We start from the raw sequence: 56,071 nt of genomic DNA, 5'->3' as shown, positions 1-56,071 counted from the left end.
TTAAGCTCCGTTTCATAGACTTCTGCTCTTTTTATGGAATGGAGAAGATCTGTATGCCTAAATACACATTTTAGGAATATCCCAAGAAAGCTCAGAAAAGAAAGAAACAATGGGATTTGCTAAAATTGTTGTTTGTTTCAAAATAAAGAACTGTGAAGGATCAGAAGAAACAAAAGCAAAACCATTGCAATCTAGGAAAGCAGGGCTGAATGCACGCATATTAAGTGTCATTCCAGATTAGCCTGTCTAGTCTGCACAGGCTAATCAGGGAAACATGTTCCTCTTTTATGGCATATTTAATGTAAGGAGTTTTATTCTGAACAAAAAATCAAATCTAGGCTTAAGGTGTCGTTCCTGATTAGCCAGTGCGGACTTCACAGGCTAATACGGAATGACAGTTAAGTCACGTGCATTAAGCCCCATTTTCCCAAATCGAGGTTCATTTCTTGGTATAAGAGAAGATTGCTATCCCTTGTAACATATTTTAGGAATAAATTAATAATATTTTGCATAACAGTATCTTTCTTTGAAAAATACCCTCATGAAATACATGTGTACACAATACATATTGCAGCGGATGGTCTGGGTATTCCCGTAGTGCGTGGTGTGGTGGAGGGAGGTACTGATGCCATCGACGACGCCATGTCCTCCATTTTGCATCAGATTCCTGTGGTCGTCTGCTCGGGCACAGGCCGGGCGGCTGATATACTATCCTACGCTTACTCGCACACAAAGAAAATATACAGGTTCCTAGTGCTTTAGGCATATAATATTATTCTGCATAATATCATTGAGCCATGCTGTGATAAAACGGGGCTTAATGCATGTGCAAATGTGTCTTCCAAGATTGGCTTGTGCAGTCTAGTGCACGGGCTAATCTGGGAAGATTCTTTCTACTTTACCTGAATTTTTGCTAAGAAGAAACTTAAAAAAGAAAATACCATAAAAGTAAAAAACTTCGTCTCTTATTAGCCTGTGGAGAACATTCTAAGACATGCTTTAAACCATGTTTTCCCAGAAGTCGGCTCATTTATTTCCTTTGTAATGTTATTGATTTCCTGTCAGATGGTTAGTTTGTTATTTATTCTTTCTTCTGTCTTGACAAGTTATGAAATCAATAATGCTCACTACAAAGCTTTCATATTTGCGTGGACGTTATCTCTGAACATTATCCACGTCACCTGACCTCATTTTCACCTTTACATTGATTTACTTTTGGACTTATTTAACCCTTTACCACTTAGATACATATTTTAATGCATTTTAGCCCCTTAGAAATTTAAATTTAAATTAATTAAGACCTTGCTTACTATATTCAAGTTTAAAGGCTCCATTCCAACCATAAGATACTAATGAGCAGCGAGCAACACATAAAATTTGAACCACCTGGCCGATTACTACCGCAGGCTGTTCTGGTTTTATGCTGTTTGCACATAGCCATGTTCACAAGCTGCTGAGTGGGGTAAGGATAAATAATAAATGGGGCAATAGATCACCACTGATAAGACTTCCTCTTGGGCAAGATGTTAATTGAATGCTGTTCTTTGTTATAATCCAGTAAATAAATCCCATCACCATATTTTATTTGAACTTTTTTCCCTTATTAAATTGCATAATTCCAAGTCTTGAAATTGGTATACTATATAAAAGAATATGATACATTGAAAATGTTCCATATTATTTTATGGTTTTTACTGAAATACGTGTTAATTGCTAAGATAGAATAAGAGCACCGCATAGCGGGGTGCCAACGCTCGGCTGTGGGTGCAATTTGAATATTTTGAATAAATAAAAGTTTGTCAGAAGAAAAGTGAACTAAAAGAGAATATAATGTTCTAAGGTCATTAAGATGCATAGACTCTGAAGGCTGTAGGTGGAAGAACTCTTATTTTAGAAGCATTGTGTAAATGAAAATAGGGGGCACTGTGACATTGACCTTTTACCTGGTGACCACAAATGGGTGTGGCGAGTAGAACTCATCAAGGTGCATCTACATGTGGGAGTTTCAAAGTTGTAGATGGAAGCACTTTGATTTTAGAGCCTATGGTTAATGTTTTATGTTTGAGATCACAGGTTACCTTGACCTTTGACCTAGTGACCCAAAAATTGGTTGCGTATAGAACTTATCAAGGTGCATCTTCATATGAAGTTTCAAAGTTGTTGGTGGAAGCACTTTGATTTTAGAGCATATGTTAAAGTTTTATATTCTGTATTTTCTCCGAAACAGCCGAGCTCAAAGTCATTCGGGCTTCAATACCCTGTTAATATCTTAAATGACGTCCGTTGCTAATTATTGCTTGCTTGTAAACAGTTTGGTGATTAATTAGATTAAATACATAACAATATTAAATGTAATATACCAATATTGTGATAAGAAAGAATCTAAAAAATTGCCTAACATTGAACACACTTATTATGTTTATTGATAAAGTCAGATGTACATCAAATTGAGTTCCTGGGGTAACGCACTTAGGAGTTCAACACCGTCCTATAGAAACCCACTTAGCGTTGAACACCAAAGTAAGGTAATGACACAAAAGTTGGGTGAAATATTTTGCAATCAACGGACATGATGGATCGTTAACCAAATGACCTAAATATGAGCTGTGCGGCGCTAAATGCCTGTGCATAAAGTGGTGTCCCAGATTAGCCTGTACAGACCGCACACGCTAATTAGGGATATCATTAAGTATAGGAATTATGCACATGCATTAAGCCCCGTGTTACCAGAGAATTAACCGGTCCCATGGTCGGAGAGATCTCTGACAAGCACCTGAAAAAGCTGAGGGAGAAGATTGTCACGGCATTTGCCAAGTCGTGGGAGGAGGCTGAAGTGCAGGAGAGAACAGACAGCACACTGGAGTCAGTGCAGAAATGCTGTCAAAACCCGGACCTGGTAAGCCAGAGGATGGTGCCAATAGGCACTCATTTGTTTAGAATTATTCGTAAATTTAGAATGCTGAATCTGTATCTTTCCGAAAATTTGGTCATATCTTTTGTTTAAAAAAGTAATGTTTCACAAAGTATAAATAAATCCCTCCTGACAATATTGACCAGTTTAAAATACTTTAAAAGTGTAAAACATATATTCATATATACAAAAAGTTAAAATGACACTTTAAAAGAAACAAATTAAGGACAAATTACTTTAAAAGAAAAAAAGCTACCATCTTTTTTGGGCTTTATTTACATTTTGTAATGCTGGCTTCTACAATATTCAAAAAAAACATTATGTTGTTGATAGCTTTACATTTACTGTTAACTGACGCCGACATGGTGAGCTCCGAAACCTCCGACATTCGTTGACAACAATTAAATAATAAATAAAACTAACAGACATATAGATGCATTAGATCATAAGGCAGTAGCGCTCTCTTGGGTCTCAAGATCAGCATTCTTTTTTATGTACATATTACACAAAATGTATGCCTTTAATTGCTTACATTTCTATTAGTTAACAGATTCACCATTTTTTTTGCCACTTGCATTGTTTGTTGTTATGTTGCAAAAGTAAAGTTGTTATTGCAACTTAGGTTTGGCATTCTAGAAGCTGATTAGACCAGTTTATAGGATAGCATTTACTAATTAGAAATACTCAAGTGCTTTCGGTTTGATTGAGAATGTATGTATATACTTAACCAAAAACAATGCGCTTTACATTGTAGAACCAAACCTTGTGTTTGATGGAAAAGATTCTGTTGTACACCATTAAGTGTATCTAAACTGGTACCCTTAAGTAGGAAAACAAATGTCTTATTTATTGTATATGGATTCTTCTGTACATAATATTACCGACATGTTTACCAGTTTTTCCTTACCTTAATAGAAACATTTGTTTTTTACATAGGGAAATTTATTTTAAGTTGTCAGGATATTTCTTACATTCACAATATCATACAAGTGGTGAGCTCTTTCGGGTGTTTGTATTTCTACATTTAACAAGTTGATTAAATCAATATTAATACAATGATTTATGTGTTATGTTTTTGTAATCAGATGTCCAGGAGGATTTAAAACATGTTTTGGCAAATCCTGGAATCTTTTGTGAAGTTGATACGGTATCCCTATTTATGGAACATTATGAAGAATCCTGTTCTTCTCTGAAAACTCACTAAAAATGTCTGTATAATCCATTTCCATTTGTGCTGGATCGAATTGAATGCATGTGCATAGAGTGTCCAGATAAGACTTTGAAGTCTGCACATGTGTATTAGAGACAGCACCTCCTGCTTTCACGATTTTTTTTGGTTTAATGAAGTATCTTCTTAGCAAAAAAAAATTTAATACGGAAACTGTCGTCCCTGATTAGCCTGTGTGGCTAATCGCAGATGACATTTAACGAACATGCTTCCAGCTCTGTTTTTCAAGAGCGGGGCTTATATTTATTTAATTAGTGTATACATAATACAAACCTAGACTTGTTAAACATTCCTTTCCAGCTAACGAGCTAACGATATTAGACATTTCAACATGCAAAAATAGGACGACAAAGATCTTGCCATACACCTAGTGTATTCATTTTCCCAAAAACAAGGCTTAAGTATTTTTAATTGTTTTTACAAAACACCAACCCAAACTTGGTGAATAGTTCTATTCCAGCTGACGGTATTCAACATGAATGAATATGATGAGTTAGACCTGATCATTCTCTCTGTGCGGAAGACATATTCATGAGCAGATAAAAAATCTAAGTTTCGGGACGCTTGAAAAAAAATAATTTAAAAGTGAAGATAATCAAAAACTCATGGAGCATTATGAAGGATTAAGTATTTTAGAAAACTGTCATTAAAATGTATATATTCTATATATTTTTATGCAAGAATTGAGCTAAAATAACTATTTTTAATAGATGTAATCAAAATACTATTCCAGACATTGGGAACATTCATTTTTACAGCGGTGACAAAGTGGTGTTGGTGTCCCCTTCTTTTGGAGGGTTCTTTTTCTCAGAAAATGAACTCAAGAGCGTTTCAATAAACATCCTGCACGCATGCAATTGAGCTCAAATAAGTAATCTTAAACATTCCATTTACAGCTGACGATGTTCAACATGAATAAACACGACGAGCTAGACCTTGCCATACTATCTGTGCTGCTGAAGTCACATTCAGGGGCAAATAAATGCCAACGAGATCAGCAGCTCAAACTTGCACTCATGTGGAATCGCGTGGACATTGCACGTGAAGAGATCTTCCGAGAAGACGTTTTATGGGAACAAGGTAGGTGAATGGGTAACCAGGCGCCAAGTTCTGCTCAAAACAATAAACAAAACAATCGGTCAGGCTCATTGTTTGATAAGGTTAAAATCTTGTTAGACATTTTGCTTGTCTGTCAGACACACATCATGTTATATTTAAACATTTTTTTCAAATGTATTTTTCTGTCTGTCCAAATGATTTCTTAGATCCTGAGTTCCAAACCTCATTTGAATAATTTTAGAATCTAGTTGAGCCTGGACACATTTAATCATCAGGCACAAATTTATCTTACGCCATTCCAGAAATGACCCTGGGTCATTTAGTGCCAATTGTAATGCACCAAGAACATTTAACCTAAGTTTGATGTCTCATGCAAAATATGAGTTAGGAGAATAGGGCAGAGCAAGGGATCAAGTATCCTACTTGTGCAAGTATATTACCACTTCATCATGGATCTGCTTAAAAGAGAGTGTTTTCATTCACAGTCTTGGTCTGTATCTTAAACATTGAACCCTCTACCACTTACATACGTATTTTGAGGCATGTGTAGTTTCTTAGAAAGTTAAATGAAATAAAAGACCTTTCTTACCAGATTCCAGTTTTAAAGGCTTCATGTCCAGCCCTTAGATAATGTTGAGCCGCAAACAGCATAAAACCTGAACAGACTTCGAGTTACTCGCAGGCAGTAATCGTTTTATGCAGTTTGCACATATACATTTTTACTTTGCTTCTGAGAGGGAAAGGGTCAGCCATTGGAAATTCAAGCTCAGATGTCAGATACATTCTCATATAGAAAGCATTCATGTTTTACAATAAAGGTTTGCTCAAGAAATAGTTGTCCTATAGGACCTGAGTAACATATTAAACCTGTTTTATGAACAAAGACCCAGGAGCCTGTCTCACTGCACATCAAACAAACAAGTTAAGCAACATGTACAATACATTTTTGGAAGAAGCATATTTTTATTGCACCAACATCTATGGTTACTTTATGTTTGTAGTTCATTGTATCGTTCACATGTCCCTCATTGAAGGAAAAAAATTATATATAAACATGTATTTCTTGAAGGTAAACAATTTAATTTGTAACCGAAGCTTGTAGTTAGTTCTTTAGCAGCGCTCTGATGTCTGTTTCAGGGAGCCTTGACGAGATGCTGACAGAGGCAATCGTGTCTGACAAGGTGGCCTTTATGAGGCTCATCCTCGAGCAAGGGGTCATTATTACGGAGTTTTTGACCGACGTTAGGCTCCAGACGCTATACAGCAAGGTATGTAAAAGGTGTGCTCTAATACCAATCGTTGCATTGAAAAACTTAATTCATTGATCCAAAGTATGTTTTTAAACTAACATGACCACCAGTGTTTGCGGAGAAGTTCATATATTTTATATACATGTATAAAAACTCACATGCCTTTAACAAACTCGGTGTTTGTCTGAATATGTGTTTTAGAATTGTTTATTTAGTGAAACGACGTTCTTACCCCACAAGCAAAACATTTTAAGCACAGGGACTTGTCCATGTTGTGTGTGCATTTTCGTGCAAATGTGCATGGTCTTGTAGTCTGTATTCACAAGGACTTTTATAGGAATATTAAGGATATGTATTACGTGAATTTTATAAAATGCTTCCGTTCTCTTGGTGTTCCATGTTTTAATAATAACACATTTAAAATGAGACAAAAAATGCTTAAATGATAACTAGATTCCACTTTCGACAGCAGAATCTCCTGATTTTGCTTATAATTTTTTATATCGGAAATTCGAATTTTGATTTGAAAAGTTCCCTTAAATACATATTGAATAAAGAATTAAGTTCCGAGCTTGTGAATGGGGATCCATAGGCGAAGACCAGGGACATACAATTATACGGATCACATCGTGAGTCTGTCTTGTTTGCGTTAATGCCATTTGGTAAATTAACATAAGTCTGTTCTGGGTAAAAATGGATTAATGCATGTGCGTACTTTCCCCTTTTCTTGAATTTTTGTTTGCAGAAGCCTCTTCCCGGCAAGTCTAGTTGAGGCAGAAAGTGTTGTCCCTGATTGCATAGGCTTAATGGCGACACTTAAAGTACGTACATTAAGTCCCATTTTTGGAAAGCAAGGCACAAATGTTCTTCCTTCTGTCAATGCAGGTAGAGAAAACCCACCCAATCTACAAGCTTCTCCTCAAGCTGACGGGACAGACTAAGCTCAGTCTTGAAAATGTGGCACGTTTTTTGGCTATATTGCTTGACAGGTTGGTGGCAAGTTTGTTAGATTTGACACTTATATTGTCTCTCAGATGCCGCTTTTCCAAATACTGTAAAGTGTTTTATATTGTTTGATCTGAAATCGTGCGGTTTTTAAAATAAATCTTTTTTGAACACGTTATTTGATTCCTGATTTGGGCAAAAAAATGAATTTGCTTTAGTCATTTTACAATGTGTTTGTGTTAAATTCATGGATGACTGTAAACCTATGAAATAAATGAAACTAAGTGTCCCATAAATAATGATTTTTTAATATTTTCCTATCTGTTTGAACTCGATCGAAAAATCTAGCAATTAGTATTTTATTTAATGACTATTTAAAAAATGTCAGTGTACAAATATAGCAAACTTTACATGAAACAAATAATCTTTAAATGAAAAACATAAATATTATTTTGTAAAACACCATTAACTTTAAAACATCTTAAGCTAGTAATTCAGACTTCAAACTTCTTTTGAAATCAGGGTCAGATTTTCATTAAAGGTAATCACATATACTTTTACTATGGAAAGCTTTGGGTATTATAGTTTGAGGATTGGACGCAAGATAGTCAGTTCTTGTTAGGTAAGTGCTAGTAATTTGGATTGCAGATAATCAGTTATCGTCAAATGACTGCTTATCAAACTTTTTTACTGTGATGTTAATTAGTTAAACGGACTTGAACTTTGGATACCGTCAGACATTTTCTTAACATATGTGTACTAACTTTTGCCAAGAAATAATATGTGTGACATAGTTTTTGTCAAAGTATTATACTATTGATACGTATAAGCATTAAGCAAGGTGTACATGTGTTCTAAATGAAGTTGTTGTGTGTTGGTGTAATTTATATATCTATTTTTTGTACCAGAGTTGATAAGGATATATTTCTACGAGCGTTCGAAGAAGAACTGTCTAATAACGATGATAAGTTTGCAAGGCCTTACCAGCAACTGTTAATATACGCTGCATTATTACAAAGGTATGAACCCTGCTTGTAAAAGTATGTAATGCCCATTAAATGTTGGGTTATTGGGAACTTTATCTTTTTTTGCCATTAATTTACATGATGCGCCCAATTTATACTAGTGAAAGTGACAAAAGTCACTTTTAACTAAACAAAAATATCCACATTTTTTTCTGCATTATACATTACACACTTAAGTGCATTTAAAATATATTCCTCCTTACAAGATTGTACACTTATCCATACAATAATTAACGCTAAAGTACATTTTAAGTTTGTTTTAAGTACATTTTTAATTGCATTACTACTCTTTTTATTCTTAAAAAAGAAGAAAAAGTACAAAGAAAATACACAAGTATACATAAAAATGCCCAAACAGCATAGTGTAATGGGAATTAAATACACCTTTTGGAAAAGTGAAGCTCTGATCCTATATAAAATGTGTCCCTGTTGATCATTCATCTTAGTCATTGGACTTCATAACTTATTTAAAATGAAAATATTTTGCATGTCTTATTCAAGAAAATTATTTAACAATTAAATACAAGTGGGCAATTGAATTTGGTCTTCATAAACACTATTAAACTGCAGTTGTGCAGCCAGTTTTTTTTGTGTTATGGTTACTGCGTCTACCATAAAAATACTTCTGCTTTATGGAGAACTTAAAAGCCCTGTACAAATGAAATACAATTACCCTTAATGACTTTTTGATAGTTTGAATACCATGAACATAACTTAAATGCATGAAATGGTGTTGCCTAAACAGCAATTGCCTTATAAGTAGCTTGCATGTGCGCTTAACACTGGTATACGAGCTTACACAGGAATAGTGTAAGTTTATTACTTCACTTCTGTAATATCACTGAACCATTTTTGAAGACGGCAATTATCCAACTAAACAAACAAACAAACTTGCTTTGCCAGTTAATGACAGATATATACAATATAAAATCTCATATCATTGGTGTATGCAAATTATGCATGATATTTCTTTCCATGCAGACATTATTAAGAGGAATCCAAATGCTGATATGTAAATTTCAATAAGAAGTTGATAAATGAATCTGTAAATCTACCATAACAACTACAAAAGGACCATTATTCTGTAAAAAGCATACCCATTTTAGCCTATTTGCCGTAAAAAGTTTTCAATCAAATTGAACATCTTCTGGGAAAGGCTTAGTGCATTTGCTAAAAGGGACATCCCAGATAATCGTGTATGGGCTTAGTGCATGTGCTAAAATGGTCATCCCAGATTATCGTGATTGGGCTTAGTGCATGTGCTAAAAGGGTCATCCAAGATAATCGTGATTTGGCTAATTGCATGTGCTAAAAGGGTCATCCCAGATTATCATGATTGGGTTTAGTGCATGTGCTTAAAGATTCATCTAAGATTATCGTGATTGGGCTTAGTGCATGAGCTAAAAGGGTCATCCCAAATTATCGTGATTCGGCTTAGTGCATGTGCTCAAGGGTCAGCCCATATTATCATGATTGGGGTTGGTGCATGTGCTAAAAGGGTCATCCCAGATTGTCGTGATTGGGCCTTCTGCATGTGCTAAAATGGTCAACCCATATTATCATGATTGGGGTTGGTGCATGTGCTTAAAGTGTCATCTCAGATTATCGTGATTGGGCTTAGTGCCTGTGCTAAAAGGGTCATCCTAGATTATCGTGATTCGGCTTAGTGCATGTGCTAAAGGGTCAGCCCATATTATGATTGGGGTAAGGCATGTGCTTAAAGGTTCATCCCAGATTTTCGTGATTGGGCTTACTGCATGTGCTAAATGGTCATCCCAGATTCTCTTGATTGGGCTTAGTGCATGTGTTAAAAGAGTAAACCCAGATTATCCTGATTCGGGTTGGTGCATGTGCTAAAAGGGTTATCCCAGATTATTATGATTGGGGTTGGTGCATGTGTTTACTGGGTCATTCCAGATGATCGTGAATTTGCTTAGAGAATGTGCTTAAAGGGTCATCCCAGATTATTGTGATTGGTTTTAGTGCATGTGCTAAAAGGGTCATCCCAGAGTAACGTGATTGGGATTAGTACATGTGCTGACAGGGTCATTCTATATTATCGTGATTTGGCTTAGTGCATGTGCTAAAAGGGTCATCCCATATTATCATGACTGAGGTTGGTGCATGTGCTTAAATAGTCTTCAAAAACGTTTCGTCATTGGTTTAAGTGCATGTGCTTAAAGGGGCATCCAAGATTATCGTGATTTAGCTTAGGGCATGTGCTAAAAGGGTCTTCCCTAAATTATCATGATTGGGGTTGGTGCATGAACTAAAGGGTCATCTCAGATTATCGTGATTCGGCTTAGTGCATGTGCTAAAATGATCATCCCAGATTATCGTGATTGGGCTTAGTACATGTGCTAAAAGAGTCATCCCAGATTATCGTGATTGGGCTTAGTGCATGTGTTAAAATGATCATCCCAGATTATCGTGATTGGGCTTAGTGCATGTGCTAAAGGGTCAGCCTTATTATCATGATTGGGGTTGGTGCATGTGGTCAAAATGTCATCCCAGCTTATCGTGATTGGGCTTAGTGCATGTGCTAAAAGGGTCATCCCAGATTATCATAATTGGGCTTAGTGCATGTGCTAAAAGGGTCATTCAAGATTATTGTGATTGGGCTTAATGCATGTTCTAAAAGGGCCATCCCAAATTATCGTGATTGGGCTTAGTGCATGTGCTAAAAGGGTCAGCCAGATTATCTTGATTAGGTTTAGTACATGTGCTTAAGAGTCATCCCAGATTATCATGATTGGGCTTTGTGCATGTGCTTTAAGGGTCAACCCAGATTACCATGATTGGGCTAAGTGCATGTGTTAAAGGGTCATCCCAGATTATTGTGATTGGTTTTAGTGCATGTGCTAAAGGGTCAACCCAGATTATCATGATTGGGGTTGGTGCATGTGCTAAAATGATCATCACAGATTATCGTGATTGGGCTTACTGAAGGGGCTAATAGGGTAATTCCAGATTAACATGATTGGGCTTAGCGCATGTGCTTAATAGATCATCCCAGATTATCGTGATTTATCTTAGTGCATGTGCTAAAAGGGTCATTCCAGATTATCGTGATTGGGTTTAGTGCGTGTGCATACAGGGTCATTCTAGATTATAGCGAATGGGCTTATACTGATTATACTATTATACGGATTGGGTTTAGTGCATGTGCTGAAAGGGTCAACCCAGATTATCATGATTGGGCTTAGTGCATGTGCTTAAAGGGTCACCCCAGATTTTACTGATTGGGCTTAGTGCATGTGCTTAATGGGTCACTTCAGATTTTACTGATTGGGCTTAGTGCATGTGCTTAAAGGGTTATCCCAGATTATCGTGATTGGGCTTAGTGCATGTGCTTAAAGGGTCGCCCGAGATTTTACTGATTGGGTTTAGTGCATGTGCTTAAAGGGTCATCCCAGATTATCTTGATTGGGCTTAGTGCATGTGCTTAAAGGGCCACCAAAGATTATCGGGATTGGACATAGTGAATGTGCTAAAAGGGTCATTTGAGATAATCGTGTGTTGGATTAGTGCATGTGCTAAAAGGGTCATCCCAGATTATCGTGATTGGGCTTAGTGCATGTGCTAAAAGGGTCAACCTAGATAACCATGATTGGAGTTGCTGCATGTGCTAAAAGGGTCATACCAGTTTATCGTGATTGGGCTAAGTGCATGTGCTAATAGGGTCATCCCAGATTTTCTTTCTTGGGCCTAGTGCATGTGCTATAAGGGTCATCCCAGATTATTGTGATTGGGTAGGTGCATGTGCTTTAAAGGTCATCCCAGATTATTGTGATTTGGCTTATTGCATGTGCTAAAAGGGTCATACCAGATTATCGTGTAGAGTCTGAACTGGTTAATGAAGGACAAAACTTTCTGCTTTCATGTTTTTTTTTCATTTACAGGAAGTCCTTTCTTAGCAATAATCCAGTTTAGTCAAAATGTGTCGTCTCACTTGAGCCTATGCAAAGTGCACTGGCCGATCTGGGATAACACTTAAGACATACGTATTAAGCCCAGTTTCACAGAACAAGACTTACATTTTTTCTGCCAGACAAGAGTTGGCCAAGTTCTGTTGGGAGATGGGAGATGAGCCTGTGATAAGTGCCATTGTAGTGACACGCCTATACAGCGCACTGGCACGTAAAATGACACGCGATGAGTCCAGCGTCCGTGAAACCGTGGAGGTATACAAAGTGTAAGTACAGAAAACAATATGAATAGTTATTGTCTACTGTTTAAGAAATTTAATTTATTTCACTTATTGTGAGTTAGGTTTATGTCCATAGGTTGGACAGTGTTCTTACTGATTGTGAATACCGTATATGTCCATATGTTGGACATGATTCTTGCTGATTGTGGGTACCGTATATGTCCATAGATTGGACAGGGTTCTTTCTGATTGTGAGTACCGTATATGTCCATAGATTGGACAGGATTCTTACTGATTGTGAGTACCGTATATGTCCATAGGTTGGACAGGGTTCCTACTGATTGTGAGTACTGTATATGTCAATAGATTGGACTGTGTTCTTACTGATTGTGAGGACGGTTTATGCCCATAGGTTGGACAGGGTTCTTACTGATTGTGAGTACGGTATATGTCAATAGGTTGGACAGGGTTCTTACTGATTGTAAGTACCGTTTATGTCCATAGTTTGGACAGAGTTCTTATTTGTGATTACGGTATGCATGTATATCCATATGTTGACAGGGTTCGTACTGATTGTGAGTACTGTATATATCCATATGTTGACAGGGTTCTTACTGACTGTGAGTACGGTATATGTCCATAGGTTGGACTGGTTTCTTACTGATTGTGAGTACCGTATATGTCCATATTTTGGACTGAGTTCTTACTGATTTTGAGTACGGTATATGCCCATAGGTAGGACAGGGTTCTTACTGATTGTGAGTACGGTATATGTCCATAGGTTGGACATTGTTCTTACTGATTGTGAGTACGGTATATGTCCATAGGTTGGACAGGGTGCTTACTGATTGTGAGTACCGTATATGTCCATAGATTGGACTGTGTTCTTACCGATTGTGAGTACCGTATATATCCATAGGTTGGGCAGGGTTCTTACAGATTGTGAGTACGGTATATGTCCATAGGTTGGATAGGGTTCTTACTGATTGTGACTACCGTATATGTCCATAGGTTGGACATATTTCTCACTGATTGTGAGTACAATATATGTCTTTAGGCTGGACAGAGTTAATACTGATTGTGTGTAACGTACATGTCCAAAGAGTGGAAAGGGTTCTTATTCAGCTTGAAAGTGCAGTAGTTTACAGCAAAGCAGTTAAGTAATGCGTTTCATGTCCATATGCATTTTTTGTAGATTTTTTTACGTTTCGCTTCTTTCTCAGGGAGTTTGAAACCCTTGCGACCAGTGTTTTAAACGAATGCTACGAACGTGACCAAGAACATGCAATATTGATTGTTGAACGCAAATCACCTGTCTGGAATGGGTTGTCTGCTCTGCAGATTGCATCTGTGTCAGACGATCAGGTAATGTATTGGGACCAAAGCTTGATTACCAAAACGTTCATTAACTTGTTTTACCAAGATTTAATGAAGATTGCTATTTCTGTATTGCAATACCATTTGCATCATACTACATTGAAGACAGCATACATATTTTATGCCAAAAAATGTTTGTAAGAACAAATCAATTATAATATTTTACCAGCTGTCCTTTAGGCAATAAATGTGGGCCTTGCGGCATGACTAATCTTCACTTTAAATACTGACCAATGAAAAAAACATACAGAATTCTGTATAAGTCCTGTATTGCTCTCGAAACTTTGGCCTGAAACAATTGGTACGTGTTTTAGTCAAATGTTTATTCATTACTCAAAATTGTTACTATACAAATGCAACAATAGTGATTGTGGTATTCAAAATGACTTTGTATACTCAAGATGTTCATTGCCTCTGGAGCGTGCCAAAGTTCCATCGAGTCCACCTGGAAACAAGGCATCTTGAGCAGCTGGGAAAAGGTGAGTTGCCTTGTGAACTTGTTTGTCTGCCAATAAAGCAGAGTGTCTGTGTTATTGAGGTCAAGGTTATAAATACCCAAGCACCATAGATTTTACTTGGAAACAAGGAATCTAGGTTGTCAGAATCGAAATTGAGTTACAAAGCTACCAATAGTGCTGTAACCATGTTTGTCTGCCAGTTAAATTGAAGTTCATCGGATTTTTGGTAAAGGTTATTAAAACCTATGCACCATAGATTCCGCTCTCAAGCAAATCGTCTGGCAAGCTGAAATATGGTGAGTTGAATATTCAAGAGTGACATTCTTTGACCACAAATACAGTTGATGGACAACAGAATTTATGTTAAGGTTAATAAATACCATACTCCAGCTGGAATAAGATGATTTGACTGTTGGGTCTTACACTTTTCTTACCCCTTGTTAAAGGGTCATTTGTACATGGGATAAGTCAAAATTGACTTTTAAAAAATATCTATTATAATTTTCTGGGAAAACTGTGCTTTAAGCATGTGCGCAAAGTGTGACCTCTTATTTGCATGTGCAGTCAGCACTGGCTAATCAGGGGCGATGCATACCTGTTAAGCTGGATTATTATTGAGAAGACACTACCTTTCAATAAAAATGTCATCAAAGTGTCATCCCTTACCGCACAAGCTAATCAATACTTTATGTCCATGAATAAAGCCCAGTGAACGAGACATTATTATAAAGGTATCCTGTTCAGGTATTCATGGCGATGATCTGCCCCATACTTATAGTGTGTAAAATGGAGTTCGTGAATGTTGGACAGAAACCACTCACCTGGTATCAGCGTCTTGCAACCTTCTACTCCTCCCCGATATCAAAGTTCTATCACGGAATGGTGAATATACATTTATAAATTTTTATTATATACTTTTTATTTTGTTTAATTCATTATTTGTTCATCTTTATTTCTATTTTGTTAACAATTTCATGGGACAGTGAATGTCGTAAACTCCTATTAATAACTACATTGTACAACTTTTACTCTGGCACGATTGAAAGGTCTGTTACATAATAATAAATCTGGAACCTCAAAGGTCAAGGTCACAGGTAGGGGTCAATCAGTTTCGGCCATGAAAAAGATTGTTTTTTAAATAAGTGGAGTTTCAGACAAAAGTGGAATGTAGGGGTATCTGTGCCCTATGGATACATGTCTTGTAACCTAAAATTGAAATGAAGAAAATTGAAATTGTGTGTACGTAATACAGTGAAACAGTCATTTTCAGCCGTTTTATTTTTTTTGGAAAATTTGATTTATATATTATCCTTTTTAAATTCCGCATGAACTAAAATGTTGTGTTTTTTTTTCAACTTTGCAGTTAATGTACTTGGTTTTCCTGGGCATTTTCTCGTACCTGGTGCTGTTGGATTTCGACCCTGACAGAGTAACGGTCCTCGAGTACGTGTGCATTGTCTGGGTGTTCACTATGACTGTGGACCAGATACATGTGGTATGGTAAAATGTCTTGTGTATTGAACACATTTGCTGCTACATGTTTAAAAAATCCGATCATTGTAAAAAAACGCGCTTAAAACCTTACTTAATGCATGTGTGTAAATTATCATCCTAGATTAGCCTGAGCAGTGCGCACAGGCTAATCAAGAATGACGTTTTCCAATTAATTTGAATGTTTTGTGTGAAGGAAATATCTTCATAATCAAATATCCAGTCTAGACAGAAAGTGTTGTACCAGATAGGCCTGTGCGGACTGAACAAGCTATTCTGGTATAATACTTTAGGCACATCCATTTAACAGGTGTTACCAGTGGGCATCTAATAATTTGTTCGTTCAAAAGTTTGCTTTGTTTATTGAATTAAACCGGTTATTGAAATGTTGTTATTTTTTTCTTTTTTTTTCTTTATTTAGAATTAAAGATAATTTATATTTGATGCATGTCTTTTTTCCATAATAATAACAAGTGGTTGTAAAACAAGAATATCAAACTGTAAATTATTGTGCATAAATTTATAGACAAATGTGAGGATAATTCTTTCAAAAAAAGCATTAAAAATATTTTAGTTGTGTAAGTTACTGGAAAAAAATAATTGTTAAAACCTCTCTACACTGTTTACTTTCTATTGAGATTTGTAACTTGCATTGATGTCAAAAAACAGTGCCAATATAGTAAAAGAACTGTGAATGATATATATGGCATTTTTGTTTTACTTTAATGTATACTCACAAAGTTGTAGTTTCTTTCAGATGGTCACGATCTTTGTATTACAGTAAATAAAACTAATATAATACCAAGGTCTTTCAATTTTCTCTTTGCTGTCTAATGACAACATTATATGCTAAACAGTAATGCTGAACATTTAATGATGTAAACACCTGAAAATAATCATGTGTTACAAATGCGAAACGATTAAATAATTTTGTGAATTATGTTGTTATAGATATATTTTGCGATGATTGCCTATACAAAATACTCAACTCTCTGTATAAGCAGGGATGGCTGGGTGGTTTCAGCGCTTAACAAATAACTCCCAAGATTCAGTATTTCAAGCCAAGATAAGGATGACTTTTTTTTATTTTATTCGTTGTTTTACTGGAGGTTCCTCTGTTTTCATTTATCAATTTAAAAAAAAATCATCACAAACTTCAATACATGCCAAAATCAGTGAAATGGTCCCTTTAAATTACACACCATAGATAAACTATAGATAAATAAGGTGCGTGAAGATGGCACTGACATCAAAGATCCAATTCGACATTCGAATATCGGGTTGGGGCAAATATGGAGCAAGCTCTTACATCGACATTCGGCAAAAGTCCCGAATATTGAACTGGGGCGAATGTCGAGCAAGCTCTGACATCAACATTTGGCACAATTCCCGAATATCGAGCTTGATCGAATGTCGAGCCAGCTCTTACATCGACATTCGGCAAAAGTCCCGAATATCGAGCTGGGACGAATGTCGAGCCAGCTCTGACTGGTATGGGTTCGTGGGCTGCATGGAGGCTGTCAACCTGCTGTTGTGTATCCTGGGGTTCGTGCTCCATCACCTCGGTTACCCATCAGTCACCAAGGTATTGTACTGCCTCAACTCTGTGGTGTTCATTGCGAAAATCAACAAGTTCTACAGGACCAGCAGCAACGTGGGTCCCAAGATGGTCATGGTTCGCAGGATGGTGAGTCAGGCCAGAAAAACATATGCCTCATTTTGGTAAAAAGGGGCTTATATGGATGTGCATACAATGTTGATGTATAAGCCTGTGCAGTCCACACTCTCTGATGAGGAACCAAACTTTTCGCTTTTATTGTGTTTTTTTGTTAAAAGAAAGTCTCTTTTAGAGTCTACTTAATGGTAACAGTGTTGGCTTTGACTCTGGGACCACAGTTGAGCTCTTGAGAATTTATAATCCAGAAAAAAACTGTTTGTTTGGAAAACTAAAAAAGAATTATGGGTGATTATCCATAGCGTTTATCCAAAAAAATAAGTGAATATAAAGTAAAAATGGGCTTTAAAGATATAGTTTTCAATATTGTGGCAAATCATTTATTGATTTCCAACAATGAAACAGTTCTGGCAGTGTTTCGTACTAGAATCATTTTTTAAGAAACATTTTTAGGAAATACAGTTGTATGTATCAGTTGAAAATGTTTAGCCCAGGACTGCTTATTTCTAACGTTAAATTAACATCATATACCTATATAATAATAATAAAAAATAATTAACTGACAGACGCCATTTCGACTAATATACTATTGAAAATGTCAAAAACATATCACATAAACAAACAAACAAGCTCTAATCCTGATATTTCTCTCAAGTTTAGAGAGATGGGTCTGTTCCTGGTGGTCATGATTGTGATCCTGTTGGCGTACGGCATAGCAGCCCAGGGTCTCCTGTACACGGAGCGCTCCCCCAGCTGGGCCATAATCAAGGACGTCTTCTATTTCCCGTACTGGATGATCTATGGGGAAATCTTTGTCAAGTCCATTGGGGTATGTGACGGAGGTAAATATGTTACAATTTTTGGGCGGGACTGCTGCCACTTGTTAGCCAAGGTTTGCATTATGAGTGGAGTAACACATTTAGCTTAAAATTTATCATATTTCGCCTAGACTCTATTATCTATTGAGAAATCTTTTATAAGTATATTGGGGACTGTGATTAATGTAATATGAGCCGCGTTATGTTAGAATGTGTCAATTACATGTGTAGCAAGCTTATCTGAAGACAAGCCTGCGCATTACGCGCTGTCTGGTCAGAAGCATGTTTGTCCGTTATAAAAGCAACCAATGCTTCATTGTTCCATTAGCGGACAGGGTAGCTGCTGACCTGACTGCCTTGTGCAGGCTCGTCTGGAGCTAGGCTTGCTGCATATGGCATAAGACCCATTTTTGCATGACGTGGCTCATATGTTACACTTTTTAGGGAATTCTTCGGCCACTTGGTAGCCAATATTTGCATAGAAAGTTGAAAAACGCAATTTACTTCAAGTTTTGTATGTAAAGATTCCAAAGACAACGCAAAATGGAGAAGAATTTATTCTGGCATACTACAGATCTAATCAAAACTTTCAAGACCTGTATATTTTTGCATGTTTCCTTAAATCGATTTAATGGAAAATATGACATTTAATAAACAAATAATAACGTAATTATCATGTCAAATAATAGCATGTTGTAACCTTCTTTCATGCAAACAATATCGATAATTAATTAAAAGTAGGGATGGTAACGATTATCCGGATATCCGAATACTGGTCAAGTATCCGAATTGTAAAAGAGGATCCGAATACTTGATTAAACTATATTATCCATGTTTTTATGCACACTATGTTCCTTATCGTACATTTCGACGTTAATCTATATACCAAACACCGTTGACAGACTGACACACATCCGTTAAACGGTTGTTGCTCAGCGAGTGCCCCAGCCAGTTCCCGATCACCTTGGTGATAATGACCGAGTTGCATAATTGCCAACTTGCGCCTCCGTGTTTTGTATTATGGTCCTTACTTCTCGATAATTGACACCAATTGGCTACTTGGCTTCAATCGACGGGTGCAACAGTATGGAAAAATAATTTCTGTCCAATGAAATCAATGTTTTTTAATTGGTCAATCAAAAGTTATCTGTTAAAAAGAAGAGTATACAAATTGCGATTTCCCAAACTGGCATATGTCGCCTGAAGTATTCTGGCGTTTCCGGCAACATCGGGTCCGTCCGAGCGCATGTTCTAGTCGGCCGGCTTGGTACTAACCAAGCTAAGGAACAGACTCAATAGCGACTTAGTCGATGCAATTATTTTCATAAACAAGAACCTTAGGTCAGTGCATCTTAGAAAATACAAATAAAATTAAACTGAATGTATTAAATGTATGTAGAATGTACAGTATACATCGTAGTATGGTTTTGTTTTAGTTTTACGATGTGTGTGTGTTTTTTTTAAAGAAATTACGTATTTTGCGACTTGGATATTGTTCTTATAAATGAAATTATTGAAATAAAGAAATCATATAAATGCGTTATATTGTTTGTTAAGGAAATGTTCACCCATGCCATCATTGTTTTCAAAGTTTTCAGGCAGGCCAATGTTGACATAAACAAATTTAAATGAATTTCTAAATATTTAAAATAAAACCACTCAGCCTTTAATTTATTGTCATAGAGAAACCAAGCTTCAACTAGTTATACCTTTGCTGCTCAATAGCAAAGTGAAAATAGCTTTATGCAACCAGCATAAATCCGAAACAGCCTGCGAGAAATTTGCAGTCTGTTCAGGTTTTATGCTTTTTGCTGAGCATCAGTATCTTAGGGTTGGAAATGAAGTGTTTCTAACTTGTATTTGTTAAGGAAGTATATTTAATAAATGTTATTTTTATGGGATAACAAACGGTGACAAAATGCGTATCTGAGCTGCTAAAGGTTTAGTCACTATAGGTAATGCTAAAGACCCTTTCAGTTATTTCCGGTTTTTAATTATCTCCCTTGTGTGACGTCATGCGATGATTATCGAGTGTATCGATTGTAAACGAGAACAGAGATCTTGTTTGAAAAAAAAATCAACGATGTAAATGGAATGAATATATGCACTAAAAGGTTTATAATTACCTAATTGTTAATACTGTATTATGTTCTAATGAAATTTTGATATTCGGTTTATAATGCTGATAAAGCAGCGGTATTGTTCATCAGAGAACGTGATCGGATAACTAAATACTGAAAATCGCACAACACAAAACAACTAAATGAGCCGTATTCTTACTTATGGTAAGACATTTATAAATGATGTTTAAAAAATAATGAAACATATATCTATTTGATCACAATTATAAGTGGTGTGGATATTGTTGTTGTTCATCAGCAATCGAATGTGTAAGAGGTGCATTTAATCAATTGTAAAACGAAGCCCTAAAATTCGGAATACATAAAATTGTTAAATTTTATCATTTTCTTTTCCAATGAATGAATTTTCGTTTCGTTTCAATTGAATGACAATATTAATACTTTAAAGCATACAAATGGAAAAGTAGTGTGGATAGTGATATTTTTCATCAGCGATCGAAAGTGCATTTCAATTATAAAACAAAGCCCTAACCGGCGGAATACATATCAATTTTTATTATGCTGTGGTGATTTACTTTTCCATTGAATGGATTTTCGTTTTCTTTTCATTTAAAGACAGTATTAATAAATTTTAGCAAACATACCTAAAAGAACTCTGCATATTATGTAAATTAACTGTCGGCATGTATACATATTGAAATCTCTTTACTAGTTATAAGGAGTGATACAAATCTAGCATTTTATGATCAATAAATCTAAATATTTAATTTATATAACGCAAGTATTGTTTTCCCTATTGTGATTATTTTCATGATGTTGTTTTATACACTGCAATAACGTACTTGAAATCTATACACGTAATAGCGGAGTTTACATTTACCGGTAACAGTTAAATACCTCAGTTGATTAGCAGTTAAATTGCACAATATTTTAAATTTATTTATAGTTATTAAACATGTATTATATGATTAAACTGGCAAATATATTTTCCTGTAAATCCATTTCCGATAATGTCTTCATTTTTTATATGTTTAAATATTAAATTGAAGCAACTGTTCACTATTTTGGCTTTAAAATTTGGCTAAAATGACTGCTTAATATGCCAAGTGGTGATGACATGGGGTATCATAAATTGTGTTTAATAACCAGACACTAAGGCTGAAATATGTGGTTTATGCAGGGACCCAAGTATAGGTCCCTAGATTTATGACACCTTGTTTTCTTTGTAATTGTCTGGACAGTATCCGATCATAACGAGATAAACGGGTTGTGATGAACAAAGGTGCAATAAAACACCGGGATAAAAAAGCTGCAACAAAGAGTGTCAACATTGGTGTGAACAATTAAAACAAACAATTACATTAATAAAGAGAAGTTATTTATGTGTAACAAGGTAAGTTTTTTCAGACAAATAAAGGTTCAAATCAGGTACAATGTGTTGCGTACATAAAATCGATCTATTAAATTGTTGTTTGCTTTCATCATTATTTGTTTTCGTTCGGTAAATTTAATTTATTCTGAAATAAGTTCAATTTATGAGAATTTTTTAACCAAAAAAAGGTCACGAAGTGCCAAGTATGGAGATTTTTGTCGTAACTACATACCGGGCTCTTACATTGTGTTCTAATCCCGAGTTCGTTTTTTGTAAAAACAAATAATAAAAACAATATAATCGTTTCACAAATGCATTTCCTTGCATGCAAATGTTTTATTCAGATATAATTAGTAAAATTTTATTTGATATTTTGCATGATAATCATTAAAAACGATGATTTTGTCAACCTTCCCTCTATGCGCGACACTGTACAATTTTCTCTCTGGCGGATTTGTATCATCGCATTACGTCACATCCGGCTAAGGGACACTCTTACACTAGTTAATGCGAATAACTGAAAGGGTCTATTCTGTTCCCCAGACAAAGCTTGCAACTCTACGCGTGTGGCGGGGGAGAGGGACTGTCTTACCCCTCATTGGATGGTTCCCTTCATCCTTGCAGCCTACCTCATGATTGGCGGCATCCTTCTTCTGAACCTGCTTATAGCCATCTTCAGGTAACCTGCTATTGGACATCTTTGGGTAACCTGGTTCCGCTAAAACTTTCCGTCTGGATTTTAGTTGAGAAGAGAGTTTTAACTTTCTTTAATTAAAAGACTACATGAGACGACACTTAACCCACATTCATAGAGCTCCGTTTTCCCAGAGTGACCGTGGATAATTTTGATTAATTGATTAGAAAAATGAAATTATTCTCGGTTTGATAAATATGGTATAGTATGGTTGTATACATGTTTTTTAGAAGAGTGATTATGGTAATTGTTTAGCGCGAAAAATGCACGGGTTTTGTGTTTGAGATTTAGCGCGAAAGCGCACGAGTTTTTCATTTTGGGGCATATATGATTTGCAAATCTATTGAGTCGCCATTCGAGGTGTGTATTTGACAGGCACACGTTGTGGAAAGGGAAAACGAAAGGGTGATAAACCCGCCCGCCCGCCCTTAATGAACATATGCATGTCTAAATAATCGGTTACATTACTTTTACGTTTGTAATTTTGCAATAATAAAGTCGATATTAAGTTTATTATCAGTTCGGTTTTTAGTCCATGTGAGATGGGATCTAAACACAAAACCGATACCTTTACCGAGAAAGTCGGTTGTTGTTGTTTCATTTAAGTCTGTAGCAACTAAGTTTACTTGATTATTTTGTTTCATCTTTTACTTCATATTATGTTTTTAATGTGAATTTTAAGTTATGTGCATCATATTTGTGACTCTCACTTCCACATATTTTGAAATCTTAGTAATTTTAAATGTCATTCATATCATTCGTTGTTTTCTTACGTAATGAACGTTTAATTTTAAAAGGTAATATTACTTTTACGATTACTTAATGTTTTCTTTTTGGTGTGAATGGTTTGATTTTGACGTCGGTTGAGTACAGCTGTTGCAAAATTTTGTCATATGCCTGTATATATTACACGGAATACTTATGATTTATCTAAATTCATATTATTTTATGGATGTTATGGTTTGAATGATTTGGTTGCTTATTGTCCCGGGTGCGTACGGGGTTTGTTTGTTATGTTAATTTTCACAATGAGATTGATAAGATTCATTTACTTGTTTTGCTAAAGAATACTTAATTTGTACAATACAATATGTTTAGATTTCTCTTAAATTTGAGGTTTCGGGGGGGGGGGGGGTGATGAAGGCACCTAGACACGGGTCTTGAGCCATGGGTCCTCGTACGTCCCCCTGCCATTAAAAGAAAAAAGAAAGAAAAGAAAAATGAGCAGTGAGGGTTGCGCATCCCGCTCGCGGTTTTGCTTGTATCGTTCATTACTACCATTTATTGTATGGGGTGTACGTGAAGTCATGTGTACTTATGTTGGTGGTGCTGGTGGATGTATCTTGTAAATAATAGCAGCTTTTAAAAATAATTCATGCTTTACATTTGTAAATTTATGCTATTTTAAGCAGTGATTGATGGGCAATGGAGGCGACCTATGTGCGCTTTGGGCATCGGCGGCGATCACTTTTCTCAAACCTTAACTCTAAATTTTAGGTTTAGACTCACCGTCTGATTTTGTATGAATTAATTTGCACTGTTCACGTGCTACACATTTGCATGTTTAGTATAAATAATGACATGCCCTACACCACTTAACTAGTTCTTTATACATTTGAACAAGGATGTTACTTCGTTTACAGTAATCTCGAGACTCATCAACTGATCGGTGCCATTGAGGTCGATCTCTGTTGCACATGGAACACAAACGATCGTCAGAAGAATTGTTTTTGCACGTATATATGGATAGTGCTGACAAATTCAAACACCCACTCCTATTTTGTCTTTGGATTATTATTTATATGATAATGATAATGATGTTGATAAGATGATGATGATATGGTTGATAATGATGATGAGAATTTAATTGTATTTTGAGAGTAGAGAATAATAAATTTATTCATAACTATGAGTAAATCTACTCTCTATTTCAGCATTTTTTTCATCTCTGTGTTGAGAAATTCATTCCAGAGAATTCCATGAAAGCATTCTGCACAGGCTCATCAGGGACGACACTTTATGCAGATGCATTAAATCTACTCTTGTTTTTCTAGCAACGTGGTCAACTCAGTGGAAAGGAACTCTTTCCAGATCTGGAAGTTTGATATGTACTACCTGGTGATGGAATACTCCAACAAAACGTTCCTCGTGCCTCCGTTGAGCATCCTCGTACACGTCTACCTGGTGGTGACCTCCATCGTCAAGAAGTTGGGCTGGAGTAAACCCAGGGATGGTGAGTGTGACAATCGTGTAATGTGCTTCAGTGACTATGGTGTGTACATAATTGTTGAATTGTGCTATCATGTTCTTTATGTCAAAACTGGCCCCGCCCCAGGATTAACATAGACTTTTAAATTGAATGCATTTAAAATCTTCTTTTCTTAAACAATAAAGACTAGAATTTCTATATTTGGTACGTAACGTCTTCTAGAGGTCTTTTAAAAAGTTTGTTCAGATTATGCCCCATGGGTCAAAACTGGCCCCATCCCTGGGATCTTCAGTTTAACACTGACTGAGGTAAAATTGTTAAAAACTTTCTTGTCTGAAACAAAAAAGACTTCATATTTGGTGTGTATCATCATCTACATGTGATCTGTAAAACCTGTGCAAATTTAGCCCTTGGTGTAAAAACAGGCCCCTCCCCTAACTAGTATAACATAGATATATAAAGGGAAACCCTTAACAATTCTTCTTACCTGAGACCGCAAATCCAAAGACTTATATAATTTGTATATAAAATCATCTAGAGGACCTTAACAAAGTTTTAAAATTATGCCAAAACTGGCACTGCCTTAGAGATCAACAGTTTTAAGCATACCTGAGCCCTAACTGCTCAAGCTATTGGCATGCTGTAACATCTGTGTCTATGTGTGTGCATGTTTGGCGTGTATCTCATCTCCTCTTTAACAAATGGGCAGAAACTGACAAAATTTATTAGAAAGTTTCTAAATGGTCCTTTAAAAACATTGTTGAAATCCTTCAAGTCCGTTGATTAAGCAGTTCATAGGGCTTAAAGATGAATTATAATCATGAATACTGTAACACATGTAAACCTTAGTGGGTGGGGTAATATTTATTTACTATTTGATATTTAACCTATGTTTCGAATGCTGTCTGCAGTTAAGTTATAGTATTGTATGAGACTCTAATGATAACAGACTTGAAAATTTACCTGGATTACCAGCTACGCGATTGTTGGAGTTTAAATCCAGATTCTTGTAAATTTATTGTACACATGTTCACTTAGTGTTATTTAACCCTAGGTGGCGTTGTAGCTGAGAATGACGTCACTATAACGTAAACAATCTGCTGTAAACTGTTTTTATACTGCATCAATTTTTATTGTTTTAAAATACTATTTACATTTAAAATAGCAAATATGCAGGTAATTTATGTAGTAGTATATATTATATTGTTAATACATATTGAAATGTTATATTTTTCATTGAACAATCCAAAGTTATTGGTGATTCTGTCAGTCTTTTGCTGTTCACGTTATGACATTCTAATACTTAGCAGAATTCTGCGGTAACATAATTTCTGAGAGTATAAAAGGCCATGAGTTCTGAGTTTGAATGACTCTAACCAGAACGGTTGGGTCGGTAGGAGGTGATAACGCAAGAATATGAGAATAAAAGAAACACAAAGGCTTTGAAAGTTGATGGTTTGTAATTGACAACCTCATAAGAAAAAGAAATATAAACATACAAATATAACAAAAAACTTGCGGAATTATAACAGAAAACTCACAGAATTTTAACAGAAAACTTGCAGAATTTTAACACAATTATTAACTTATAACTCTTACTTTTCTCATGTAATGTTATCATTGACATAAATGTATTATGTTCATAAATGTGTGATATGATGAAAATAATAAATGATACGTTTGACAAAATTTATAAAAAGTGTTTATTTTTCATTTCTTAACTAAAAGAAATTTATCTTGACACGATTCGCTACCGCTTCCGAAGATATTTACTTTCACAAAAGTCAGAGTCGTGACATATTTTGGTGGCAGCGAAAACTCCATACTACCAATTTTGTATCATTTCTGCAGAATTTAAATGTTCAGATTTAATGGATTTGCATTAGAATAAATGGATAAATTATATTTGGAAAATTATTTATTTTTTTAAAAACCGTTCTCAATCTTTTTTTTACTATGGACAGAGATATGGTGTTAACACGACATAGAGCTCGTGAAGAAAATGATAACATTCAAATTAGGAATGAGAGGCAGAATGTTGAACATTCAAATAGTGAAGAATTACAAATTATTAACACAGATGAACAATGTTGTTCTTCTTATAATGGACAGTCACAGTGTATGACTAGTTCAAAGTTACATATGAGTGCTGGCGACACTCATGATAATAAAGCAATGAGTCAAAGTATTTCAAACATTGAGGCAAAAGTTGCAAGCCTTGAGAATTCTTTATTACATGTAACCCAGGAGTTAACAAATGCTTTAAAAAATCTAGATTTGCAAAATAATAGGGATAAATCTCTTGACTCGCATAGGCAAAACAGACTTCAAAGTCACAGGTTGGCATACAGTGAGAGTGATACTGATAGTGATAGTATTCCTGACCCAGATAATCTTATGTCCAATTCATCAATGCATGTTAACAGGGGAAACAAACATTATCCGAAATTACCTCCCTTCACAGGTAAAGAATCATGGAATGTTTGGTTTAACCGATTTGAGAATGTTGCAAAAAGGCAAAGATGGACACTTGATGAAAAATTAGATGAAATATTACCTAGATTACAGGGAATAGCTGGTGAATTTGTTTATGGTCAATTGAACCGTGACACTAGGTCAGATTACAAATCTTTATGCAAAGAACTCTCAAACAGATTCAGGATAGTTGAAACCTCTAAAACATTTTGGGTACAATTCAGTCACAGAAATCAAAAATGTGGGGAAACAGCAGAACAGTATGCTGCTGAATTAAAAATGTTGTATGACAAAGCCCATGTCAATCGTGATAAATAAACAAGAAAAGAGGATCTTTTAAGAAGATTCCTTGATGGTTTAATTGATGATAAGGCTCGTTTTCATGTAGAATTCATAAAATAACCAAAAAATATCGATGAAGCTGTTTTTCAAACAGTATGTTTCCAAGAAACAAAACAAAAGAAAAGGTCATATAATGAAAATATTCGACACATATTAACTGATTCAGATAACAGTGATATAGAATGTGATGTTGCAAAAATTGCACCAGGTAAAAATAAAACAAGGCTCATTAAGAAAGAGGTTAACAGTGTTCATGAGAACCTATCAAATAAAATAGAAACCAATGACATGGACAAATTGAGAGAAATTGTCAGAGCAGAATTAAATGCATTGACTGCCCAACAAAACCAATTATAATTTCACAAAAGTTGCAACACCGCACCAAAAGCCCAATTTATAAAGGATAGGTCACATACAAACAGTTACATTAAAAGCAGAATGAACAATGACAGGAAATGTTTCTATTGTCATGACCCATCGCATATAAAAAGAAATTGCCCAAAATTACAAAACATGCAAAGTCAAATAACTGAACAGTGTAAAATGCCATCAGCATTTCCATCCCAAAGTAATATGCACAAAGTGAGAGAAAATCATGCCTACACCAATGGCACACAACTGATGAGTCAAAATCAAAGCAATAAAGGCAGTGAAAATCAATGGCACCATCAAAACAACACCAATAGCTACAGTTATGCTACCCCTGGCTCATGTTTAAACTAGATAGGACTGACTTAAATGGCCAAGAGACAGTCCAAAATTTTGAAGGCCAAAGTAATGTTGCTATTCCAGCAAATAATCCTATTAGGCGAGGTTTCCCATTATCAGAAAGTATATATATTGCTGGATGTGTTCAAGGAGTGCACGTTAATTACGTTGTTGATACTGGTGCAGAAAAAACTGTAGTTTCCAAAAATATTTATAATAGAATTGATGATTCATGTAAACCATCTTTACAAAAAAAGGCAAATTACTACATGCAGGTGGGGAACCATTGACAGATTTTGGAAAATGTGATTTAGAATTGCTAATTGATGGATATAAAACAAAATTAGAAGTCATTATTGCAGATATAAAAGATGATGTTTTACTGGGTATGGACATTTTAAAAGGAAGTAACGGCAAACCTGCTGATATTATACTTAGTCAGAACAAAATTTTACTCAATGGCGCAGAAATTACATGTCATCAATACAGTGATAATACTGTAAGGAAAGTTAAGTCTGCAGATCATTATGTTATTAATGGCTATACAGAACAAATAATTGATGCATATGTAGACAGATATGAAATGGATGACAATAGAAAGTGTGCTGACATTTTAATTGAGGCATCAGCTAGTTTTAAAAACAATTTCCCTGTTATGATGGCCACAAGTTTAGCAAATATCAATAGTGCCCCAACAGTTAAAGTTAGACTGATAAATCCATTTCCTAATGATGTTTCAATCAATCAAGACACAGTAATTGGTACCGCAGAATTTGTAGCAAATGACCCAGTACAATTACTTGAGTCAGAAAATATGCAGGACCTCAATACAAATTCAATAAGGAGATTACAATTTGTTCAAACACCTGAAAACAAAGTCCATAGAAATGTTTCTCAGGACAACATTAAAATAGCAAATGATAACAGCATAAGTGAGCAAATACCAGAACATTTAAAAACACTGTACACTGACTCAGTTAAAGACAAAAATCAGTCTGATATTAAAAAGATTGCAAATGTTCTTATAGAATACCAGGATGTTTTCTCTAAGGATGAAAATGACATTGGCCTTACCAATTTAACTGAGCACACTATTGACACTGGCAATGCACGGCAAATCAAACAACCTTTTCGGCGTGTTCCAATTGCTTATCAAAAAGAAGAAAAAAAGGCCATTGATAAACTTCTTGACCAAGGGGTAATAAGACCATCAAACAGCCCTTGGGCTTCACCGCTTTGTTTAGTTACCAAAAAGGATGGCACAATAAGGCCATGCATAGATTATCGTTTGTTAAACAAGGTCACTAAAGTAGATGCATTTCCAATACCAAAAGTGGATGAATGTATTGACACAGTAGCAGGATCTAAATATTTTTCAACACTAGATCTTACATCAGGTTATTTTCAAGTTCCTTTGCATGAAAATGACATTCCCAAATCAGCATTCACATCAAAGTATGGGTTGTATGAGTTTACCTCTATGCCGTTTGGTATGACCAATAGTGGAGCTACTTTTCAAAGAGTTATGGAACTTGCTTTAAAGGGTCTACAATGGCAAACATGTATCATCTATATTGATGACTGTATTGTATTTGGAAGCACAGTGGATGACCACATAAACAGGTTATCTGAGGTTTTAAACAGATTTAGACAGGCAAATCTAAAGCTCAAGCCTAAAAAATGTGAGTTGTTGAAAGATGAGGTTACATTTCTTGGATACAGGGTGTCTGCTAAAGGTGTCAAACCAGATCCATGTAATGTAAGTAAAGTTTTACAATGGAAGGTCCCCGAGAATGTAACAGAGGTTAAACAATTTCTTGGTCTTTGCTCGTATTATCGTAAACATGTAAAACATTTCAGTACTATTGCAACACCTTTGTTTGATCTCACCAAAACTGATAGTTCTTTGGAATGGACAAATGAATGTCAAATAGCGTTTGACAAATTGAAACATTGTCTTACAAATCCAGATTTCATGACTTTACCAATAAATGATGGAGAATTCATTTTAGATTGTGATGCTTGTAATTTTGGTATAGGTGCTGTATTAAGTGAAATACAAGGTGGAAAAGAAAAAGTAGTCGCATACGCTAGTCGTACATTGAGTAAAGCAGAACGAAACTTTTGTGTGACAGATAAAGAATTACTTGCTATTCGATATTTTGTCGAATACTTTCGTCATTATTTACTTGGTAGAGAATTTAGAGTGAGATCAGATCATAGGGCGTTACGTTGGCTTTTTAGCCTGAAATCGCCTACAGGCAGAATAGCACATTGGATAGAAATCCTATCAGGATACACATTCCAAGTTGAATACCGGCAAGGTCAAAAACATGGCAATGCTGATGCTTTGTCAAGGTGTCCCAATCCAAAAGATTGTACTTGTCAAGATATTGATACCGAGGAAATGCTTAAATGTGGACCATGTTTCAAGTGTAGAAAAAGAGCGTTAGAAATGGATTCAAACATCCATGATATTTCAAGTCAAAATGTTTGTGCAAACAAAATATACAATGAGCCTTTAAAGACTTGTTCAGTTACTGATTCAAAGGTCAACGACATACATGTAGTAAATGAGTCTATGTCAAATGTCAAGGTTACAAATACTGGAACAAATATAGAATCAACAAGAAGTGTTGATTGTTTATTATTATTACTGTTGTTCAGCTGTTGTCTGAATGGAATATATTTTTTGTTTGGCCTAATGAAAAGGTCAATGTTTGAGACAATAAGTCTTGTTTTAACAGTACTTATTACAGTGACTGTTTACAGATTGAAATTCAATTCTGTGTACAGTTCAGTGTGTAGATCAATGACTACAAGGTCAAAAACTGGTTCCTTAGATGATTACATTACATGGTCAAACAGTTTTACTATACAAGACATAATAGATTTGCAAATGAAAGATAAAGATATCGGGCCTATATTAAAATGGCTGTCATTGGGTAGCAAACCTAATGGGAATATGTCCAATTTAGAAAGTGTGGTTACACGTCACTATTTGCATTGCTGGGATGCATTGATTATAAAGGATGGTTTGATTTTTAGGCGTTTTCATAAGAAGGATAATTCAGGAATATTTTTACAATTATTAATTCCTAAGATATTACAAAAAGATGTTTTGTATCAGATGCATAACAGTATCTTATCTGGTCATCTTGGTCGCAAAAAGACACAAGAAAAGTTGTTACAGAGATACTATTGGTATGGTGTTAGGGAAGATATTCATTTATGGATTGAACAATGTGACAATTGTGGTGCTAACAAGACACCTACAATAAATCCAAAAGCTCCGTTAGGAACACTCACAGTAGGCAATGTTTTAGACAGATTATCCACTGATTTTTTAGGTCCACTGCCTTATACTCCAAGGGGTAATAGGTACATTTTAACAGTGACAGATCATTTTTCGAGGTGGGTGGAGATAATACCTGTACCTGATCAAACAGCTGAGACAACAGCTCGAGTGATACTAAATGAAGTTATTGCAAGATTTGGATGCCCTATTTCTATTCATAGTGATCAAGGAAGCAATTATGAAAGTAAAATTTTCTCAGAATTATGTGAAATGCTTGAAATTAAGAAAACGAGAACGACAAGTAGAAACCCAAAAGGCAATGGTCAAACTGAGAGATATAATAAAACATTAATACGCATGATCAGGGCTTATCTGTCTGATAATCAAACTGACTGGGATTTAAATTTAGGTTGTTTAGCAGCAGCATATAGAGCTACTCCCAATGAAACTACAAAATTGACTCCAAATTTATTAATGTTGGGTAGAGAGGTCAGACTACCTGCTGAGATTGCTTTTGGTAGTTTTGCAAACAGTGAAAATGAATTGATCTCCTCTTATGGTGATTATGTCTTGAAACTCAAAAATAAAATGCTAACTTGCCATCAAATTTGTAGAGAACATTTACAAAATGCTGCTAAAAGACATACAGATTTGAACGGGTCAGGAAAAACATTTAATCAGTACAATGCTGGTGACATTGTTTGGTATTTAAATGTGAGAAGAAAAGAAGCAGTATGCACTAAGTTGTTAACACCATACTCCGGTCCATATCTCATCCAAAGTAAAATTAGTGACCAAAATTATATTTTACAATTTTCTAAATCTGTGACTGATGTAAAAGTTGTACATCATGACAAATTGAAACCTTACAAGGGTACTTGTCCCCCAAAATGGATTTCCAAATAAAAGAAATTCAATGCAGATAAATTCTGCCAGAAACAGAAACTATTATTTGCATGCTGTTTAAGCTCATTAATAACAATGATTGTCATGGTAAAAAGATTAAAAATAATTGTATTACAATATTATAACATGTATTAAAACAAAATTTTGTGTATTTTCAGAATGTCTTACATCAACAATAGAGGCAGGATATTTGAATGCCAACATTGCCTTCCAAAATATCAAGGCGAAAAATCTAAAGTTTTTGATCATTTTTACAAAAAACACGTCGCTTTGGACAAAGTTCCATTTTATTGTGCAATTTGCAAATTTGTGTGTGCATCCGAAGTGGATTTATATCGTCATGTTAAAAAATGTAACTTTCCTCCACATGAGGCAACTGTAAATGCCATGTTGGCTAATAATGAAAACGTAAATGAAAATGCTTCATTAATCAAAAATGTCAATCCATATGTTCCAACTTCCTTGGACATTGTTCGCTTTTCAAAAGAAGATTCGTGTTTGATTTTTAACAGTCGTCGTAAGTCTTCAGACATTTTGAAATCTGCAATGGAATCGTCAGGCTTAAAAACGAATTCCATTCACAGTACCCCTACTGTTGACATTTTGCCCGAGATGTTAGGTGAACACGATTTGTCACCTTTTGACTTTCCAGAGTCACCATTACATTCTTCCAATAAAAGAATTTTGTGTCCTACAAAATCTCCATGGAGTGTATCTTCCAAGTCTTCGTCTTCTTCATCGTCGACGTCAACTTGTGACACTTGCATAAATGATCTCAAATTTGAGATTCTTGAACTGAAATCAGCGGTTCATACGATGGGCTTAGCGCTGGGCCAATTAGTTGATGAACTCCGTGAGTTCAAAGCGGAGAAAAGGGCTGTTGTTCCAGCTTTTGTTGTTCCTCCCATTCAAAATAGAAAGGAGAATGAACCAGTCATTGTTCGAAGGCCAACAATCACTGAAAGGTGTCATTACCAGCCATCTCCTGCGAGTTCACGTGGTCGAGGGTATCATCCTTACCGGCAACAAATGCGGAGGCCACCACTGTTCCCGCCAAAGCCAGTGAATACCCACATAAGATTTTGATACAACGTGTTTTGCACAGCAATTATTTTGCACTGGTTTCCTGAAAAACATAATAAGCTAACCATAAGTAACTTCTTTGTCATTTAAAAAAAAAATCATAAATTTATACTAATTTTCATTGTAACATGCATATGGAAATAATGTCTTAAATCCGAATATGCAAATGCATCCAAAATTACTAACTTAGTGGTTGGCTACATTTAGAAACAGATTCAAGAAATAACTAGAATCTTGCCATAGAAACAATTAACGCACTTTAACATTAAATACTAATGAATTGTTAACATACCGAGTTTTGGTATCTCTCCTTACATTACATGTAAATAATCTAGAAAAAACGAATCGAAATTTGAATGGAAATTCTAACGGCATGGCTGGTAAAGGGAAGTCACTCTTTAAACCATGCAAACTGTGTAAAACTCGGATCAGCAAAGGTCATAATGCACTAAATAATTCCGACGGTTACAACCTTAATTGTCATTTTTGTTTTTGGCAACCAATAATTGATACTATGAAATGTGAAGTAAACATAGTCATTTTATTTATTAAAAAATTGCTGCATTATAACAAGATTAATGATAGTCAAAGAGTTTATTTAACATTTGATGTGTTGTTACTGTTGTTGTAGTTTTATTGTTTATGTTGATGTTCTAAGGTAAATTTAAAGAGCATTGGCTCTTTGCATTGTTGTAAAATTGATCTTTAAAAAGATCGGAATTTCCTCCAAATGTTTTAATCACTTTTGACATGCTCTGTTGTTTGAGATGCTTGTGATAGAGGAGGAAACATTCTAGTCTTATCCATGCTCAATTTTGATATATGTACTTAATTTGTTGTTATAAGTAAAATGTCATGAGCATCACAATGTTTAATATATTTGTTTAAAACCCTTGCTCATAACTTACTTGTTAACATGTTTGTTCCTTTTATTGTCACTTGTGTTTTACAGCACTAGGTGATAAGTATTGTTATAATCGGAATGTTATATATGCTGAATATATTATCCATTTGTTAATTTGTATTGTATTAATTGTTCAATGTCGATAGTTAGACATTAAATTAATAAATTTTATTTATTGAAAAGGAGTTATTTATTTATTATGATTGTTTAAATGATTCTATGAACTTAATAGTTTTGTGAGGACACAAACAATCTTAAGAGGGGGGTAATGTAACACATGTAAACCTTAGTGGGTGGGGTAATATTTATTTACTATTTGATATTTAACCTATGTTTCGAATGCTGTCTGCAGTTAAGTTATAGTATTGTATGAGACTCTAATGATAACAGACTTGAAAATTTACCTGGATTACCAGCTACGCGATTGTTGGAGTTTAAATCCAGATTCTTGTAAATTTATTGTACACATGTTCACTTAGTGTTATTTAACCCTAGGTGGCGTTGTAGCTGAGAATGACGTCACTATTACGTAAACAATCTGCTGTAAACTGTTTTTATACTGCATCAATTTTTATTGTTTTAAAATACTATTTACATTTAAAATAGCAAATATGCAGGTAATTTATGTAGTAGTATATATTATATTGTTAATACATATTGAAATGTTATATTTTTCATTGAACAATCCAAAGTTATTGGTGATTCTGTCAGTATTCTGCTGTTCACGTTATGACATTCTAATACTTAGCAGAATTCTGCGGTAACATAATTTCTGAGAGTATAAAAGGCCATGAGTTCTGAGTTTGAATGACTCTAACCAGAACGGTTGGGTCGGTAGGAGGTGATAACGCAAGAATATGAGAATAAAAGAAACACAAAGGCTTTGAAAGTTGATGGTTTGTAATTGACAACCTCATAAGAAAAAGAAATATAAACATACAAATATAACAGAAAACTTGCGGAATTATTACAGAAAACTCACAGAATTTTAACAGAAAACTTGCAGAATTTTAACACAATTATTAACTTATAACTCTTACTTTTCTCATGTAATGTTATCATTGACATAAATGTATTATGTTCATAAATGTGTGATATGATGAAAATAATAAATGATACGTTTGACAAAATTTATAAAAAGTGTTTATTTTTCACTTCTTAACTAAAAGAAATTTATCTTGACACGATTCGCTACCGCTTCCGAAGATATTTACTTTCACAAAAGTCAGAGTCGTGACAATACTTAAAACAAATCGTGTCTGAAACTGCAAGGCAAAGAGATTTCATATTTGGTATCTATAATTGTTTTGTGGTGCCTTCCAAAAATATTCAAACTAAGCCCCTGGTGTAAAGTCTGGCCTCATCAAAGGGAAGGTCACAACATTTACAAAGATTGACAAAACAAAAACTACTGTAAAATTCTTCTAAAACTTTAAGTCATGAAAAATAAGTGAAAATCAGCATTATAGTAAGGGAAATATCAGGGCAAATCACACTTTGGTGGGGAAAATGCACTTCTTCAGTTAGAGAAATATCAAGGAATTCTCCGGAAATTCCAAATCCACCATAAAATCACTATCTTTGAAAGGTATTGACCATTTTATACTTTCCAATCTAGGACTGAATGGACCGGTTATGGGTTCACATTTGATTTCAGTTGAAGATAATATCACATTAAAATTTGATATGATAAAAATAAATCCGACAACAGAAAAGCTGAACGGTCTGTGTTTGTCTACTGTTAATTGTCAGCTATAGATGTCTCACTTTTTATTTCAGGGCAGTGGCTGGACAAGAAGCATCAAGAGTACCTGCAGATATTTGAGAAGACGATGATGTCTGATTTTCTTAGAAGGAAACGAGAGGCTGACCAGAACAGCCTTGATACAAGGGTGCAGAACCTTGAAAAAAGGTCAGCACCAAGTTTCAAGAGCATGCTGTATTTAATCTTTTACAGCGTAGATACCTATTTTGACTCGTGCGTAGTCCTTAAAAAATCAAATTAAATCAATGACCTCTTCATTAAAATCTTTAGATACTGATAAGCAGTAACTCGGGGGCTATTGTGATTTCATTCTGGTTTCAAAAGCCATTTTCACTGAAGTGGGAAAGGGTTAATTTTTCAAAGAATTGAGTTTTTTGTTTCTTTTGTTATTCTTTAGGCTTTTTGAGCTCAACATGCTTATGGTGAGCTATAACGATACCATAGCTCATAGTTCGTCCATGTGTGTGTTTGTGCATGTTTCCGTCTGTCAACTTTTTCTTCAAACACCAATTCCTCATGAACCACTTTCACAGAAATTTACAAAACTTCACAGGAATGTTTTTTGGGTGGTCATCTACGAATATATAAAGAAGTGAAACTCCAGCTGCTGGAGAAGTATTGAATTCTCATTATACACAATTAGTTGGTCCTGTATTTAAGGCAATTGACCAATTGCCAAAACAGTACAAAACAGCACAAAACAGCACAATACAAAACAACATACATAACACATAAAAAACATTGTTAAATTGTTATTGATTAGGTCACATCACCCAAAAAGAAGTTTAAAAATAAAAACCTAAACAATATGTTCTTATACTGCAAGGCCCTGAGGTTTAATATTTGATATTTAGCATTGTATGCTTGTCCTCTACAAGGTTTGTTCAAATTATGACATTGGAGTGAAAACTAGCCCTACCCCGGGGGTCAATACTTTTACAAAGACATATATAGGGAAAACCTTTATCAAAATCTTCTTGTCTGAAACTGCAAAGCCCTAGGCTTAAATATTTTCTATGTAATATCATATACATGTCCTCTTCAAAGTTTGTTCAAATAATGCCACTTTTTGTTTTAAGATGATGATTTTAATAAAAAAAAATTAATTAAGGCAAGTCTCTTTAAAAAAAAAACGTTTGTTCACATTTAAATATAAATAATACACATTGTTTTCACTACAGTAATTTGTGTTCTATCTATACATGAGGTCACCATTATTTTGCTACAGAGACATCATTCAGTTGTATTTAATCACAAATTGAATACAGACAATAGGTATGCTGGATTCACATAGATGTCAATGTGTTCGTCACTCTGCCTGTAGAATCAAACTTTCCGGACTAGGTTCTCAAATACTGTTAAACATAAAACATTTAAACTTGCAATTAGTGTTCATTATGAAGTGGTGCAGTGTGCATTTTTCATTATCCTATGCAAAAACTTTCAAAAGCTGTGCCCTGTTTTCAACCTTAAAATTTCTATGACATGATTATTAAAGCTTTCTCATTATAATTACAACATTGTGGCATTCGGGGGCAGCTCTAATTAATTTCGTTTTATCCATATAACTGGGCAAGCTAACTCAGTTGCTAGAGCACTGGACTTCAAATTGGAGAATTTCAGGTTTGATTCCCGGCCACGCCAAAGAACTTGTGTAGTGATTGGTCATAAAATTATTGCCACGTCCATTCTCCCCTACCTATGATTCAAGGAGGACAGTTGTCAGTTTCTTGCATAAGTATGTCAACTTTGCACTAGTGAGCCATCTCACCTAGGGAAAGTTTACCTTGGTCTGCTGGAAGCTGAGATATGACTGAAAAAATGTTGGAAATTGCCAAAAATATCCAACTTAATAATAAAATTATTCGCAAAACGTGTCGATATATAATTATTTATTCAATGCTTATGAAAGGGTGGATATGCAGATCAAGCTGATTGAGGATGAAGTATTAGGTGACAATCACCAGCGAGAGTTCCCAGAGTTCCCCGCTGGCACAATCATCACTATCGTCATTGGAAGGTAAAATACTTAATGCATGTGCGGAAAGTGTCATCCCAGATAAGCCTGGTCACAGTGCAACCTTTTAAGCTCAATTAGAATTGTTGTTCACCCAAAATGCTTGGGATTGGCTGTGTCACACTGTAAAGAAAATGGAGTAATTGATGTAAATAAAAGAACATATGTTATAGTAAGGTACCTCACCTGCTGGTGCAGCTTAAATTTTACTTTGTTAAGATTCGTTCTGTAATCGATGCATATATTTATGGACTTTTTAGTCCATGACACAAAATCACAGAAATTGTGTAAAATGGAAAACTAGACACTTCTTGTTTTTTGGTTTTATTATACTAAATTGCATTTCCATTTTAAAGTTAATGAACTGAGAAAGGTAAAAATGGCATGCACAATGATAATTGAAAAATGACATTAGTCAGTGCATGAGCAGGGTAGCAAGTAAGAATGTTGTATTTTAACAAAACTTCCATTTAATATGTTTAAAAAAGTATCTTAATTACAGCGACGGGAGTCCGACAATTGTGAGGACGCGTCCAACTTCTGCCTTATCAATTGAAGATGGAACAGGTGATGTTGCCAAGGAGGATCAAAATAGAGCAGCAACAGCAAAATCTGATGGAATTAACAATATTGATGAAGATGAAACGATAACTAAGAATGACGCTAATGTTGACATAAAAATGAATGAAGCTGAAAAGGAAATGGTCGAACAGAAAAGGAGGGCAGAAAAGGAGGAGCGACGAAGAAAACGGAGAGAACGAAGAGAGGAGAAAAGACCCAGAAAAGAGACTGATTTTTTAAATGCTGGGCTATCTGCAATCCATGATATCAGCCAGCCTGGCGTTTTAAAGTTTATGGATTCTTATGCAGGAAAAGAAGAGAAAGGACCTAGAGAGCTTGACCCGTCCAATGGGGAGGGGTCACAGGCAAGGGCACGGCCTTGTACAGCTCCTCAGATGTCAAGGTCACCAAAGGTCATTGACCAGACTGATATGCAGGATACTGAAGACATCATTGAAGCGAAACTACCAGCCTGGAACTAAAGCTTCAACATGTTCAAAATCAATTTATGTATATGTTTACATGTACTATTTGAACTGAATTTAAAACAGAATAATAAGAAACAATTTAGTATGGCTGTTTTTTAAATTAAGTCATTTCCCTTTGAATGTTTTTGGTTCGTTTGGATCTGTTGATGTTTATATTTTTAATGCACGACCCTTTGAATGTTTTTGTTGGGTGTTATGGCTGTTTATGCATTAAATGACCCTTTGACTGGTCTTTGTTAGTATGTATTTATGGCTGTTAATGATTTTAACTCATGGCATTTCGACTGTTTTTGTTTAGGTTGGGTGTCCGTCTGCTTAAATGCATGGGATGTAAAATTTGTTTTTGAATTATTAATGATATTTACATTAAAATTGATGTAATTAATCATTGTAATTTAAATATAAAATTTTATTATATCATTTTTGATTACGTGGTTGTATAATTTGATAACTTACCTGAGTGTATCTGTTGTAGAAAGTGTTTACTTTTAAATTCATATTTAACATTTCTATAGAACAGAATGTATGTACTTTCGTGATAAAATATGATATCTCTGTAGAGCAATGGTATATTGATACATAATAATACTATCAGTACAATTCCAATCATAAATATAATCTTCCATAAATAAATACATAAATATATATATATATATATATATATATATATATATATATATATATATATATATATATAAATATATATATATATATATATATATATATATATATATATATATATATATATATATATATATATATATATATATATATATATATATAGTTATATAAGTAAAATGTAATAATCCAGATTGTGAATATTATATAATAAAAGTAAAAACACGTGTCTGGGATTTTAAATATATATTGATTTAGCCAACGCGTTTCGCATAGCTCATCAGGGCCTAATATAATATATTACAACGTCAAAATGTCATGGAGATAACGTCATATCAATTATGACGTCATAACGTCAATAAATATTAAATGAAATTTAATTTGGGTTTAAATACATGTATAAAATGTTGTTCTTTTGCTAACCTAGCTAAAATATTGTTCGAAAATGTTTGTAAAATGTCACAGACCCGGTTATGAATAAAATAATTTCAAATCAGAAGATAATAAAATGTAAGCGACAGCCACTTAATTTAAAACGTCTGTTAACCAAATCTTACTTTTCATCTCAAGAACCAAGAGTATCCAAATGTAATGACCCTAGATGCGCCCTGTGTGGTTATATTATTGAAGGGAATTCTTTTGATTTTAATGGCAAAATGTTCAAAATAAAAACTAATATGTCATGTGATATACAAAATGTGATTTATGTATTAGTATGCAATGGATGCAAACAATATTATATAGGCCAAACTGGCGATAAACTTAGAAATAGGCGATCTGTCCATGAACAACAAATGCGAGACCCCTCAACAAGACAGATGCCTTTAAGTAAATATTTAGATGAATGTTCACATAATGAACCAAAATTTAAAATATTTCCATTTTATAAGCTATTTTCGAACAATATTTCAGCTAGGTTAGCAAAAGAACAACATTTTATACATGTATTTAAAGCCAATTAAATTTCATTTCATATTTATTGACGTTATGACGTCATCATTGATATGACGTTATCTCCATGACATTTTGACGTTGTAATATATTGTATTATGCCCTGATGAGCTATGCGAAACGCGTTGGCTAAATCAATATATATTTAAAATCCCAGACACGTGTTTTTACTTTTATTATATATATATATATATATATATATATATATATATATATATATATATATATATATATATATATATATATATATTTATCCCACTTTTACACCGAAATCGGTTGATTAAAGCCCCGTTGATTAAATTTCATCTATAATCAACGGCAAGGCTATAATCAATGGCACGAAATGACGTCATCAACTGCCGAACCGGGACTACTTTTTCCCACGCACCTCGTCGCCTGTATTTGCCAAGTGCATCAATAATAAAAACAATCTCAAATGTTTGTCAATCTTAATGACCTTAAAACAAATAAAAGTAGCAAAAAACCGTGTTTTTTGTCATTTATTTTTATTAAAACCTCTAGTATTATGTAAATTTAACACTATGTTGCAAATAGGTTCTGTTGTTGTTGCTCCCCTTTGAAGAAGTCAGTTCGAGTTGCTCCCCTTTGACTATAGAACACAATCGTCTGCGAAATCGTAAATGTCTGACGAATTTGACAAAGTCAATTTCTCATTAACTTGGGATGAAATAAATAATGAACATGAGGAACAAGCAACTGAAGTGGAATTAACACTAAGCCAGTTCCAGGAACAATATGGGTTTGATCCATCTATTTTGTTCACAAATGAAATTGAATGGACCATTGAGAATGAAACCAGCCCCAGTAGTAACGCACCATCCAGTAGCAATGTCTTCCCCCCAACTTTAGATCTGCATGAGAATAAAGAGTTCTTAGATGTTAACCTCACTGATGTTGGTGATTTCATTGTCCAAAATGAAAATAAAAAGACTGTATCGAAGACCTTGTCTGACATAAACAAATTTAAAAGGTTTCTTATGTCAAAAGCTGAATCAAAAGAAATCCACCACATAGAACCAACTCTTCTTGATGAGTATTTGGCCACTTTCCTGTTGTCCCTTAAAAAGTCAAATGGCACAGATTTTGAACCAAGCTCCCTCCGTGGCATCATTGCTAGTGTTGACAGGTACCTGAAACGACATCGCTATGGATGTTCAGTCATGACAGGGACTGGAGCCCAATTTGCACTCACAAGGGACACCTACAATGCAAAGAAAAAAAGTCTTAAGAAACAGGTAAAATTGAGATGAACGGTTATAACTAAAAGAAATTTGGCAAAAATAACGTATTCAACAGGAAACGTATCATTTATGACAAAATTGGGAAAAACCAGTAAAAAAAATCTTCACAATTGGGACCTATGTAAAAGACCGAGCCAGTCCGATTGAGATAACTCGATTTTTCAGTTACTTCCCGTGGCATTCGCCACTGCGTAGGAGATTGCTCGTTGATTTTCATTGATAACATTCTCCTAGCAGAGTTGTCGTTCGTGTTGATAAAGGTAAATATTAATAGAACAGCATATCCTGGGGAAACAGATTAAATAAGTGTATCAGAACGTTAATTTAAAATTAGTAATTTTACATCCATTTTATTTTTATGGTCCAATGGAACAACTATATATTTTCTCTATTTTGTTTGATATTTGTTCTCGATTTAGTAAATAAATTGCGAATAAAAACATGTAATATTAACTTTTTACGTGATCACAAAACCACGCCGGGATGCGAATACTTCGTTGACGGATGGCACTTCACTAACAGAGAACAACAAAAGCCACGCGCGAGAGGTGAGTTCTTCAGCTTTTTTGTATTTATGTTCTGTTTATTTGGTTTTTAGACACAGAACATTGTTTGGGTGATTAATGGTATAGCACTTCGTATTGCGAAGAAAGAAATTCGCTGAAAAACGGTGAATTATGAAAAAAAAAACGATAAAATTCCTTCGATTATCAGCATGAATTGAATGATCAGTACATATTTTAACAAAATAAACATACTTGGAAATAAATCAAGAACGTGCTTACTATTCGAAATAAAAGATCAATATATCCAGTAATGTTACAACAGGTTACATTATAGTTTACTAATGTATTTGAGAAAATTCAAATGTTTTAAGAGTCGCATGCACATTTGTCATCTGCACTTCGTTTACCGATCATCTAAAAAACAATGGCACTTCGTTTCCCGACATCTAGACACTTTTTTTTCAGATATAATACACTCGTTTTTTGTGAATCAAAAATGCAGAATTCGCTGTGGAATACTGTTAAAGTAAGCAGGCCATAAATAAAAATTGTATGTACTTAGTACGCAAATAAAAAACGAATTACCGAAGCATGTTCTTATCCCTTTGAAATATGATTATGATTTGGTATAAATGTGAAAGGGGAATGTTAAACAAATTGGATATGTCTAATGAGTAAAATCTATATGACCATATATTTTTAATTACGTTCTAAACGGTTGATCTAAAGCATTTATCTTTATGTCCAAATGAAGGTACTAAAGCTATGTACTTATATATTAGATAGCATGTCATGAATAATCACTCTGCTTAAACTGCCTCTCAGAGATTAATATCAGACGCGATGCAGTTTAGAAATTCTATTGGAACTTTTTGGCTCAATGCCAGTAAACGAAAATAGCTATAAAAGAACGGGCGGGGTCGATTATTTAATCACACGACAGTGGTGAAAAAAGTTATGCATATCCGTCTTTGTTTTTAATATAAACACAACACATGCTGCATATGAAATTGCATATAAGTGACACAATTATTTATTACAGGATGAGTGAATCGGAGCTTATGAATGCCGCCGACGGTTCGTTGTTGGACATTAGTTTAGAAGAAGAATTGTGTACAATCGAACGGTTCTCGTGTGGAATTTGTGAGGCCAGTTATGCAAGGAAAGCCTACTTGAAGCGTCATTTGAAGACACATGAGGATGGATGCATAAAGTGCTCAGTGTGCACTCAGTTCTTTAAGACTGAGGAAGATAAAAGGAAACACATCGAGGACAAACATAGGCAAATAATGTGCGAAAGATGTGGAGAGGTTTTTTCCACTCGTAACTACATGGAATTCCACAAGAAAACCCATGAGATAGAGGTTGTGAACTATGACAAGAAATGTCCATTCCCAAACTGTGGGAAGATATATTGGCAGAATTCTAAATTTCTATATAGCACCCTAAACTTCGTTTGTGGGGGTATACTAAGTACTGACTCCATAATATGACATTTAAACATTTTGTGTACGCATTCCTTTTTTACAGAATCAGTTGTTTTTACGATTTAATTTTGTCCGTGTTTCTTTAAACTCAACCAATACAGTGATTTAGGGTCAGGTGAATCGCACTTCGAGCAAACGTTAGCGTTGCGTAAAGGGAAGTGCTCCCTATAAGCAGGGCTCAAAATTAAGGGAGTTTTACCATTCTCTTTTTAATTTTGTTGCTACGCATAAGTATCGTCTTGATGATGCGATTCAAATAAGCACAACCGACATAGGATTTTATGCAGAACAAATGTAAAATTAAACACGATTGTGTTGATCCGCATTATCCGTTGTATTTTCATTTCTCTGAATCTCAAGTTACCAATAAAAAACAAATTCATTATGTACACATTTATTTAATAATAAATATTATCTTATTTGAAAATTGCAATTATAATAAACATAGTATAAATTAATAGTAATGTGATTTTTGAAAAATATATTTTCAAAATGTTTCGTACGAATAGCCATAATATAAATAAATGCATTTAAGGTAGAAGATAAAACTCAGTTATTAGAGTGCCCGCTTTGTTGAAAGTCTCCGTAATCTGAAGTGCCCTTTCTCGGTAAACAAAGTGCCTGCAACTTTATGTATGCCACCTATTACAACATGCACTATCTTTGTTTATATTTCATTGAATACTATCAAAATTTCAGTATTTGAAGCACAGTGATCACTCTACATGCTGGAATAGCAAACAATTTCTTGCAATAATTCTAAGTAGTTTTATTTTGTTAAAATGTTTACTGTTCATCTAGTTTATGATGTTTTCCGATCGAATTTTCTATTTTTGGGGCAAAACTGTACCATTCTTCCGTGAAATTGTGTATTCCCAATACAAAAGGATACACCATTTATCAACTCGACCATATGTCTTGTCTTAAAAACTAATCTTTAGGATATAACTTTAAATAAAACAGAGGAACTTACCTCTCGCGCGTGGCGTTTGTTGTTCTCTGTTAGTGAAGTGCCATCCGTCAACGAAGTATTCGCATACCCGGCGTGAAAACTAAAGAATGCGAACATTTTCGAACCTGCAAATTGTAAACGCTGCACTGCTATGATATATATAGATATAACAACATTTCTTTGCGTAATTGTCAGTCCCGCTAGCGCAGTGGTAAGGACGTTCGCTTTTTCACCTTTACGACACCGGTTCGATTCCCGCTCCCGGCGCAATGTTATATTTTGTCTGTTTTGTGGTCACCATTCCGGACAGGTGTTTTTTTTCCGGATAATCTCCCCCCCCCCCCCCGCAGCATATAAAAAATTAAAAAAATTAAAAAGTATTTCCGTACAAAACAAATAGCTGGAAATTGCAGCTATCATTCAAAATTCGTCCCAACTGTCGTCAATCTAATCTTATTAGGTAGGAGTGCTGGACACACTCCGGGTCCCAACATTATGCAGCCTCAGCGCGGAGGTAACTCATTACCTTGGAAAAACACAAATACACAGACTGGGAGCGATAATACGATATTCTAACAGAAATTACACAACCACCTAAGTGTACATACCATGTTTGACATTTCGTTCGATTGTTAGATTTCAGCATATACATGTATAAGGTCATTTCGCTATTAGTTAACTTATCCATATGTTCGTGGGCGAACTCGGATAGTCAAGTGCTCATACGATTGAGCTCACATGGTCCGCCTATGTGCTCATACCTACTTTCGAGAATCATCATGAAGGTATTGCCATACTTAATGAACAAGAATGTGACCCGCCTCCCAGTTTCGCTCAATGGGTCAAGTTACCCACGGGTACTACTTCCCCGTACCCCTAAACTTTTTTTCGTACCAAAAATGTTTCGTACGCAAATTTTTTTCGTACCAAATTTTTTTTCGTACCCAAATTTTTTATCGTACCCAAGTGTTCGTATCAACATACACAATTGTGGTGATATAGATAGACTTAAATTGATGTTTTATATCCATCCTCTTCAAAAGCATCGTCACACCAGTACTGTCAGTACTTTGATTAAGAAGGATAATGCTAAGATACAGTGAGACATGATTGTTTACTTTTGTATTGTTTACTTTAAATTGTATTACATATGAGCCGTGCTCTGTGAGAAGGAGGTTTAATGCATGTGCGTAAAGTGCCGTCCCAGATTAACCTGAGCAGTCCGCACAGGCTTAACAGGGACGACACTTTCTAGTTTTAAGGCATTTTCGTTTGAAGAAAGTCTGTTCTTAGAAAAAAAATCAAGTTTTTGCGGAAAGTGTCATCCCTGGTTAACGCGTGAGGACTGCACATGCTTATCTGGTACGACACTTTACTCACATGCATTTAATCTTTTTTCACAGAGCACGACTCATATATTTATTTCAATTAAGTTATTGTTAGTATTCTTTGACATGATTCACAGGAAGATTTGGTGCATGTTTTTATGTAGTTTGCACCAATAACCTTAAAATACAAGAAACCGTCGGAGACGGGTGATGCTCCCCAAAGGTTTTTTGTGTCACAAATATGTACTATATATTCTGAGTAAAGGAAACGTCTTGAGGGGCATAATTTTGGACAAAAAAATACGATGGATGGTGTAGCAACTTACAAATTTCAAAGGGCCATAACTCTCTTAATAAATCATCTAACCAGAACCCACAAATAACATGCGCATCTCCTCACGGTAGTTAAGCTTCCCATAAAGCTTCATTGAATTCCAGTCAGTAGTTGCCGAGAAATAGCCCGGACAAGAATTGCACTATATGTACAGTTAATGGAAAATTTCAAAGGGTCATAACTCTGTGAAAAATCATCTGACTATAACCAGCTGGAAATATGCACATTTCCACTTGGCAGTGAAGCTTCCCATAAAGTTTCATTGAAATCCGGTCATTAGTTGCTGAGAAATAGCCCGGACAAGAATTGCACTTTATGTACAGTTAATGGAAAATTTTAAAGGGCCATAACTCTGTGAAAAATCATCCGACCAGGTCCGGCTGATAATATGCACATCTCCTCTTGGTAGTGAAGCTTCCCATAAAGTTTAATTGATTTCCGGTCATTAATTGCTGAGAAATAGCCCGGACAAAAATTATGCACGGACGGACACACGCACGGACAGACGAAGCGGCGACTATATGCTTCCCCCAAAAATTTTGGGGAAGCATAAACATGTAGAAAACAAATTGACTGCAAATGTAGATAAATTCTAATTTAGGTAAAGCTATTTTTGCTTTTATGCATATATTATCTAATCTCAAAAAAGTTATATCTGTCATTTGTATTATGTGTACTATAACAGAAACAGCGTTGAAGAGAATGTCTCCCTTAATCATATGAGTGTTGTTAGAAAACAAAAATGAAAATTAGTATTATTGGAAATTTCAAATCAGTCTGAATCTCCAAATTAGTTTCTGTTGTTTTGCTATGACAGTGTGTCATGTTATACACATAAGAGTACGATCTCACGTGTTGTTGACGATTTTATTTAGATTGAATGTTAACTCTATGCCTTATTTTTTTACTGATCCTAGTTTTTAGATGCAAAACACTTTGTAATACGTGATTTGCGTGGACGATTTAGTGCTCTCATGTTTTGTTGGTGTGTATACACGCATGTTGTTGATATTTAAGTTAGTCTATTGGGATTAGTTGTACTACTTGTTTTCATTATTTATTTATTTTTACCTGATTTGTTTTCGTTTTTTATGCCGCTACTTTCTGATTAGGAGCATATAGATTTGCCCTTCTTTGTCCGTCCGTCAAGCCCACTTTTTTGTGTCGCAGTTAAATCGTAAATGTGAAACTTTGCGATCATTTAAACCAGCGTTTAGATGAGTGAACCTCTATTTGTTGTGCAGATATTTTTTACCTAACCAGAGTTATGGACCCTTTTAAGCCCAAATCGATGCATTTTTAAATCGCGATGCGAGTAATTCGGACGCAATTGTGGCTGGGGGCTGACACTTCACAAACATATGAGTCGTCTTCTGAGAAAACTGGGCAAAGTGCATGTGCGTAAAGTGTCGTCCCGGACTGCACAGGCTAATCTGGGACGACACTTTACGCACATGCATCATGCCTAGTTTTCTCAGAACGCGACTCGTATTTATAAGCATGTGAACTTGCGCGCCTTCATATTTTGGTTTTCAATTTTCCACACAACTTGAGTTACGACTCATTTTTATAAAAATTGACATTTTACACATGTCGCGTTTATCTAATAAAGTAAAATACTATTGGTTTTAAACGAATATAAATTTTGTAAAACGAATTAACCATCATGTACATTTGGGCATTTCATATTTTTTATATCGGATCGTTTCGTCACAACCGGAGTTTCTGTAACTTTTTATATAAAAAACACACATTCTAACTAGTGTTGATCGTAATTTAAAGGTATCGATGCTAAAGAGCTTAAACTTTAAAAACATGTAAGTCCTTATGTGAAGTTGCGCATCTCAATATTTGTGTGAGGATGTTTAACACCCAAGTGGAGGTTTGGTCCATATTAAGGCTAAACTTACCGTTTTTTACATTTGTAAAGCGCCTAACTAAAACCTTATTGCTGCTAGAGGGCTTAAACTTTATTAACATCCTAATCATCATGTGCACTCTCTATATTTTGATTCGGTTCTCTTCCGACATGAGTGGAGGGATCAGAAATAACTGAAATTGAGGACATCCATGTCCAATGGATATATTTCTAGTTTATCTATATGATTTTTTTTTCTCTTGTTTTATTTGATCGACTTTTATAGTAATTATACAAGTTTTCATCAGCGAATGTGATATTTATTTATATACAAGCTGATTAATCTATATTTCAGAAACTTTTTACACAGTTCACATTTCGCACAATAAATGCATATGATAGAGGCGCAACATTCGAAAATACGAATATTATATATGATGCAGTGAATTGTGATGTAGTAAGATTGTCCACGATTGTTAACTTTTCAATTTTAATGAGTGCAAAGTACATGCATTATATTTCATCTTGTCAAGCGTAGCTGTCTTACTCAGGTTTTCACTTATCAAAGTCGCAAAATCGCCGTGCAGTCACTGGATATACAGGTATTAAATATACCGGTTAGTAATACCTTCCGGTTTCCTACCAATTGGGCTGAATTTTCCGAGTTAGTGGTTACAGTGAATGCAATATTTAATAATGTCAACACATTTCGCCATTTATTTTGTTTAAAAAAACGTTGTTTTTCAGTGTGTATATTACTGATTTAATTGTGCATAAAATTAATTTGTTATTTTATGGCATTTTAAATAAATGTATTATTCAAATCGTTGTACTTGTTGCACCAATTAACAAGAGAGCTTGGTCGAATTTGCACCAAAACTAAAAAGCACTCTAAGTATGCGAATTCAATAATTTAACATATTTAATCGAAATATGTATTGCAATGTTTTGAAACAGATACGTGGACGCTTGAGTCAGGACGAGAAATCAATGAAGCCCCACTGCGTATTATTAGCCGCTTTTTTGACGAAGGGCAATAATGCAGAATGTGTAAGAGCAATCATTAATGCCTAATTTACTATGCATTATTTATTTTAACTCATAATGTAATATGAATTTGTGAAAGTTTTTAAATAGTACATGTCAACGTGTCGTCTGATTCACCGGAACTACATTTCAAAAAAGATCGATACGTTTGAATCATGTTCATTTTTAAAAAGTGTCGGGTCACGCTCAAACAGAATATTATGCGATGTACGATATGTCAGGATTATACAAATCGGCAACTAAAATAGTAAAATCGAAAAGAAATTAAGCTATTCGTCGAAACATAGTGCCTCAATGTTTGGGGCAAGTTCAGTTTTACTTCTGTACAGTAGTGATTTCGCGCCGCGAAAAATGCTTGCAAAAACAAGTGTGTCACGGTTAAAAATAAATTTATGGATAAACTTAATCAAGAATATGACAGACACCATACGGGTGTCCTATAAATAGTCGTTTCTCGTTAACAACGTTTACTGACGCATTCTTATACCACGCAGGTTTGATAAGCAATAAGATATTTTACAATTCATCAACATGACTTTAGGACGTTATTTAACGTGTTGATGTTGGTTTTGTTTATTGGACTAATGTATTACCCGTTCATTTGTCAGTAAAGAAGCAGAGTAACGCGTCAAACGAGGAGACATTTAAAATGCACGGAGCATTTCTTCAATTTGGAAATGTATATATCCGATTTTAATGAAGCATACGATCATAGACATAAGCACATCCGTACTCACCGGGCAATAGTGTAACTAATGTTCAAAATGAATACTATATTAAAATACTTTTTAGCAGTTTAGATTGTGTGCCTTTGTAAGATTATTTAAGTATTACATATTAACCCATTCATGCCTAGCGTCCTGATAAAAGGACATTGCAAACAGCGTAGACCCAGATGAGACGCCGCATGATGCGGCGTCTCATCTGGGTCTGCGCTGTTTGCTTACAGGAATTTCAGTAAGTAATAATCTAAATATAGAAATAAATATACTAGACCTCCCTAATTTTGGAAATAAATTGATCCAATTCAGAAGAATGGGAGAGTCCACAAGGCATAAATGGGTTAATGAAGAGCATCCGAAATCATAGGACTAAACTTTTTTTCTTTTTTTTATTATTGATTTTCAACATACATCTCAATTACAACAAGTTAATACATATGAAGTTACATAGTTATACATACCAAAGTATCGTATATATTTACGATTTATGTACAAGCACATGTTTTTGGTATATACTAACAATAACACGTTATAAATGCATTAATTTGCTAATTCTTAATATTGTTCCCAGAAAATACATTTTGAGACGATGCTATATTATTTGGTTGAAGAGTGAAAGAGAGAGGGGAGAAATGTTTAATTATGAGAGAGAGGTAAAATTTATAAACATTAACACACATAATCAAAAAGCAATAGGTGTTTTCTAATTTCTTAATTTTTTGCAAAAAAAAGGAGAAATGAAGAGATACAATAAAAAAAAACAAGACTACAAAGAAAGATCATATGATGATGAGGATATAGGCAAGATTTTTTCAAAATGTTATTGCAAAGTTGTGCCATTTTTTATTATGTTGGTCAATTTTATTTTTTTCAAAAGCAATTTGCTTTTCTAATGTAATTTTCATTCTTAGAGCATTTTTGAAGGTCTCAATATTTGGCTTTTCGGCTTTTGATTTAGTATTAAATATGTAAGACTTCATCAGAATAATTATATAGTTTATCACTTGATTATAATTGCCTCCTTTTTTTGTACCAAATACAATATCATTTACATTCAGATCTATGGGTAATTGTCTACTATTTAAAAATAATGTCAGCTCCCGCCATATCGGTTGTACAGAATTACATTCATATAGAACATGTATAATTGTTTCTTTACAACTTGAACAAAAAGTGCAGAGACTTGAAGATATTAAATAACATTTAAATAAATATGAATTAGTTGGTAATATGCATTGCAGAATTTTGTATTGAAAATTGCGTAAAGTATTATCAATGGTGGCTTTAAATGGTGTTATATACGCGTGTTTCCAGTCTATACTTTGTTCATAGGGGGACATTATTTCTTCCCATTTCTGTTCTTGTTTGGTTTTATTTTCTTCTAAGGTTTGTTGTAAATTATATAAGTATTTACACACTGTTTTTGTTTTTTGTACCTTTTCAAGTAGTGTGTTATTATTGAAATTGACATATTCCATTTCCGAAAGTTGTTGTGTGTAAGTTATTGGTATACTTTTGATTAGTGTGTAATATTTAAGATAATCTGTTGAGGGTATTTCATAAAGGGTTTTAAAAGCTTCGAATGTATAATAGCTTTTTGACCTAAAGTCATAGATGTGTTCTAGGAACTTAACACCCATATTAAACCAGTTTTGGTAAAAGAAGGTATGTTGGTTATTTTTTACTATTGTCGAGTTATTCCATATAATCGTTTTAGTGACATGTCCTTCTGTTTCTTTTGATTTAATTTTGTTCCAGGAAGAAATTACATCTCTGAGGAATACATTTTTTAAATTTGAATTAATATGTTTGTCATTAAGGGAACATTCAAAGACAAGATCTCCACCATATTTATAAAGTTCATTCTGATAGAAAATTTTCCACTGCCAAGTATTATTAATGTCTGTCAATCTTTTGACCCAGCTGGCCTTATTTGCGTATAAAAAGGCGGTTATATCAGTGAGTTTGAGCCCTCCCTGCTCAATTCGTTTAACAAGAGTTGTTCGTTTTATTTTATCAGGTTTACCATCCCATACAAATTGGTATATAGATTTATTAATTGTTTGTATTATATCATGATTAGGGTTTGGGAGTGCTGACAATGTGTACATAATTTTTGGTAAGGCAAATGTTTTCACCACAGTGACTTTTCCGAGAAGTGTTAATTTTCTGTGATGCCATTGTTTTAAACAATTTTTAAAGGCTTGCAATTTTGGTTGAATGTTTTTGTCTATATTGAGGTTTTCATCATTTGTGAAGTAAAAACCAGTGTTTTGGCTTCTTCGGACGTCCAAGTAAAATGTTTGTATTTGTTAAATATAATATGTGTATTTTTAAGGGCACCAACGCGCATTACAATGGATTTTTGTGTATTAAGTTTGAGTCCGGATACTTCACTAAAGTCTTGTATAGTGTTTATTAGTGCCGAGAACGAGTTAAGCGTTCCATCTGTCAGATAGGTTGTATCATCTGCAAAAAGTGTTTGTTTTATTTCTTGTTCTTTTATTTTTATTCCTTTAATGTCTTCATTTTTTTCAATATAGTTGGATAATATTTCTATACTTAATATAAAAAGTGTTGTTGACAATGGACAACCTTGTTTTACGCCTCTTTGAATAGGAATAGGTTCAGATAGATGTCCATTATTAATAATAATGGTACTTATGTCCGTGTAAAATAATTTAATCCATTGTATGAGTTCAGTTCCAAAATTAAATTGTTTGAGACTTTTAAACATGAAGTCATGATCTAAACTGTCGAATGCTTTTTCATAATCGGCAAATAAAAGTAGGCCTGGTTTGTTATTGTTATTCAGAAAGTTTATTGTTTCAAAAATTGTGCGTACGTTTTCGCCAATGAATCTTCCTTTTATGAATCCAGTTTGTCTTGATTCGACAACAGATGATATAACTTTATTAATTCTGTTTGCAATTGTTTTGGTCGCTATTTTATAATCTACATTCAATAAACTCAATGGTCTCCAGTTATCAAGTGTTTCAAGATTTTTTCCTGGTTTTGGAATAAGTGTAAGAATACTTTGTTTTTGAAGTTGAGTCAATTGTCCATTTACAAATAAATGGTTAATAGAGTTAATATAGTATGTTTTAATTACATCCCAAAAAACTTTGTAAATTTCTACCGATAAACCGTCTGAACCAGGACTTTTATTATTATCCATCTCTTTTAAGGCGTTTAGACATTCATATTCTGTGATAAAGCCTTCGCACGATTATTTATCATTTTCTGTGAGTCTTTTAATATTATAATTAAAGAAATGTGAATTGTTTAAAGTATTCGTATCAATATCTTTTTTTTGCTATAAAGGTTTGAGTAAAAGTTTCTTTGTTCGTTCATTATAGCGTGAATGTCTGTTACTTCTTTGTTATTTATTGTTAACTTATGAATGGTTTTACTTTCGTAATGTCTTTTTTCCAGATTTGCAAAGTATTTAGTATTTTTCTCATTATGTTCAATGTGTATAGCTCTTGCTCTTACTAATATGCCATTTATTCTTTCATCTATAATTTTTTCGTACTCTATTTGTTGTCCTTTCATTAATTTTTGAATTGTTTCATTATCACTATTTGTATGCAGTTGATTCTCTAGTGACTCTAATTGTTCAATGATATTCTGTTCCTTTTCCTGGTTTCGTTTTTTAGTTATGGTAGCAAATTTTATACTTATGTTTCTTACCGTTCCTTTTATAACTTCCCACAAAGTATTTGGGTTACAGTTTGTGTTGTTTTCTACTACTTTATGAATTTCATGCTTAATTTGATTTTGATATTCATCATTTAAAAGCATGGAATTATTTAGTTTGAAATAACCAGGTCCTTTTTGTTGCATTTTATTGTCAATGATTATTTCAATTAGAGAGTGGTCGGTCTTGTATCCTGGTTTTATTTTTGCTTTATTAATTATATTACATATATTTTTTGAAATTAAGAAGTAGTCCAGTCTACAAAAAAAGACAGGTTTGCCACTTGAGTGCCATGTGTAACGTTTTTGCTCTGGGTGAAGTGCTCGCCATATGTCAATCAAATCGCATGAATCGATTATGGAGTTTATTTTGTTTCTGCTTTTTATGTGTGTGTCTTTTTTGCCGTTCTTTTTGTCTAGGGTTGGGTTAAGTATTGTATTAAAATCACCTCCTATTATATAATTTGTTTCCATATTTTGCAGAAGATGTGTTTCTAGTTTATCAAAAAAACTTTTTTCGTCTTTGTTTGGTCCATATATATTTATTAACGTGACTTCTTGATTATTAATAATAACATCAATTGTGCATAATCTACCGGGTATTAATTCCTTAAAATCGCCTATACTTACATTGTCTTTATTTCTTATTAAAATTCCTAAACCTTCACTATTTGATTTTGTTCCACTGTAAAAACTTATTCCACTCCATTCTGATTGCCATTTGTTTTTAGTTAGCTCACATACATGTGTTTCTTGAAGTAAACATATTGTATAATTATTTTCTTCAAACCATTTAAATATACTTTGCCTTTTGTTATCATTGTTTAGACCTCTTACATTTAGAGAACATATTTTTTCATACATTTTTAAGTTTAAATGATTGTATTTGAATGGCTAAATTGAAAAATAATGAACCTTGCCTATTAAGTTTATAAAAAAACATATTGATATGCTGTTAACCTGTGTTGGAAATTTGTATTTATTTCTACTGGTTGAAAAGACTAGAGTCTACGTTTTAAATAATAGGTATATAAAATTATGTGTAAACAAAAAACAACAATGAAAAAAAAACAAAAAAAAACAAAAAAAAACAACAGCAATGAAAATACAAACAACCATGCTCACATGCATGCATATGAGAGTAAAACAACAGTAAAAAAAATACGATTGAATAATAATAAAAAAACTGAGGTTCAACAAGAATTGAGCCTTTATGTAGCCCACCATGTATTCCACAGTCCGAGTAAACACAATATTATTCAGCAATACAGTCTTTTACAATATTCAAATATGTTTATAAACTATTTAACTTATTTAATTTGTGAATTTACTTAATAAATGAATGAACACATTCATCCTATATGACAATATCTGTATATACCAACATCTAATATGTGTTCATCCAAAGGACTAAACTTACATAATTGCCCGAATTTTGGTTTGCTATCATGCGATTTTTATATACGCACTTGTCAACCTGACAATTAGATTGTGTACAACATAGTTTGAAAAACAAAGAACAAACCGATAAAACGCCGGTGATAAGTCACTGCTTACATACAATTATAAATACATACCTCAACTTAAAATGCCTATGAAATGTATATACAGCCATACAGAAATGTTTCTTTGGCAAGATAGATTACCGGTCTACTGCAAATAATAAATAAGCCGGGTAAACTTGTTATTCCTTTAAGATAAAGTTCGCAATTATCATAATTAATTTGGCAGTTACCTTTAAAACATATTTAAGGCGGTAACAATATTGTTTAAGGGAATTGTTAACACATTTTTTCATGTTTTGAAATTAGTCATTAGAAGCTTTAAATTGATAAATGTAAACATCGGAATTAAAGCAATTATGATAACAATAATGAGAAAACTTGTCCCCCATTGTCCTTTTGATTGAAATGCTATTGTTTAAACATCTCGGCCTTTCGAAAGTAATATTCTTTCCGACATGTTATACTTCTTGAAAATGATATACGTGTTAAAACAAATTAAACGAAAACGAAAT

At 34.3% G+C, this 56,071-nt stretch overlaps 4 protein-coding genes across 4 annotated transcripts in view; 3 read left to right on the top strand and 1 right to left on the bottom strand.

The window, feature by feature from the left end:
* LOC127851123 (sperm flagellar protein 2-like) overlaps positions 1–653 on the bottom strand; it is a 49,202-nt gene extending 48,549 nt beyond the window's left edge. The window contains 1 exon segment of the mRNA XM_052384683.1: positions 624–653. Within this exon segment, the coding sequence (XP_052240643.1) occupies positions 624–653 (30 nt within the window).
* A 2,093-nt stretch (positions 654–2,746) lies between these two features.
* LOC127851122 (transient receptor potential cation channel subfamily M member 6-like) lies at positions 2,747–17,620 on the top strand. The gene is made up of 11 exons (XM_052384682.1): positions 2,747–2,896; positions 5,036–5,219; positions 6,336–6,466; positions 7,334–7,437; positions 8,302–8,412; positions 12,470–12,613; positions 13,792–13,933; positions 14,347–14,424; positions 15,148–15,285; positions 15,767–15,903; positions 17,377–17,620. Exons 1-11 carry the CDS (start codon positions 2,747–2,749, stop codon positions 17,618–17,620), a joined length of 1,563 nt encoding a protein of 520 aa, XP_052240642.1.
* On the top strand, positions 17,395–35,495 carry LOC127851299 (transient receptor potential cation channel subfamily M member 1-like). Its single transcript, XM_052385000.1, has 5 exons — positions 17,395–17,581; positions 18,230–18,411; positions 22,384–22,519; positions 24,589–24,767; positions 32,631–35,495. The coding sequence occupies exons 2-5, from the start codon at positions 18,234–18,236 to the stop codon at positions 32,852–32,854; spliced, it is 717 nt and encodes a 238-aa protein (XP_052240960.1). The 5' UTR covers positions 17,395–17,581; positions 18,230–18,233; the 3' UTR covers positions 32,855–35,495.
* LOC127851121 (uncharacterized) lies at positions 33,929–39,614 on the top strand. The gene is made up of 4 exons (XM_052384681.1): positions 33,929–33,935; positions 36,239–36,371; positions 38,137–38,244; positions 38,744–39,614. Exons 1-4 carry the CDS (start codon positions 33,929–33,931, stop codon positions 39,282–39,284), a joined length of 789 nt encoding a protein of 262 aa, XP_052240641.1. The 3' UTR covers positions 39,285–39,614.
* The last annotated feature ends 16,457 nt before the right edge of the window (positions 39,615–56,071 follow it).

The sequence above is a fragment of the Dreissena polymorpha genome, chromosome 11 (assembly GCF_020536995.1).
Source record: "Dreissena polymorpha isolate Duluth1 chromosome 11, UMN_Dpol_1.0, whole genome shotgun sequence".
Lineage (NCBI taxonomy): Eukaryota > Metazoa > Mollusca > Bivalvia > Myida > Dreissenidae > Dreissena > Dreissena polymorpha.
Note: the sequence above shows the minus strand (reverse complement) of the source record. Positions and strands in the feature narration are given on the sequence as shown.

Bases quoted from the DNA above. Each gene is read 5' to 3' on its own strand.
- LOC127851299 (XM_052385000.1), top strand. From the start codon at position 18,234: ATGGGTCTGTTCCTGGTGGTCATGATTGTGATCCTGTTGGCGTACGGC. The intron at 18,412-22,383 runs GTAAATATGTTA...TCTGTTCCCCAG, and splicing joins CATTGGGGTATGTGACGGAG to ACAAAGCTTGCAACTCTACG. The intron at 24,768-32,630 runs GTGAGTGTGACA...GTGTATTTTCAG, and splicing joins CTGGAGTAAACCCAGGGATG to AATGTCTTACATCAACAATA.
- LOC127851121 (XM_052384681.1), top strand. The intron at 36,372-38,136 runs GTCAGCACCAAG...TGCTTATGAAAG, and splicing joins GTGCAGAACCTTGAAAAAAG to GGTGGATATGCAGATCAAGC. The intron at 38,245-38,743 runs GTAAAATACTTA...TCTTAATTACAG, and splicing joins ATCACTATCGTCATTGGAAG to CGACGGGAGTCCGACAATTG.
- LOC127851122 (XM_052384682.1), top strand. From the start codon at position 2,747: ATGGTCGGAGAGATCTCTGACAAGCACCTGAAAAAGCTGAGGGAGAAG. The intron at 7,438-8,301 runs GTTGGTGGCAAG...TTTTTGTACCAG, and splicing joins TTGGCTATATTGCTTGACAG to AGTTGATAAGGATATATTTC. The intron at 13,934-14,346 runs GTAATGTATTGG...TGTATACTCAAG, and splicing joins CATCTGTGTCAGACGATCAG to ATGTTCATTGCCTCTGGAGC.